This window comes from Neoarius graeffei, chromosome 28 (genome assembly GCF_027579695.1).
Source record: "Neoarius graeffei isolate fNeoGra1 chromosome 28, fNeoGra1.pri, whole genome shotgun sequence".
Taxonomy (NCBI): Eukaryota; Metazoa; Chordata; class Actinopteri; order Siluriformes; family Ariidae; genus Neoarius; species Neoarius graeffei.
The window spans coordinates 47575696-47647784 of NC_083596.1; the positions used below are offsets into that span (position 1 = coordinate 47575696).

General features: G+C 40.2%; 3 protein-coding genes across 5 annotated transcripts; all 3 read right to left on the reverse strand.

Moving 5' to 3' along the window:
• Positions 1-1034: 1034 nt before the first annotated feature.
• On the reverse strand, positions 1035-13358 carry LOC132875550 (trichohyalin-like). Its single transcript, XM_060912410.1, has 3 exons — positions 13301-13358; positions 3072-3888; positions 1035-2773 (listed from the first exon to the last, which is right to left on the reverse strand). Exons 1-3 carry the CDS (start codon positions 13329-13331, stop codon positions 1513-1515), a joined length of 2109 nt encoding a protein of 702 aa, XP_060768393.1. The 5' UTR covers positions 13332-13358; the 3' UTR covers positions 1035-1512.
• A 4103-nt stretch (positions 13359-17461) lies between these two features.
• Positions 17462-28919, reverse strand: LOC132875682 (butyrophilin subfamily 2 member A1-like). Its single transcript, XM_060912630.1, has 6 exons — positions 28893-28919; positions 28658-28709; positions 25618-25938; positions 25082-25095; positions 17869-17908; positions 17462-17571 (listed from the first exon to the last, which is right to left on the reverse strand). The coding sequence occupies exons 1-6, from the start codon at positions 28917-28919 to the stop codon at positions 17462-17464; spliced, it is 564 nt and encodes a 187-aa protein (XP_060768613.1).
• Positions 28920-32970: 4051 nt separating this feature from the next.
• On the reverse strand, positions 32971-49764 carry LOC132875548 (putative leucine-rich repeat-containing protein DDB_G0290503). 3 transcript variants are annotated; one of them, XM_060912407.1, is made up of 7 exons: positions 49614-49764; positions 47634-47646; positions 42657-42673; positions 41169-41229; positions 37056-39539; positions 36710-36781; positions 32971-35999 (listed from the first exon to the last, which is right to left on the reverse strand). In XM_060912407.1, exons 4-7 carry the CDS (start codon positions 41197-41199, stop codon positions 34678-34680), a joined length of 3909 nt encoding a protein of 1302 aa, XP_060768390.1. In that variant the 5' UTR covers positions 41200-41229; positions 42657-42673; positions 47634-47646; positions 49614-49764; the 3' UTR covers positions 32971-34677. The 3 variants fall into 3 exon arrangements, with proteins under 3 accessions (XP_060768390.1, XP_060768391.1, XP_060768389.1); XM_060912408.1 differs by lacking the exon at positions 49614-49764 and having other exon boundaries at positions 47634-47649; XM_060912406.1 differs by lacking the exons at positions 47634-47646; positions 49614-49764 and having other exon boundaries at positions 42657-43345.
• Between the last annotated feature and the right edge of the window lie 22325 nt (positions 49765-72089).

Consider the following 72089-nt stretch of genomic DNA (forward strand, 5'->3'; position numbering starts at 1 on the left):
GGTGACTCTAAATTGACCGTAGGTGTGAATGTGAGTGTGAATGGTTGTCTGTGTCTATGTGTCAGCCCTGTGATGACCTGGCGACTTGTCCAGGGTGTACCCCGCCTTTCGCCCGTAGTCAGCTGGGATAGGCTCCAGCTTGCCTGTGACCCTGTAGAACAGGATAAAGCGGCTAGAGATAATGAGATGAGATGAGAAGATAATATAGAGGGTGGCACGGTGGTGTAGGGGTTAGCATTGTCGCCTCACAGCAAGAAGGTTCTGGGTTCGAGCCCAGTTGCTGACGAGGGCCTTTCTGTGTGGAGTTTGCATGTTCTCCCTGTGTCTGCATGGGTTTCCTCTGGGTGCTCTGGTTTCCCCCACAGTCCAAAGACATGCAGGTTTGGTTAATTGGTGGCTCTAAATTGACCGTAGGTGTGAATCTGCATGTGAATGGTTGTTTGTCTCTATGGTGGTGTTTACATTAGACCGTATCCGTCTCGTTTTCTTCGCGGATGCACTGTCCGTTCACATTAAAACGCCGGGAAACGACTCCACAGGCGGAACAACTTGAATCCGCCAGGGCCCACGTATTCAATCCATTACGTATCTGATCCGGTGCTGTGTAAACATTGAGGAACGAGGATACGCTGTGCTGAGCTCTAGCTGACGTCGTCATTGGACAACGTCACTGTGACATCCACCTTCCTGATTCGCTGGCGTTGGTCATGCCACGTTGGTCATGTGACGCGACTGCTGAAAAACGGCGCGGACTTTCACTTCCTGCTATTTGTCCTGAATCACTGCTCGTGCGCTTCACTCGCGCGCTCTGTGAGCTGCGCAGGGCCGGAGTGCGCACCCTCCAGAGGGCACTCGCTGTTCAGGGCGGAGTGATTTGGAGCGCAGGATGCCTGCGGAGCCGAGCGTATCCGTGTATTGGGGTTGCTGTGTGCACGCGAATCGTGTATTGGCGTTCCTGTGTGCACGCGAATCGTTTTAAAAACGTTAATCTGATGATCCGCTGATACGGTCTAATGTAAACACCACCTATGTGTCAGCCCTGTGATGACCTGGCAACTTGTCCAGGGTGTACCCCGCCTCTCGCCCATAGTCAACTGGGATAGACTCCAGCTTGCCTGGATAAGCAGTTACAGATAATGGATGGATAGGCCTGGAGATTTGGTATTTCAGTTTTAGTATTGCAGTGCTACATTACCTCATCATGGTGTCAAAGCAGTGTATCATCAAACCCTTAAAAATTCCCTTGAAATTTTCCTCCAATGAAGTGTTAAGGAGAATTTATACTTCTGGGTTTAATCAATGCCAGAGGGTATGGCATAGCTGCGTACCCTATGCTACTTCCTACACTGTAGCCGAATGTGCACCTCTCCAGAAATCTACCTATACATTGGACAAGTCGTACCAACACTGTACAGTAGATTCAACAGAGAAGTATAAATAGGCCTTTATGGTCCTATCCGACTCACCCAGTGTATTAGGAATCTCATTCTCACCCTGTCACATTCACAAAAATTATTCTGGGTTTGGTTCTGTGAAGCCCAATACAGTTATTTGGTATGCTTCTTTTAGCAGACTGTGAGATTCTGTGACCTCGAAAAGTTTCTGTTTAAGAGTCTCCAGCTCTCTGTGCTTCTCCTCCATCTGTCTGCTGAACTCTTCCTGCATCTTTGTTTTTGAAGCCAAAATGTTGCTCTCGAGTTCAGGCAAGATGATCTTCATTATGTTTCTCTCTGCCTCCATCCTGACTTCTCCTTCATACACCTCCCTAATCTTCTCCAGCTCCTGTTGGTGTCTTTCCTCCATCTCTCTCTTTTTCTGCTCTCTCATTTCTTTTAGCTTTTTTACCTTTTCTTCCATTATTGTCTTTTGTTCTACCACTTGTTTCAGCTCCTTCTCAAGTTCTTTCTTTTTCTCTCCATCCTTTTCTTCTAACGTCTTTCTCTCTAGTTTAGTTATTTGATCATTAAGTTGTCTAATGTTGTCTACATGTTCCTGAATCACTCCCTCTATCTTTCTCAGAGAATCCTGCACCTCCTTTTCTATTTTTTCCCTCACTTCCATCTCCTCTCTTTTCCTTTTCTCTTCTCTTTCCTTCAGGATCTTTGTCTCTATTTCTCTAATCTGAGATTCTGTCTCCAGGTAGATCTCACTACTGTAGATTTTCTCTCTGCATCCTTCTATCATCTGCTCTATTTTCTCCAGCAGCTCTAAGACCTGAGAACCATCTCCACTCTCCTTAATGTTGAGACAGTGAAACCTGTTCCCACATTTTTCTACAAGTCTCTGGACCTCCTGGTCTCCTGACTGGATAAACTCCTCAATGTTCTTCTTCTGAAGTTCATCAGTAACACTGAATATGATCATGGTGTTTCTCCAACATCTCTCTCTAAAAATCTCCTCCGTTTTCTCCAGCATCCCTCTCTCCTCTCCTGTAGGCTGCTTTACAGGTATGACCAGGAGGAAGGCGTGGGGTCCTGGAGCAGACAGATGGACACAGAGTCCCACATCTTCTCTCAGTTTCTCCAGAGAGAGTTCAGGAGAGAACCAGTCAGGAGTGTCCACCACAGTCACCTTCCTCCCAGCCACCTCTCTCTGTGTGCTCTCACTCTGCTGGGTGGATGGAGATGTAGCTGCAGCAGCCTGGTTTCTCTTCTCTATGCCCAGGATGGTGTTTCCTGCTGCACTCTTCTCAGACCCCGTCCTGCCCAGCAGTACCAGTCTCAGTTCTGGTACAGGAACCGACACTGGTGAATCTGGACTAGATGATTCTCCGCTCACTGAAAATGAACAAGAATGAATCATTTAATACAGAATCACTGACTGCATTATGGTAATATTACTGTTTCATGGAGTGTGGTGGTGGATCGATGATCTATTAATGATTAAATCTGGATAGCTTACATTTTCTATTCATTATACCTGTGTAGGTATATATGTGATGAGTTCCATCATTAAATACCTTTACAGTATATTTCATGCTCTTACACATGAATTATTAAGTGTATATGTACAATCTGGAATCACCTTTCACAAAGCATCTGGTTATTATTATTATTTTAATTACAAGTTACTCACTTGCTGGCAGTAAGCCATCCTTGCTGTTCCTTCTCCTGATGGCGGCTGATGATTCTGGATCTGTCTGTTCCTGCAGCTGCTTTGTTTTCTCCTCTAGAAGTCGGTCTTTCTCCTGAAGCTGTTTGTCTCTTTCCATCAGCTGTGTCTCTCTCTCAGTTAGAAGTCTCTCTTTCTCTTCAAACTGTTTGTTTTTTTCTGTTAACTCAGTTTTCTGTTGCTCCAGTACGATCATCTGCTCCTGTAGTTGTCTCTTCTTGTCCTGCAGCTCCTCTCCCAGTGTGTCCAGTTTATTTTTACTGGTTTCCAGCTCTTTATCTGTCTTCTTCAGCTGGGTTTCCTTCTCACTCAGCAGTTTGTTCATATTCTCCAGTTGTGTGTTTTTATCCTTAAACTGTTCTGCAGCATTCTGAAGTTTTTTATTTGCGTCTATTAACACTGCATCTCTCTCAGTAAGAGTCTTCTCATTAGCCTCTAAACATTCTTTGAAGACCTTCATCTGTTCATTTTTTTCATTTAATTCTTTTTTCATCTCCACAAATCTTCTCTCCATTTCCTCCACTTGGATTTGTGTGTCCTGTATCTGTGTGTCTTTCAGTTTCAGTTGTTGATTTCTCTCATGTAGAGCTCTTTCTCTCTCCTGTAGCTCTTTAGTCATCTTCTCTAGTTCTGTATTTCTCTCTTTGAGTAGTTCGTCTTTCTCGTCAGTGATTTTCTCTCTGCTTTTCAGTTCTGTATCTTTACTCTCGATCTGTCTTTGTCTCTCCTCTAGCTGTAGGTCTTTTTGTTCCAGTGATGTTGATGCTCCGTCCAGTTCTTTAAAAAAAAATGGGCAGAGAATGAGCTGACTAATTAACTTGGTCATAACTAGTGATTGGCTACAGAAGCAGTGAATCTTATGACTAAAGTCAAAATCATAATTATTTATTATGAAAATTAGTGAGAACTAGCGAGAATATTAAACTGCATTTAACAAAAAGATAAGTCTTTTTCTTTTACTGCCTACATGTCAACTTATACGGTTTCCCCGTATTTTGTACGGGAAAATGCAATTTTTTGGCTAATATGGCGTACACTGATTTTCATACGGGAAAATTACGTTTCGTATCATCTGAGATTTTTTCCGTTACTCCGAGAAAATTTTCTTAGCATCCCCCATTTATTTTTTCAAACACGCATGCCCAGTGAAACGTAACTATTTTCGATTTATGATTTTCTAGTTGCACGTGGTTTTCTCGGTCATTGATTTGTGGTTGAGCAGTCCTAACACGCATGCCCAATGAAACGGAACTATTTTCGATTTGTGGACCATTTTTTGGAGCTAGCGAAAAAATGTTTCCCGATTCAAAGACTGCACAGGTAAGCATTTTTTTTTTTAAGTTTTTACTGTTTGCATGTAGGAAAGCTTCCTCCATTATCATGATAGTTTAGGGAGGCAATACTGGGAGGCACCGTTTATACAACGGCAACTGTAGTTACCCAGCGATTTCGCTTCCCTAAACATTTTAATTGCTGATAGACATTTTATCCTCCTGAGAACCAACCCATAGACTTGTGTCCTCTGTAGTTGACATTTGTTTTACGTGCACACCCTCTTACTCTTTCAAGCTATTCGCTTGAATCCTGGTGTCTTGTAAAGAGGGCATCCTTTTTTTTCTTGAAAAAAATCTAAATTGTAAGTTGTTGGTTTTTTTTAACCCTACCTAGTAGGGAAATCACAACAAAAGAGAAATTAAGAGACACATTTTTTCTTGGTTCCCAGGAGGATATGTAGACACAGATGACCAACACTCGTTACTACAATCAGTCGTCAGTAAACTGGAAAAGTATTGAATGAAGAGTAATGGTGGTAATGACCGTTGGTAACCTGTCTCTTAGGTGGGGTTTACATTAGACCATATCAGCGGATCATCAGATTAACGTTTTTAAAACGATTAACATGCACACAGCAACACCAACACACGATTCGCCTGCACACAGCAACACCAATACACGGATACGCTCGGCTCTGCAGGCATCCTGCGCTCCAAATCACTCCGCCCTGAACAGCGAGTGCCCTCTGGAGGGTGCGCACTCCGGCCCTGCGCAGCTCACAGAGCGCGCGAGTGAAGTGCACGAGCAGTAATTCGGGACTGAGCCGCTGTGTGTGTGCTCTCAGTGCATATCGGGTATGCGCGTCACTTACCACTTGCAAGTGGAAGGATGGCAAGCCTAAAGACAATCATAACTACACAATGGGCAGTATTTGCATCAGTATTTGCAGTATTTTCATACTTTTATACTCTTTAATGAAAGGTGATACAAGGCGGAAGTCCGCGCCGTTTTTCAGCAGTCGCGTCACATGACCAACGCCAGCGAATCAGGAAGGTGGATGTCACAGTGACGTTGTCCAATGACGATGCCAGCTAGAGCTCAGCACAGCGTATCCGCGTATTCTCAATGTTTACACAGCACCGGAGCTGACACGATCTGGATTGAATACGTGGACGCTGGCGGATTCCCATTTCCCGGCGTTTCCAGGCGTTTTAATGTAAACGGACAGTGCATCCGCGAGGAAAACGAGACAGATACGGTCTAATGTAAACTTGGCCTTAATGTGCAGTAGGGGATGGAAGCAATTTAACACCATCTACATGTTTACCGTGCTCTGATTTTCTTTTATTGACCAGGAAAATAATCTGTACTTGCCAGTTATGTACGTAGACCTAACCTTTTATTCATTTGTTGTTCACCCAGGATTTTGCATGCAAACGAACGAAGACGACCATGGTCGTCAAAGGAAGTTTAGCCCCTTCTTATGCAAATCCTGTCGTCGAAAAAAATGCGCCAGCAGTCGTTTAGCATTATAATTGATGACAGAAACGGCACCAAGCACTTGGTCATTCTGGCACGGATTTTTGAAGACGTTTGTGTAAAAACCAGAATGCTGGATTTACCAGAACTTGCTTCTGGTAAAGCTTCAGTGATATTTGAAGCTGTTGACAGCTTCATGAGGTAAGAATTTATTCTTTAAATTGTAAAACGGTGTGCCAGTTTGCTGAATCTGTATACCTGTTTAACAATCTAGACTGGAAGTGTGTAGTAATATGTATAATATTATAAATAAATACCTTTAATTTTTTATAATTACAAAATGAGCACTAATGCATATTTTCAGTGAAAATGACATCCCCTGGGCCAACATGGTTGGGTTTGCAAGTGACAATTGCAACATCATGATTGGCAGGAAAGATTCTGTTTTGACCAGGTTCCAAACAAAAAGTCCCAAGATTTTTACAGTAGGTATGTTTCATGTGTCATAAGTTGATATATTTTATATATATATATATATATATATATATATATATATATATATATATATATATAAGTGCTGTCAAAAATGTCGCGTTATTACCACGTTAACTTGACTCAATTTTAACGGCGATAATTTTTTTATCGCGAGATTAACGCTCTGTGACATGATGCCACGCCCCGCACAGCCAGAGTCCTCTGCCCTCCCCCGAAGCGCCACGGTGCTCGGCTTAAGTTTTGTTTTCCCATCAGCGGCTCCAGCCCCACTTTGCAGTGGCTGTGACAAGACGTGTTATGCTCTGCAATAAAAAAAAAAAACATTGGTACAACCAGTGTTCGAACTATGCCGATATTTTCGGGGGGTCCCTTATTTTCCCTTGGGGGGGGGGGGGGGTGCTTGCGCTTGTCTCAGAGCGCGGATCTCCATCGCGCGCTCACTTCGGATATGCAAATGCTTCCTGTTACACACGATTGCTATGTCAATAAACATCATTTTGCCAATATTTTAGAGACCCCCCAACATTTCCCAAATCATGTTTTCAAGGGATCTCATGTCTGTTTCAGGGGATCTCGGATCCCCCGAGTACCCCCGTAGTTCGAACGGTGAGCAAGCCCATTCACTTTTTTATGCTGATAAGAGAATTACAATGGTTTTTCATGTGACAAAAATGTGCGATTAAATTGCAATTAATAGCGAGTTAACTATGACAGTCGCGACATTAATCGCGATTAAATATTTTAATCGCTTGACAGCACTAATATATATATATATATATATATATATATAATCTCATCTCATTATCTCTAGCCGCTTTATCCTTCTACAGGGTCGCAGGCAAGCTGGAGCCTATCCCAGCTGACTACGGGCGAAAGGCGGGGTACACCCTGGACAAGTCGCCAGGTCATCACAGGGCTGACACATAGACACAGACAACCATTCACACTCACATTCACACCTACGGTCAATTTAGAGTCACCAGTTAACCTAACCTGCATGTCTTTGGACTGTGGGGGAAACCGGAGCACCCGGAGGAAACCCACGCGGACACGGGGAGAACATGCAAACTCCGCACAGAAAGGCCCTCGCCGGCCCCGGCGAGGCACGGTGGTGTAGTGGTTAGCACTGTCACCTCACAGCAAGAAGGTCCTGGGTTCGAGCCCCGGGGCCGGCGAGGGCCTTTCTGTGCGGAGTTTGCATGTTCTCCCCGTGTCCGCGTGGGTTTCCTCCGGGTGCTCCGGTTTCCCCCACAGTCCAAAGACATGCAGGTTAGGTTAACTGGTGACTCTAAATTGACCGTAGGTGTGAATGTGAGTGTGAATGGTTGTCTGTGTCTATGTGTCAGCCCTGTGATGACCTGGCGACTTGTCCAGGGTGTACCCCGCCTTTCGCCCGTAGTCAGCTGGGATAGGCTCCAGCTTGCCTGCGACCCTGTAGAAGGATAAAGCGTCTAGAGATGATGAGATGAGATATATATATATAATATGCACCAACATTTTATCAGAATAGTACTCCAATACTGTACTTATTCTACTGTTATTTCTGTTTTAGCATTGGCTGCATTTGCCACTTGGCAAATCTTTGTGTGAAGGCCGGTGTGAAGGCGCTGCCATTTAAAGTAGATGACCTTCTGGTGGATGTGTTCTGCTTTTTCCACCACAGCTCAAAGCGCATTCAGGACTTCAAAGAATTTCAGCAGTTTACAGAGGTTAGCGAACAGACCTATCACTAAAACATAAGGAGTCTTTGAGATTCTCTTCTGGTAGTCTTCCAGCTTTTCCTCAATTAATTGTTCTACATTAAATTCTAGGTAGAGGAGCAGCAGGTCTTGAAGCACTGTCCTACCCATTGGCTGTCCCTAGAGAAAGTCTGCAACCGCCTGCTGAGCCAACTGCCGGCCTTGCGAAGCTACTTTACCAGTCATAAAGATGTTGAGAAACCGGGCAAAGTTAAGTCGATAAATGACAGGCTACAGGAACCCCTGACTGAGCTGATACTGTTGTTCCTGCAGTACATTATGCCAGTGCTCAATCAGTTTAACATCCTTTTTCAAGGGGAGGATTGCATGGTTGGCAGTCTCCTCCCCGAGATGGACAGGTTTCTACGGAAGTTTGCTGTGAAGTTCTTGGAGCTGAAGCATGTCAAGTCCTGCAGGAACCTTAGGGAATTTTGATGTGGGCAACCAGGAGCTGCAGCAGTCCAATGACAAGCTGGCAGTGGGGCCTGCAGTCAGATCTTGCCTGGTGGAGCTAGAGGAAGACCTGGATGCAAAAACTGTCCAGGTCTTCTTCTCCTTTGTCAGAGGATTTTATGAGGCTGCTGCCAGGAAGATGATGGATAAATTTCCATTTGACAATGAAGTGTTGGTCAATCTTGCAGTATTAGATCCATCTAAAAAGGATAACCTGGACTATAGTGGTGTTGTCAATTTAACTTCCTCTTTTGGCTTTTACTTAGACCTGGAACAGTTGAAAGAGGAGTGGGAGGACTTTCAGCTTATGCCAGATGATGTTGTGCCATGCAGGGCAAATGATGGCAAAAAAGTACCAATAGATGTATACTGGGGAAAGGTCTTCAATGTAAAAACTGCTCTGGGTGTTGCCAGGTTTCCAGTGCTGAAACAACTTTTTACTGCTTTGCTGTGCCTCCCACATAGCAATGCAGATAGTGAGAGGGCTTTTTCATTGGTTAGGAAAATTCATACGGAGTACAGAAAAAATATGGCTGCAGACGACTTCAGGAGAGGACACTCACAGCATCCCCCCGACCATCGATGGTGCTGCAGTGGAGAGGGTGAGCAGCACCAAATTCCTAGGGGTGCACATCGCTGAGGACCTCTCCTGGTCCAACAAGATCGCATCGCTGGCCAAGAAGGCTCAAACTCTCCTCTACTTCCTCCGCAAACTGAGGAGTGCACGAGTCCCACCCCCCATCATGTGCTCTTTCTACAGGGGCACCATTGAAAGTGTCCTCACTGGCTGCATCACTGCGTGGTACGGAGGCTGCAGTGCCTCCTGCTAGAAGACTCTGCAACACATAGTGAATATGGCCAGCAAGATCATTGGTACCCCTCAGCCCTCCCTTATGGACATCTATCACTCCTATCTCACCCACAGAGCCATCAGCATTGCTGGTGACACCTCCCACCCTTCACACTCACTCTTCAGCCTCCTGCCCTCAGGGAAAAGGTATCAGAGCCTCCGGGCCCACTCCACAAGACTGCTAAACAGCTTCATCCACCAGGCTGTCAGGTTGCTGAACTCTATCCACTACCTACCCCCTACCCCTGGTCTGTAACACATTCATTCACACAAGAAAACTACCTCATCCATTTGCACATCACACCACAAACATTAGCATTACTCATCCGTTTGCACATCACACCACAAACATTAGCATTACTGCTGTATCTGCTGCTACTGCTCATTTGCACTCATGTCATATACACCTCAAAAGCTGCTCTTCTAGCACCTTCTCCGTTATTGTACTGTATTGCATTATTGCTATTTTGTATATTGTTTTATTTTAGAGTGTATTTTTTATCCATATTATCTATATACAGTGGTGCTTGAAAGTTTGTGAACTCTTTAGAATTTTCTATATTTCTGCATAAATATGATCTAAAACATCATCAGATTTTCACACAAGTCCTAAAAGTAGATAAAGAGAACCCAGTTAAACAAATGAGACAAAAATATTATGCTTGGTCATTTATTTATTGAGGAAAATGATCCAAAATTACATATCTGTGAGTGGCAAAAGTATGTGAACCTCTAGGATTAACAGTTAATTTGAAGGTGAAATTAGAGTCAGGTGTTTTCAGTCAATTGGATGACAATCAGGTGTGAGTGGGCACCCTGTTTTATTTAAAGAACAGGGATCTATCAAAGTCTGATCTTCACAACACGTTTGTGGAAGTGTATCATGGCACGAACAAAGGAGATTTCTGAGGACCTCGGAAAAAGCGTTGTTGATGCTCATCAGGCTGGAAAAGGTTACAAAACCATCTCTAAAGAGTTTGGACTCCATCAATCCACAGTCAGACAGCTTGTGTACAAATGGAGGAAATTCAAGACCACTGTTACCCTCTCCAGGAGTGGTCGACCAACAAAGATCACTCCAAGAGCAAGGCGTGTAATAGTTGGCGAGGTCACAGAGGACCCCAGGGTAACTTCTAAGCAACTGAAGGCCTCTCTCGCATTGGCTAATGTTAATGTTCATGAGTCCACCATCAGGAGAACACTGAACAACAATGGTGTGCATGGCAGGGTTGCAAGGAGAAAGCCACTGCTCTCCAAAAAGAACATTGCTGCTCATCTGCAGTTTGCTAAAGATCATGTGGACAAGCCAGAAGGCTATTGGAAAAATGTTTTGTGGATGGATGAGACCAAAATAGAACTTTTTGGTTTAAATGAGAAGCGTTATGTTTGGAGAAAGGAAAACACCACATTCCAGCATAAGAACCTTATCCCATCTGTGAAACGTGGTGACAGTAGTGTCATGGTTTGGGCCTGTTTTGCTGCATCTGGGCCAAGACGGCTTGCAATCATTGATGGAATAATGAATTCTGAATTATACCAGTGAACTCTAAAGGAAAATGTCAGGACATCTGTCCATGAACTGAATCTCAAGAGAAGGTGGGTCATGCAGCAAGACAACGAGCCTAAGCACACAAGTCGTTCTACCAAAGAATGGTTAAAGAAGAATAAAGTGAATGTTTTGGAATGGCCAAGTCAAAGTCCTGACCTTAATCCAATCAAAATGTTGTGGAAGGACCTGAAGCGAGCAGTTCATGTGAGGAAACCTACCAACATCCCAGAGTTGAAGCTGTTCTGTACGGAGGAAAGGACTAAAATTCCTCCAAGCCAGTGTGCAGGACTGATCAACAGTTACCACAAGCGTTTAGTTGCAGTTATTGCTGCACAAGGGGGTCACACCAGATACTGAAAGCAAAGGTTCACATACTTTTGCCACTCACAGATATGTAATATTGGATCATTTTCCTCAATAAATAAATGACCAAGTATAATATTTTTGTCTCATTTGTTTAACTGGGTTCTCTTTATCTACTTTTAGGACTTGTGTGAAAATCTGATGATGTTTTAGGTCATATTTATGCAGAAATATAGAAAATTCTAAAGGGTTCACAAACTTTCAAGCACCACTGTATATAGTTTTTCTTAATTTTTTTATCTATATTATCTATATTTATATTTATTGGGGTTTTTTTTGTGTGTGTAACCTTTATCTGTTCTTTACAAGTAAGGTGAGAGAGAAACGTCATTTCAGTTCTCCTATATGTCTTGGATATATAGTGAATTGACAATAAAGAATCTTTGAATCTTTGACACATTAACTGCATATCCGCAAATTAAAATGAAGTGTGATGAGGAGCTACAACTGCTGCCCAAGGAGTGATTTGATAGCTAGTGCCAAATCTGCAATATCTTTGAACAACAAAGAACACTCCAAAAAGGAATAAGACTCAAATTCTTGTTATAAATTACTGGGAAGATTTTCAATTTAGGGCAGCACGGTGGTGTAGTGGTTAGCGCTGTCGCCTCACAGCAAGAAGGTCCGGGTTCGAGCCCCGTGGCCGGCGAGGGCCTTTCTGTGCGGAGTTTGCATGTTCTCCCCGTGTCCGCGTGGGTTTCCTCCGGGTGCTCCGGTTTCCCCCACAGTCCAAAGACATGCAGGTTAGGTTAACTGGTGACTCTAAATTGACCGTAGGTGTGAATGTGAGTGTGAATGGTTGTCTGTGTCTATGTGTCAGCCCTGTGATGACCTGGCGACTTGTCCAGGGTGTACCCCGCCTTTCGCCCGTAGTCAGCTGGGATAGGCTCCAGCTTGCCTGCGACCCTGTAGAAGGATAAAGCGGCTACAGATAATGAGATGAGATTTTCAATTTAACTTCATAATTTATTAATATTTTCACTTATCCTTGTTTAGATAATATACTTGATGTTGTTCAGTCATCTTTAGTTTACTTAATATTGATTTAACCTCCTAAGGCCCAAGCTGTTTTTTTACATGCATTTTTTATTTCTCTTTGCTATTTGGGCTTATTAGAACCTGATTAGAATAAAAACTAAGCATCATCTTTTGATACGATGTACTTTTAGAGAAAAAGTATGTCCACATATGTGGATTCTTGTTCCGAATTTCTAAAAAGTGCTGTCCACGCTTGTGACCGCTAAGCCCTAGGAGGTTAATATTAATACATTTTATTTGCAAAATTTACATCAATAATTCTGGTATTACTGATACAATGTATATTAAATAATTAAGTTTATAGCTCAGTCATTCTCTTTAGTAGATAATTGTTTACTTGACTGTACATATAGTCCTTTTTAATTCAGTTGTTTTCTCTGGGATCTAAAATTTCTTTTTATTCAGTACATGCTTATTTGATCCCTTTAACTTGATGCAGTGTGATAAATATGCCGATTACAATAGGAGTGTAGAATGTGGAATAAAACAATCAGTGCTTTGGATTATATATTGGAATTTTTTCTCGTGTATAAGGGCTCACGGGTGTATGGAAGGGAAAAGTACAGATTTTGTAAGGGCATGGGTAACTAAAGGTTGACATGCATGCTACTGTAAAGGTAGAAAACTTCAAATTCTTACTCATTTCACAACATTAGAATGTTTTTGGCCTCTTACAGATATTATTAGACATATGTAATGGACAATAAGTAAATTTGTAAATTCGTAAATTCAACTGCATGCTTAGTACTGAAATTGTGCACGTTTGTCACAAACTATTTGCCATGCATTTAAATTCATGCTTTCTCTATGGGGAGAAAATAATATCTTTCAGAGTGAATGTGACAAGCTGTTTATTTCTGACTACATGCTTACTGAATATCTCATTATTTGCATTTCCAGTGCAAAAAATGAATGTATGTTTACATTTATAGCTCCTTCCATACTCACCAGTCAGCAGAGCAGATATCTCCCTTTTCATTTTCTCATTTTCTGTCCATTTTCTGTCTCTCTGTATAAGTCAATAAAACAGCATGAAGGTTTTAAGCATGACACCATACTGTATTTTAAAAACCTGTAAACAAAACATATTGTTTTAAGGATTTCTTTCTGATGTTTGCAAGACAGTATGTCAATGACTCTTCATGATGATATGCTCATCCATCCAATTAAACTGTTACAGACAGTCCAGTGCCTACTATTTTTCATTGCATTTCATTGTATTATCACTATTTTTTTTATGCAGGTGATACCTTACATTAGTTACTTATACTTATATTGCTTTGATTAAAATGATAAGTAATGTCAGCTAGCTTGAAAATGGTAGACAGTCATTACTCAAAGCTCCAAAGCAATGGTAAAATAAATATACCTGCAAAAATTATACAACTATAATTTAGCATTTCACATATCAATTAATAATGCTGTACTTGTCACTTGGAGTTAGCCAACGTGCCATCTTAAGACCCAATCTCAACACCCCCCCACCCCTAGTCCTACCACTTGGCCCTACCCCTCTGTATTGCATGCTCCTGCGTAGAGTAGGGTGTCCCGTTTCTTTTAGGGATTGAGGGGTAGTGGTCATCTAGCCCACTAATCAGCACTCCAAACAGAATGTTTTTTGATGCAGACTCCAAATGGAGTGGTAGACAAATTCCCAGAATGCTTTGCGAACTAAGGTAGTGTAACATGCAACATGGCTACTGATATGAGGAATGAAGCCCATAAATGTAGTATATCTTAAGAAATAATCATGTAAAAATGTCTAAATACTTTGGAATATATCTTTGTTTAATGTAGATGCAAAGGAATATATAATTGGACCATTATAACAAGCACTTCAGAAAAATCATGATTCCCAATGTCAGTAGAACTTCGTGTAAACGACAATTTGTGAGTGGGAATACAGTTAGACCTATTTATTTCCATGTCCCATATATGAAGCTTGAAAAATAATCCAGCAGCAATTTTTTTGCACTTTCCTGCAGAATCTGATATCAGTGCAGTTGCACTTCAGGTATCTCACAGTGTGCATGCTCATGTGGATGTCACCGATATGGATTGACAAGAGATGAACCCACTGTCCACCCTGCTGTATCTACTGCACATGGTATCTATTACACTGGCTTCAAGGTCTTTACCGCCAAACTCTGGCTCCAATTTTCACAAGATGGCGACTCCCATTTCGACCCAAAAAAGGCTTCAAAACTGCACAACATTGCCCACTCACATATACAGTCACTGGTGTACATGTGCACAGCACATGCTCGCTGCTCCTGCTCTATCTGCCCACGCCATCCATCCTTGCATTCTGTATTAAACACACTATTTAAACTCTACAGACTGAGCTTTAAGAGGTGACTGATGATGAGCACAATTGTTTTTATTTTAACAATGATACTTCCCAGGCGGCACGGTGGTGTAGTGGTTAGTGCTGTCGCCTCATAGCAAGAAGGTCTGGGTTCGAGCCCCGTGGCCGGTGAGGGCCTTTCTGTGCGGAGTTTGCATGTTCTCCCCGTGTCCGTGTGGGTTTCCTCTGGGTGCTCCGGTTTCACCCACAGTCCAAAGACATGCAGGTTAGGTTAACTGGTGACTCTAAATTGAGTGTAGGTGTGAATGTGAGTGTGAATGGTTGTCTGTGTCTATGTGTCAGCCCTGTGATGACCTGGCGACTTGTCCAGGGTGTACCCCGCCTTTCGCCCATAGTCAGCTGGGATAGGCTCCAGCTTGCCTGCAACCCTGTAGAACAGGATAAAGCGGCTAGAGATAATGAGATGATACTTCCCCACACAGAGTCCTACCCCTAAACACTGTCAACCAGCGCAGCTCAACACCTGTGTTTCTACAGTAATCATTAAATGTGGGATTAGAAACAACTTTTATTTTAATCCACTGTAAATTAGATTTTTTTCTGTCACTGAGTACTGTTACCATGGTAACTCACATCATCACTAGGCACTGTCTTAATTATAAAATCAGTTAAGAATCGTCTTGAATAAAGGCTGCAAGCACCAATAAGGCATTCAAGAAATTACAGTATTTTAGAATAGATTACTCACCTGACGAACGTAGAACTCTTCATCAGGACAAGAGCAGAAAAAACAAAGAATGCAAAGTAAGATTGTTGAAATTGCCAAAAAGGATTTTTTTTTTGCATTTTGCTATAGTATTAAATATAATAACTCCCATTTCCAGTTGAAAATACGGTAAGCTGTATGAATTTTGCCTGCCTCTTCTCACCAGAGCCTTTTCATTTTCATGCTTGATCTATGGTGCATTGTACAATATGTAAACGGGGAGGGGGGGGGACCCTCCCATGCAACCTTTAAACCTACTAAAAGACCTATTTTGTCTACCAGTCTTTTGGATTTTCTAGTTTCGGAAATACTTTTGAATGTATGGTCTGATTTTTTATATATATTTCGTATAAATACACAGATGATTATAGAAAATTGCATGCGTTGTGCTGGGGTGGGTTTCCCAAAAGGATTGCAGCACAAATTTCATTGTTAAATGGTAAAGCGAGCAGCACAATGAACACTCTCTCTCTCCTAGTTAAGACACTCTTAGGGTGAAGAGGCTTTTGGGAAACCTACCGCTGATTAGTCGAGAAATTTGGACTATTTCTCGATAATCACCTTGAGTGACTTGGCAAAATGGTGGCCAATTGCTTTGTCACCGTAACTGAGGAAGAATTACAAATGACAAAAGAAAATGCTGTTCCTAAAAGCACTAAAGATGCTATGAAGTTTGGTCTAAAACTATTCAAAGGTAAGGTGGAATTGGGATTTATTTTCTCGATTTCAAAACAAAGTATTTTATGTGACTCGCATAGATAAGTGACAACCCTGCTGCATTACATTTGCATGCCGCGTTTGAAGAATGAAATAAATATTTTTTTAGAATACGATTTTTAATTTTTTTTATAATCATCTGTATATTTATACTAAAACAATTATCCACCTCAGGCTCAGTGAATAATAACCTCACAATATATATAAGGACACCAATTATGACAACAATCAATCATGACAGCAGTGGAACATTTTAAAAAGAAACAGAGCTTGTCAGTGTGTTTCATGTCACTGTGCACAAAACTGCTAAACATTATACCATAATTCGACTTGACGTAAACATGAATTTAAACTCAAACTATGGTATGACTCTGACATACCATTGAGTGTATGTTGCTTTGAATCCCCCAGATGTCAGTCAGATAAGCATGTGAACAATGCTATTTGCATAACTGCTGGACACAGGGGTACTGCAGCACCCCCTGTTGACGCTGCAGTACCACTATCAAATAGCGGTCACCGAGAATATTGATTAGAAAAACTGAGGTAATTATATAAATTACAAAAATGTACACTACCGTTCAAAAGTTTGGGGTCACTTTGAAATGTCGTTATTTTTGAAAGAAAAGCACTGTTCTTTTCAATGAAGATCACTTTAAACTAATCAGAAATCCACTCTATACATTGCTAATGTGGTAAATGACTATTCTAGCTGCAAATGTCTGGTTTTTGGTGCAATATCTCCATAGGTGTATAGAGGCCCATTTCCAGCAACTCTCACTCCAGTGTTCTAATGGTACAATGTGTTTGCTCATTGCCTCAGAAGGCTAATGGATGATTAGAAAACCCTTGTACAATCATGTTAGCACAGCTGAAAACAGTTGAGCTCTTTAGAGAAGCTATAAAACTGACCTTCCTTTGAGCAGATTGAGTTTCTGGAGCATCACATTTGTGGAGTCGATTAAATGCTCAAAATGGCCAGAAAAATGTCTTGACTCTATTTTCTATTCATTTTACAACTTATGGTGGCAAATAAAAGTGGGACTTTTCATGGAAAACACAAAATTGTCTGGGTGACCCCAAACTTTTGAACGGTAGTGTATGTACCCAACTGAAATCCATTAATGACAGCAAAAATTTGTGTGATTAGAAAATATAAAATTATTATTATTATTATTATTATTATTATTATTATTATTAGTAGTAGTAGTAGTAGTAGTATCGATTACTTTTCAGAACACGTTCCTATGCTACGGGAGCTCACATTGCTGCTGCCAAAGACTCAAATCACAAAAATACAGATTTTATGTAAATTAGGTCAAAAGTCAACCTGGATTACCAGGATATAGTCGACACTTTCAGAGTGGTCAAACTCAACATTTAGCCAATCACGGTCACCATGACCTTGAAGTGAAAAGAGGAGAATTGCTGTGGAGTGAAATATTAAAAAACAAAGATAAAAATGATGAGCTGGAATGATGCAAAAGTGAGGCATGTGAGATTTTGTACAATACGTCACCATCCTATCATGCTCCGTAACCATTGCCAAGTGATGATAGTATTGTCTCTGGCTCTCAGGGAGGAAAAAAAAATAGTTGCTGTTGTTACATTCTGTTGTTGTTCTCAAAAAACCTTTTCTAATCCTGTACTGACTTCTCTCATCTCTGTATTGATTTAAAGAATTATTCTCTTCAAGTTCTTTCAGTTGTTTAATGCTGTTCTCACCTGCTTCTTCTCTCCTCTGTTGATCAACTCCAGAATCCTCCTGTGGAAGTGAATAATAATAATAATAATAATAATAATAATAATAATAATAATAATAATAAATAAAATTTGGTGCATGATGCCAGACTTGAATAATACATTTGAAAGACTAGAATATAACTTGTTACTCTGTCCATAAAATAGCATATTATTACACTGTGCTGATAATCATCTGCTCACAATGGAGAGATTTATCAGGTGCAAAAACACAGCTGTGGAGGGAAAAGTCATGCAGCCAGAAAGAAATAAAACGCTTTGTTTTTATTGTATCATGTCACTACAGATACAAATCTATTAACATGTGGAACTAAAGAACCTTGCATGTGGAGAACATTAATGACTCATTAGTCCATTTAGATTTCCTCCCCATACTGGGGTGTAGAGCCTTATTAGTGCAGGAGAAAATGGACTGTAGAAGATGAGAGAGATTCTTTTTTTTTTAAACATATGTTTATTGACATTTTAAGTTAGCTATACAGAATGTACATTAACATACAACACGAACTTCAACAACCCCACCCATCAAGCATCTCATCCATCAAGGTCCACAGAAAGAAAGAAACAGGAAAAATAAATAAACAAATGGAAAATAAGAAAAAGTAAGAGTACATAGAGCCATAAAATCAAACACACAGTGCAACGCCACTAAAAAAAAAAAAAGAATGCACAGACAACAGAGCGACAGCACCCAAACGATTACAGAGCCAGTGTAGAGCAATAAAATTCAAGGGTCAAGGGCACAGTGCAGATCCGCGCTTTCAAGAAAGTGCAAGAAAAGGCCCCAGATTTCATAGAATTCACAAAGCCTATGTTTAATACTATAAGTTAGCTTCTCTAAAGCCAGACACAATGATAATTCTTTAAGCCAATGACTAATAGGGGGACAAGACATGTTTTTCCAATATATGGCAATGAGGCGTTTTGAATGGACAAGGCAAAGATTAATCAAATTGATTTCATGCGATTTTAAGGAAAGATTTTCAGAATAGAGGCCTAAGATACAGAATTTGGGGGAGATAGGAATGGGTTTGGAAATTATTTGGGAAATTATATGTATTACTTCCTTCCAAAATTTTTGCATCTTCTCACATTCCCAGATGCAATGGAAGAGGGTGCCTTTATGAGTTTGACATTTCACACAAGTGTCTGGAATGTCTGGGTTAAATTTGTTCAGCTTTACTGGGGCAATGTAGGTCCTCATTATCCAATTATATTGTATTGATTTGAGTCTAGAGTTAATGGAGAGGCTCTGGGCCTTTGAGCATATTTGACTCCACTCACTGTCCAGCACACATTCCTTTAAGTCCTCACTCCATAACCTTCTCTTTGAGTCAGATGAATCTTTAGAATGAGTTGAGAATATATTGTAAAGTGTAGAGATCTGGCCTTTGCTTCGCTGACGCTGGGTTGCAAACCATTCTAACACTGTTAAAGGGGACAGTTAGATGAGTGATTTAACTTAGAGTGGATAAAACTTCGCAGCTGTAGGTATTTAAAAAAAGTGAGACTGTGGAATGTTGAAACTATCTTTGATTTCGTTAAAGGACATCAGTGTATCACCATTATAGAGGTCTATGATCCTTCTAATCCCTTTGTGTGATCATTGTTTGAATCCTAAGTCATTCACGCCAGGTTTGAACTCAGTGTTTCCCCAAATAGGTGCAAGGCAGGACAAAGGTGGATTGTCACCTACAGCATTATGAGCTTCATGCCATATTATCAAGGTGTTTCTAACAAATGGATTTAGTGTATTTTTCTTCAAGTTCTTAAGAGAGTCAGAATATAAATATGAATCTAACGCTAGCCCTCTTTTGGACAATGCTTCCATTTTTACCCAAGGTAAGTCTGGATGTGATAAAAACCATAAATGGGCAGCTCTAAGCTAGGCTGCCCAGTAGTACCATACAAGGTTTGGTACCTTTAGGCCTCCTCTGTATAGTAGTGTAAGTCGGAGTCTCGGGTGTCTGTTTTTCCAAATTAACTTTGTAAGAGTTGTTTTCATATCTTGGAAGAATTTAGGAGGAGGGATTGACTGGAACAGATAAAGAAATTTGGGGAGGACATTCATCTTGAAAGCATTTATACGTCCAATCACAGACAAGGGAAGTGAGATCCATCTGCTGAGAGATTCCTTGACTTTTGAAATAACTGGGTCGTAATTGGCAGAGATTAATGAGTTGAGATTGGGAGTAATAAAGATACCAAGATACGTGAATCCTTGAGGCGCGTTCATAAATGGGTGCCGGACTGTGGGATGGAGTCTTTCCCACTCATTGAGGAAGAGAACAGAGGATTTAGTTTTGTTAACTCTGTATCCTGAGAACTTCCCAAACCTATTGATCACGTCAGCAAGGGCTGAGAAAGACTGTTCCAAGTTCATCAGAAAAAGTAATGTATCATCTGCGAACAAAGCTATGCGATGCGCTACATCTGCAATCTGAATTCCTTTAATAATAGGGTGATTTCTAATGGAGATGGCAAAGGGTTCTAGTGCTAAAATAAAAAGCAGGGGGGACAAGGGTCCCACGATGGAGATTGAACGGTTTGGAAATAATATTATTGGTCATAATCTCTGCGCATGGTCCTGAGTATAAAAGTTTGATCCACTGCCTAAAGTAAACACCGAAACCAAAGCGGGAGAGTACTTCAAATAAATATAGCCATTCGACTCTGTCGAATGCTTTTTCAGCATCCAGTGACAAAATACATGAATCTTGTGTCTCTTTTTTTCATGAATTATATTTAAAATTCTTCGAATATTATAATATGCCTGACGTTTTTTTATGAATCCATTCTGATCAATATCTATTAGAGATGGGAGGCATTTCTCTAGCCTTAACGCCAAAACTTTAGCAATTATCTTTGTATCTGAGTTCAGTAGAGAGGTAGGTCTATAGGAATCACATTTAGAAGGAGGTTTGTCTGGTTTTAATATCAAGGTGATAAGTGTGTTTCTCAGAGAGGGGGGCAGGGTACCCTTCTGAAAAGATTCTTCATACATATCCTTCAATAGACTTATCAATTTATCTCATCTCATCATCTCTAGCCACTTTGATAAATATCAATTGGAAGTCCATCCAGACCTGCCATTTTCCCTCCTTTCATGTGATTTATAGCCTCTAAAATTTCCTGATTTTCGAGTGTTCAGTCCATCCAGGATTTATTGTCTTCAGATATGATGGGGACTGGGAGTTGGTTGAGAAAGGGAGTTTGATCTTCCTCCAATTCTGATCATTCTGATTCATATAGGGTCTTATAATATGCAGCAAAAATATCATTTATCACTAAAGGATCAACAATTATATCATTGTTTGAAGATTGAATACTATTGATGGCTCTTTCTGTATCCAACTTTTTTATTTGCCAAGCTAATAGGTTTCCACTTTTCTCCCTTTGTTCGTAAAATGTTTGTTTCAATCTTATTAAGCAATTTTCTGCTTTAGAGGCAGAAAGTGCATTATATCTGGCCCTGAGGGAAGCTAATTCCTGTGTATGAGGATTTGTCTTGTCAACTTCCCTCTCAAGCTGCTTAACTGACTTGTCTAAAGTAAGCATTTCTAAATTTGTTTTATTGGTTATTGAACTGGTGTAACTAATTATTTGACCACAAATAAGCCTTAAATGCCTCCCATCTCATAGAGGCTGAAGTCTCATCCTTATTGATGTCAAAATGTAGTCTATTTGTGTTCCCACAAATTTCAAAAAGCTGGGATCATTTAGCCATTTAGGGTGGAGCCGCCATCTCTGAGCACCCCACACAAGTTTTTGGTCATTATAAATAAGAGATGCTGGACCATGAGCTGAGATTACAATGGAGTCATAAACACAATCTGTTATTCTTGGAAAAAGATAATTGGACACCAAAAAATAGTCAATCCGTGAATGTCCTTTGGATACATTTGTGCAACAAGAGTATTCTCTGTTATTAGGAAACAGTCTCCTCCAGGGGTCACATAAATTTAGCTCTTTTATAAAATACTGCAGCGTTTTCCTACTCTGTATATGAGCTGTGTCAGTGCTAGAAGAGCGATCAAGGTGGGGAGAAATTGTGCAGTTAAAATCTCCACCAATTAGTAATTTCTCTGGTAGTGAGACTAATAGTAGAAATAGATTTTCAAAAAATGTGGGGCAGTCATCATTGGGTCCATATACCGCAAGTTCACCAATGTAATATTTTCATTAAAGAGTGAACCTTGCAAAATCAGATATCTTCCAGTAGGGTCTGGTAATGTTTTCATAACTTGAAAAGGGAGAGACTTGTGAATTAATGTAATAACTCCCCTAGCATTAGTAGAGAACGAAGCAGAGTAACCTTGGCCCGGCCAACGCCTCCTTACCTTTAGCATATCACTAGACATTAAATGAGATTCTTGTAAAAATATAACTGTTGATTTAAGATGTTTAAGCCTCGTCATAACCTGCTTTAATTTAGATAATTTCCCTAAGCCTCTCACGTTCCAAGTCGTTATCTTTATACTTGAATCACCATCCATCATTTATCATCAGAGATATAGTGAGTACCATGCTGTGTCGTCTAAACACAAACAGTCAAAAAGGGTGTGAAATGATTGAAGTGAGGACAATAAAAGGTCTGATAGCCCTATGACATTAAATTGAATTCGAATGATGGATGAGAAAATCCCTCCCCTGCTGTCATCTAGAACTTGACAGCATTCCCTGCTAACCCAACCAGATGAAAATACAACATAACGCTGGTCTGAGCCTACAGAGAGGAGCAGAGCAACAATACTCAAACACATGTCCATCATCAGCCGCCCCGCTGAATGGCGAAAAGAAAAAACAGACAATATTCAATCTCAAAGAAAGAAAACATTCAACAAAAACATGGTTCCTCTAGCTGTCTTGTTATTTCCAAAAGTCTTAAGGAGAGGAAGAAAAAGTAAACCAAGAATTTCCACTATTAACCTTGACCTCAGTAGCCAAGCCCGTCATGGTGTTATTCCTTACCGAGTCCGTAAAAAGAAAAAAGAGATTCGAATGAGCCGGTCGTTGTCTTCACCTTCACTCAGGATCTATACTGGAGACGGTGATACGTCATGCCGGCCATCTGAGAAACTTCGGACGAATGTCGCAGCATCCTCCAGGGTGTCAAAAATCCGGGATCGACCTGTGTGTATCACCCAGAGCTGGGCTGGGTATAGGATTCCATACTGGACGTTCAGGGCTTTAAGCTGCTGCTTCACTTCGTCAAAGCACTTCCTTTTGATATGTGTCTCCCTGGCAACATCCTGGAAGAATTTCACCTCCTGCTCTTTAAACATCACTTTTTCCTTGGCCCTGGCTGCCTGGATCACTCTCTCTTTATCTTTAAAGTTGAGGAAGTGCATTATTAGCGCTCTGGGGATGTTGTGATCTTGGCGACCCTGCAGGCAGTGGGCTCGTTCGATGAAGACTGGATAAGGGAAGGAGTCGCTCCAGAAAAGCTGCGGCGTCTCGTCCCTCTGCTCCCTCTGGCAGGCTGTTAAGGCAAAAGTTGTTGTGCCGGCTGCAGTTTTCCTGGTCTTCAGTCTTGGCGGTGAGAGAAACTACCTCACCGCCAAGACTCGGCAACTGTTTTTTGCAAAGTAGTAACGTTGTCCTCCGTGTCTCCAATACGCTGTTGAGCCTCCGCGAGTCTGTTAGAAAACTCGTTGAAGTCATGTTTAATGTCTTGTATGGCTGTTAGGACCCCAGTAAATTTTGCCAAGAACTCCTCTCTCATGTCAGTTAGAGCTTTCATGATCATGTTTCCCCCAACAGTTTCCACATTGATAGCTGCGCTGCTCGCTGTTAGCATAACTGAAGGAGCTGAGGCAAGTGGGCCCACTTTGGTAGAATTAGCAGGCTGGTTTGTCTCCTTTGTCTGTTTTCTAGTTTCCATTATGAGCACAGAGGTTGTAGCAAATCACATAAGATATTTTTAGAGTATTTATGAGCATTCAGGATATAAACTGCAGGATTAGCCGTTAGCTCAGAGGGATCAGCGGTCGACGCATGTGTTCAGCTCGCCGCCATGCTGAGTCTCCAACAGATGAGAGAGATTCTGATGGAGTCTGGCAGTGGTGTGTGTTATATGTTGCATGTTTGTTGTGTCTTTTACTCGACATGGTAAACGTCTCTGCCTCCATTATTGCAGTGTAGTGGGGTTACACACAGGAGCATTGTGGGAAAGAAACTGACTAACAGAAATGGAATCCCAGGGGTCAGTGTCATGCACTGCTCTGCTGATACTTACCTGCATATTTACCGAATACCACCTCCTAGTGTTTATCCTGGTCACTGCACCTACACTACTGGAAGTAGCATCTCAGTGTGTGTGGTGGTGGTGGTTGGGTTGGGTTGGGTTTGTTATTAATGTTTATTTTGTGAGCACTGAATCACCCAAGTATTTGAAGCATGTAAGTTTGTAAGTTTGATAATAAACGTACAATTGATAGTACAACGAAACAACATTGCACACTGGATTTACTTGAGCTTCCTATAGCACACTCTCTGAATTAAAATGAAATATATGTGAGATTGATTGATTGATTGATTGATTATATGGACACGAGTGTTTAACTGGGAAATACACCACTCGTATTTTTCATACGAGCTACATCCGGGACATGGAGAACCAAATTGATGAACTGTTTTGATAAATTTGGGTATTTCTTTTTGTGAATGTGTTGATGTAATAAAAGGAAAATCACACGCTGGCTTGAAGATATGAAGTTTATCTTCTGGTGTTGAAAAACCTGCATTTTTCATATGAAATTCATCCCGGATCTGAGTGACATATTTCATGATATTTCACTCCGATGACATCACTCCCAGTGTTTCCCACTGACTAGATATGCGTTGTCAAAATGGCAAACCAGTTCAAAATTAAAATTCTTTTGATGCACTTGCATTTTTTTGTGGATGTGTCCATATAATATAAAGAACATTACACAGTGGCACAAAGATATGAAGTTTATCTTCTCGTGTTAAAAATATTTTCACTTGTTCACTTCGCTCACTTGTGATATATACACTCACCACTCAAACATAAACGTCATATCTTCACGCAACTGTGTAATATCTATCTATCTATCTATCTATCTATCTATCTATCTATCTATCTATCTATCTATCTATCTATCTATCTATCTATCTATCTTACCATCAGTGTTCTGAAGAGTTATTTACTTACCCATGTGCTAGCTCCTGCGTAAAACAAAGGGAAATGTAATGTTAGATAAAATACAATGAGAAAAACATCTAATTTACAGTCAGTATAGTTGCTAAATAATCCTCACTACGATAACAACTGTTATAGTATAGTAACAGTCACTGTTGTGAATTCATATCTGTACAAGTTGCTGCTTTTAGGCCCTTGTGCAGGTGTGTAGCAGAGTGAAAAACTATCTCGTCTGTCTATCATCTACTTTATTAGCAAACTGTAATCTACTCCTTTGATCCTGAAGCTTATTTTGCTTCTTAAAGTGATATTGAGCCAATCACAGATAAGTAAATAAATAAAATAAAATTTAATTTTTGCCCATTCATTAATTCATATTTGTACAAGCAGCTGTTTTTCGGCCCTTGTGCAGGTGTGTAGCAGAATGAAAAACAGAGTTACTGTTTATTCAACTAAAATGAACTTCACTCCACCCTGTGTACTGAACCCCATGCTGAATACTGAGTGTGTGTTTCATGTCCTGAGATCAGGAGTTCAGGAACACTTACTCATCTCTAATGTAATCGCCTCTGTTCTGTGTCCATCAGAGACCTGACACAGGTAATGTCTTAATTCTGAACCTGTGCAGTCTCTCAGCTGTAAGGAGACGTTTCCTTTCTCCAGCTCCTGAGTGATCAGACTCGCTCTGCCCTCGTAACCTCTCCCCTTTGTCTCCTGTCTGTTCTTATAGACACAAACACAGTCTGTGCCCTTAAACCACCGGATCTCCATGTTAACAGCACTGACTTCAGGAGACAGACGGCATGAGAGAGTGACAGCGGAGGGATTATAGCCCTTATTATCACTGGGACCAATGAGTATAAACTCATCTGTGTAAGAAAACACACACACACACGTGCACAGACAGATACACCAGTAGTTTACTCTACAGTGCATTTATGATAAGTTCAAGAAGGTTCAATAACTACAGTGATGCTTGAAAGTTTGTGAACCCTTTAGAATTTTCTATATTTCTGCATAAATATGACCTAAAATATCAGATTTTCACACAAGTCCTAAAAGTAGATAAAGAGAACCCAGTTAAACAAATGAGACAAAAATATTATACTTGGTCATTTATTTATTGAGGAAAATGATCCAATATTACAGATCTGTGAGGGGCAAAAGCATGTGAACCTCTAAGATTAGCATTTAATTTGAAGGTGAAATTAGAGTCAGGTGTTTTCGATCAATGGGATGACAATCAGGTGTGAGTGGGCACCCTGTTTTATTTAAAGAACAGGGATCTATCAAAGTCTGATCTTCACAACACGTTTGTGGAAGTGTATCATGGCACAAACAAAGGAGATTTCTGAGGACCTCAGAAAAACTGTTGTTGATGCTCATCAGGCTGGAAAAGGTTACAAAACCATCTCTAAAGAGTTTGGACTCCACCAATCCACAGTCAGACAGATTGTGTACAAATGGAGGAAATTCAAGACCATTTTTACCCTCCCCAGGAGTGGTCGACCAACAAAGATCACTCCAAGAGCAAGGCGTGTAATAGTCGGCGAGGTCACAAAGGACCGCAGGGTAACATCTAAGCAACTGAAGACTTCTCTCACATTGGCTAATGTTAATGTTCATGAGTCCACCATCAGGAGAACACTCAGTACGTTTACATGCACATCCAAATCGAGCTACTGTCGGTAATCAAGCAAAGGGTCCCAGCAGGGGTGCCAGAGAAATCCAATCCTACTGTACATGCACAAGTGAAATCGGGCTATTGTATAAGGTGCATTGTGCACCCGAGCCACACGTGGCGCTACACGACCCATCGTGTTGGTACACTTCCGGTTGTCGTCATGAAGAAGAGCTATAGTGTTGCCAGATACCGCTGACGTATTCCAGCCCAAAACATGTTCAAATCCGCCAAAATGCACTTAAAATCCCCCAATCTGGCAACACTGGAGTTCCGTGTTCAAGCTGTTAGGCTTGCTCTAACAGACTGTATGGCTACAAACTGTCCTGCGCAGACCACTGTTTTGTAAGACAACTTATTTTGCACAATAATATTTTTCTAAAGTCCATTTTTTGCTTACAAAAAAATATTTTTTTTTGCTTACAATTTAACTTATGTCTTAATAAACACACAAAAAGTTCAATTGTTTTGTTTTTATTGACATTCTTCAGATGTTGGACATATATAACACACACACAAATACAATGACTTGTTTATGTACACAATTCACAGCTATGCAACAGCTGTACAGATGTATTTGGTGATACAGTAAGTGAGCTAAATTTTAACAGTGCAAACAATGCCACAAAAAGAAAAGATTCATGCCGTTGTCATGATTCGTTGTCATGCCGACCGAGGCTGTTGTTTTTCCCGCTTGTGGTCTCGTCACTCGTCACTTCCGGAAGGGGCAGTGCTGAAGTAAGTAGCTCGACTACGTCGCTCGATAGGGTTTACATGCACTAAGTAGCTCGGCTACAATCGCATAATCTATGTCGTGTAGCTCGATTACGAGAAATCAAGTTCGGTTCAATTTCAGCCTAGCTAAGGTGTTTACATGCCATTTAGAACTTCGATTTCAGTCGAGCAACGGCAGAAATTCGATTTTCTCTATGTGCATGTAAACGCACTGACTGAACAACAATGGTGTGCATGGCAGGGTTGCAAGGAGAAAGCCACTGCTCTCCAAAAAGAACATTGCTGCTCATCTGCAGTTTGCTAAAGATCACGTGGACAAGCCAGAAGGCTATTGGAAAAATGTTTTGTGGATGGATGAGACCAAAATAGAACTTTTTAGTTTAAATGAGAAGCGTTATGTTTGGAGAAAGGAAAACACTGCATTCCAGCATAAGAACCTTATCCCATCTGTGAAACATGGTGGTGGTAGTATCATGGTTTGGGCCTGTTTTGCTGCATCTGGGCCAGGATGGCTTGCCATCATTGATGGAACAATGAATTCTGAATTACCAGTGAATTCTAAAGGAAAATGTCAGGACATCTGTCCATGAACTGAATCTCAAAAGAAGGTGAGTCATGCAGCAAGACAATGACCCTAAGCGCACAAGTCGTTCTACCAAAGAATGGTTAAAGAGGAATAAAGTTAATGTTTTGGAATGGCCAAATCAAAGTCCTGACCTTAATCCAATCAAAATGTTGTGGAAGGACCTGAAGTTTATGTGAGGAAACCCACCAACATCCCAGAGTTGAAGCTGTTCTGTATGGAGGAATGGGCTAAAATTCCTCCAAGCCGGTGTGCAGGACTGATCAACAGTAACTGGAAATGTTTAGTTGCAGTTATTGCTGCACAAGGGGGTCACACTAGATACTGAAAACAAAGGTTCACATACTTTTGGCACTCACAGATATGTAATATTGGATCATTTTCCTCAATAAATAAATGACCAAGTATAATATTTTTGTCTCATTTGTTAAATTGGGTTCTGTTTATCTACTTTTAGGACTTGTGTGAAAATCTGATGATGTTTTAGCTCATATTTATGCAGAAATATAGAAAATTCCAAAGGGTTCACAAACTTTCAAGCACCACTGTACATAATATAGATACAGTTTCCCCAGTAAATGTAACTTACTGCTTGCAGCCGCCATCTTTATCTCTTCCAGTCGGTTCAAACTAATAAAATCCTAAACACACACACAAAGAGAGAGTCATCCTTTTAAAACAACTTAAACGAACACATGGCCACACACTTAATACAGAAATAATTTTAGAAAGCACAGTTCCACAGTGTATTTTGGAGGATTATTTGAACAGGTTATTGTGTAGTTGACTAGCATGCACTTTAGCATGATGCTAACTCATCTTACCTTATCTCCTGTTCCTGATACAGACATCTGTTACTTGACTTGTCTACTGGAGTTGTATCCATAGTTCAGCGTGTTTCACATCAGATCTTTGTCTCATGATAGCTTGATACATAACAGCAACCTGATATAAGTTCCAGAGAAACCACATTTAAGTTTAGTTTACGGGGGAAAAGCCTGTCGTTCTCTCACTGTCACCTTTGTACCAGTTGACTCTCCTTTGACCCATCATAAACTGACAGTGATATCTAACAAAGCCACAGTAGACAGACTCTGTTCGCAGAAAATACTTTCTGAGACAAATTTGACACACAAATACCTAATTTCAACTTCACCTCATGTAATGCAACGCCACTCTCTATATCTGTTTAATACTGCAAATATCCATAGCTGTATTTGGATTTAAACCTGCAGTGGGTGTGTCCGAACCTGGAAGGGATTTTAAGTTAAATATTAACCCTGGCACGACACCCTGAGGTAGAAATGTCAGCAGTGTCAAAATGGTGTGTGAATTCTGCCTCTGACAGATCCACAACCTCAGCTACATCACTCCACTTGATAAAAACTGTAGACTTGGGACTGATTTTTAACCCCCACTGCACATATAATCAGTCTGATATCTTTTGTACAGAACATAATTAGTCCTAGTTCTCAAATTATAAATCAACTAATAGCTAGTAAAAGCTTGTAACTAGTAATGTAACCCAGCATGATACTGACCAGGCAGTTACTAAAGACTGAACGAATGAATGCTGTAAATACACAGTACTGCACATTAATGTCAGTAAACATGGTCTTTTTTTATGTCTCCCAAACTTCATATCTGACTGCTCACATGAAAAACCTCCCACTCAAAAAGTGCACCTCTTATTTATAACTGTCTTTGTATCTGTTTAGAACATATGACCAGCTCTTTATGGATAATTTCATTTATAGTAGCTTTCGGTCCACTAAACGTTGTTGCATCCTTAGTACATTGTTGATAATTCTTGTTACATCTGGAAGGTATTTAATAGTAATTCAGCTGTTTTGTATATTTATGACAGAATTATGAAATAAATTAAGAATCATGGAATTCTCTCCCCCCCCCCCCCCCCCCACACACACACACACAAACAAACACACGTACAGCAGTGTTATTAACAGGAGATCTGCAAAACTAAGGGATGATAAAAGAATAGAAATGAGACTGTGGCATTATTTGAACCCATGAACAGTGTCCTATAAATGATCTTATGAATGATATGTGGCAGGATATACTGATTAAAAACTGGTTAAAAAGGAAGGTTGAAATCTGTGTAAAATGCCGTGTGAAATTAAAAAAAAAAAAATCAGTGTGAAATCGATTTAAACAACAAAAGAAAATCTAAATGTAAAACACATAAAGCTGTACCGCCTTTCAGATTTTTCAAGTGTAGGTCATCCTAAGAATTTTCCCTGAAACCCAATTATTTTTGTTTAGTGGACCAAAAGCTACTGAATTCGAATCACAGACTTCCAATTTTATTTGTTTAAAAAAAAAAGAACAATTAATGAATTTAGGGCCACATGGCCCTAAATTCTCTGCTATTTTTTCTTGCTTCACCGTGACCCAATTCAAGATACTATGTCATGCATCATGTGGCAGGCTTTCCCTGTTCACGCAAGGCATTGTGGGATACAAATTTGAAACAGGAAAGGGAAATGGAGGATGTGAGTGTGCAAATGAAATGTGAAAGACCGACTACAGTAATGGAAAGCGAGAAGAAAAGCTGTTATGTTGTGAAGGAAAGGAAACGCAGGACCAAACTACTAAATATCAGTGGTCAGCAAGCACCTCGGTGTGATCAGCTGTCCGTTTAGCGACAGAATGATGTAACTGTCAGTGCATGCTCAAAGGTAAACCTGCGCATGCGCACACGGACTTCCTCTGCTTGACTGCGCAAAGTGAGCGATTTCTTGCACATTATTTTCTTTAATCCCCTCAAATTAAATAACGTCCTAGCCACAGAATGGCCTGGTTTTTTTTAAGATATTACAGAAATAAACATACAGCGCCCTCCACAATTATTGGCACCCCTCGTTAATATATGTTCTTAGGCTTCTAATAAATTATTATTTTTAATATAGGACAACAATGCAACCTTTAATTCAAGTGCATTTATTCAGTGGGGAAAAAAAATCCCACATTAAGAAATAATTCTTTTACATGAAATCATGTGTGCCACAATTATTGGCACCCCTGATGTTAATACTTTGTACAACTCCCTTTTGCCAACAAGACAGCACTTAATCTTCTCCTATAACATTTCACAAGATGGGAGAATAAAGAGAGAGGGATCTTCGACCATTCCTCTTTGCACAATCTCTCTAAATCGTCCAGAGTCCTGGGTCCTCTCCTATGCACTCTCCTCTTCAGCTCACCCCACAGGTTTTCAATTGGGTTAAGGTCTGGGGACTGAGATGGCCATGGGAGGAGCTTGATTTTGTGTCTGGTGAACCATTTTTGTGTAGATTTGGCCACATGTTTAGGGTCATTATCTTGCTGAAAGACCCAGTGACGACCCATCTTCAGCTTTCGGGCAGAGGCCACCAGATTTTGATTTAAAATGTCCTGGTATTTCAAAGAGTTCATGATGCCATGCACCCTAACAAGGTTCCCGGGGCCTTTGGAAGAGAAACAGGCCCACAGCATCACCGATCCTCCCCCATACTTCACAGTGGGCATGAGGTGATTTCCGCATACTCATCTTTTGTGATGTATTACAGTGTTTGTTGCCAAAAAGCTCTATCTTGGTCTCATATGACCAAAGCACATGGTCCCAGTTGAAGTCCCAGTACCGCTTAGCGAACTTCAGATGTTTACGTTTATGCTTGTAAGTGAGAAAAGGCTTTTTCCGTGCATGCCTCCTAAACAGCTTGTTGGCATGTAGATAGCGCCTGATGGTTGTTATGGAGACTTTGTGACCCCAAGATGCTACTCTTTGATGCAATTCTCTAACAGTGAGCTTTGGAGAACTTTTTACTTCTCTTACCATCCTCCTCACTGTGCGTGGTGGCAAGATAAACTTGCATCCTTGTCCAGGCTCGTTTGCCACTGTTCCAGTTGTTTTAAATTGCTTGATGATTCCTCTGGCTGTAGATATGGGCAGGTGTAGGCGATTGGCTATTTTCTTGTAGCCATTGCCTGACTTATGAAGGTTGACACACATCTGCCTTACTTAAATGGTGTGTTCTCTTGTCTTTCCCATGTTGAAGAGTGGATAAGAGAAATAGGCCTCTGTGTCACATCATATTTATACCCCAGGGAAACAGGATGTGATGAATTACTAATTAAAGGTTCCTAGATACTCTGATAACAAAAATGCTTCAATTACATTTATTTTCTAGGAATTGTTATAGGTACTAATAATTGTGGAACAGGTGATTTTATGAAAAAAAAATTATTTCTTAGTTAGGGATTTTTTATTTATTTTTTTAATTCACTTGAGTTAAGGGTTACATTTTTCTATAATTTTCAGTGTGAGAATATGCTTCTGCAATAAAAATTGAATTTATTTTGAGGCTTTTAACACATCTTAACCAGGGGTGCCACTAATTGTGGAGGGCGCTGTATATCACAATGACCAAATTTCAGAGGGAACTAAATTTCACAGATTTTATGAAATTGAAAGGCCATCTACTTTTAATATTTTACCATATTTACATCTGTAAAAACTGTCGCTTCCACCCAAGATGTTGCAGTACAATGCCACCAGAGGTCCCCTTCTCCTGAATATGAAAGGGTGATTTATACTTCCTCCAGAATCAGATCATATCTGCACAGATGTTCACACAGGGTGAAGTCTTTGTACTTCAGACTTACCTGTTCTGGAACTATAGCATTGATAAAATCCCTTTAAAATGGTCAAACTTCCAAAAACAAAAAGCAGCTGTGTCATTCGAGAATGACTCAGTTCTCTGAGTTGGCTCTTCGAATCGCCATGTTGAGGAACACGCTGATCGGACCACTGAGAAGTAACAGTTGCGTTTATTTTTGAAATAACAGAAAGGTGTGTACTGCAGTAAATACTGAAGGTGTATGCTGACTAAAAATATACGATTTGACCAAATAATGGTGAAGTTTTATTTTTGGAAAGCTTTATTTTACATTCATGGAAGGAGTCTTCAAGTCTCAGTTTTTGTAGCAGTCAGTAAGTTTTCCAGCAGAGGGCTTTCTCTGTCATATGAGAAGCTGTACTTTTATTTTATTTTATTTTTTAACTCTTTACTATACCTGCAAGAGATAGAAACAAGAGGCCGGTGAGGAAACGACTGTTTACAGCTACTATAACATAAATGACAACAGAAATTAACTGTTTTTTTACAACCTTCTACAACATGATGATAACTATAAACTGATAAAACATGTTTTTGCATAAAAATAATAGGATCAGATACACTACGAACAAAAAATAAATCAGGGTGGTAGTGCAACAGGGAGGAATTGCACTTCACAGTTCCAGGGTCCTCAGGTTGATCCTGAGCTTGGATTACTACCGCTGCAGAATTTTACAAGTTCTGCCTGTGGTCAGGTTGGTATCCTTCTACCACAGCAGCATACCAGACTCAACACCCCCAGGGTGCATTTCTGCCTCTTGGCCATTTTTGAATGGTTTTATAATGCCTGTTATTAAATGAAATCAACTTGTAAATCTCTAAGGCATTCCCTTCAGTGCCTCTTCTGCTGGAGTTACCCACTCTGAGATACTTTTCACAAGTTTTTCATAAACTTCTTTAAGCAGAACTTTATGAAGTGATTCTTTATGAGCTCTGAAAAGGTCTATTTAAGAGTCTCCAGCTCTCTGTGCTTCTCCGTCTGCTGAACTCTTCCTGCATCTTTATTTTTGAGGCCGAAGTGTTTCCCCAAAGTTCAGGCAGGATAAAGTTCATGAAGTTTCTTTCTGCCTCCAACCTGACATCATCTTCATACACTTCCCTAATTACTCACCATCTCCTATTGCTGCCTCTCCTCCATTCCTCTTCTCTCCCTCTTATGCTTTAGTTCCTTCACCTTTTCTTCCATCTGTCTTTCACTATACCTCTAGTTTCAGCTCCATCTCAAGTTCTCTTTTCTCTTCTTTTATCTTTCTCTCCAGTTCAGTTGTTTGGTCATTAAGTTGACTCATGTCTCCTTCATGCTCCTGGGTCACTCCCTCTTTCTTTCTCAGAAAGTTCCTCCAGTTTAAAATTTTTGTTCAATGCCCGTCCATTTATCCTTCTTAAAGGGGCCAGCTCACACTTCCCAGAATCCAGTTCCTGTCACACACCCCCTTTTGTGGCCTTATGGAGTTATGTTTTGAGAAGTGGCTGGGTACAGCAACTGTTACTACAAGAGTTCATATCTGACAATTCATACATTGGTATTGTTGTACATTCAGCAATATATGTTGGTGTTCCACTGTAGTGTATATTTCAAATACAATTTACAACACAAGAACAGCACATTATAATGTGAAACTTTATGTACATGTATTATATTATTGTGACAAATCCTGCCACGGGTTGAAAAAGAAGCACCAAAGAGCCACAGTGTAATTCAAACGCTGTATCGTTTCACTTAATTACATGTCAATATTAAAAGGAGTTCAGTGTACAAATGTAAATTCTGAAGCAACAAATGGAGTTAAACAGAAGCTTTAAAATCTGTGAGAGCTCCTTCAGCGTCTCCTTTGTTGAAACAGAATCCTGTGATTCTCAGTTCCTCTGCAGATTTACCTCATAAACCTCTTCAAGCCGACTTTGAATCTCTATGGTATTAAAATCTCAGTTACTCAGTGAAAAAAGTCTTCCATCTCTGAGAAATTCCCTTTGATGCCTCTCCTGGAGCTGATCTCTCTCTTTCTGAGCTATTTTTCACAGTTTTCTCATAAACCTCTTCAAGCAGGCTGTGAGTCTCTGTGAGCTTGGAATATTTCTGTTTCAGAGTCTCCAGCTCTCTGTGCTTCTCCTCCATCTGTCTGCTGAACTCTTCCTGCATCTTTGTTTTTGAGGCCAAAATGTTTCTTTGGAGTTCAGGCAGGATGATCTTCATGATGTTTCTCTCTGCCTCTATCCTGACCTCTCCTTCATACACCTCTCTGATCTCCTCCATCTCCTTTTGGTGTCTCTCCTCCATCTCTCTCCTCTCCCACTCTCTCTTTTCTTTTAGTTTCTTCACCTTCTCTTCCATTTCTGTCCTTCGCTCTACCTCTCGTTTCAGCTCCCTCTCAAATTCTTTCTTTTTCTCTTCATCCCTCTCTTCTTTCATCTTTCTTTCCAGTTCAGTTGTCCGGTCATTAAGTTCTCTGATGTCTCCTTCATGCTCCTGGATCACTCCCTCTATCTTTCTCAGAGAATCCTGCACCTCCTTTTCTATTTTTTCCTTCATTTCCATCTCCTCTCTCATCCTTTTCTCTTCTCTTTCCTTCAGGATCTTTGTCTCTATTGCTCTGATCTGAGATTCTGTCTCCAGGTAGATCTCACTGCTGTAGAATTTCTCTCTGCTTCCTTCCACCATCTTCTCTATCTTCTCCAGCAGCTCTAAGACCTGAGAACCATCTCCACTCTCCTTAATGTTGAGACAGTGAAACCTGTTCCCACATTTTTCTACAAGTCTCTGGACCTCCTGGTCTCCTGACTGGATAAACTCCTCAATGTTCTTCTTCTGAAGTTCATCAGTAACACTGAATATGATCATGGTGTTTCTCCAACATCTCTCTCTAAAAATCTCCTCCATTTTCTCCAGCATCCCTCTCTCCTCTCCTGTAGGCTGCTTTACAGGTATGACCAGGAGGAAGGCGTGGGGTCCTGGAGCAGACAGATGGACACAGAGGCCCACATCTTCTCTCAGTTTCTCCAGAGACAGTTCAGGAGAGAACCAGTCAGGAGTGTCCACCACAGTCACCTTCCTCCCAGCCACCTCTCTCTGTGTGCTCTCACTCTGCTGGGTGGATGGAAATGTAGCTGTAGCTGCCTGGTTCCTCTCCTCTATGCCCAGGATGGTGTTTCCTGCTGCACTCTTCCCAGACCCCGTCCTCCCCAGCAGCACCAGTCTCAGTTCTGGTACAGGAACCGACACTGGAGAATCTGGACGAGACGATTCTCCACTCACTGAAAATGAACAAGAATTAATAATTTAATACAGAATCACTGACTGCATTATGGTGATTACATTGTTCTCTGGAGTACGGTGGTGGATAATCTGGATAGCCCACGTCCTTTATGTAACTCATATTTATGTTCCCCAACACATAGTGTCATTTTTAACAGTAATTTATGTGTTGAGCTGGAAATAAAGCATTTGTCTCTCTATAGTCACAGATGGAGAATAATTATTTTCACCCCAGTTTCTCCCAATTTGTTCATTTGTAAAACCCACCCACTTGTCATCTCTTTCTTCTCACACGACAGCTAACAATCATGGCAGGTGAAGGCTAGCGTGTGCTTCCTCTGAGACACATGACGAATATAACGCTCATGATGGACGAGTGTCACTGTGATTGATAGAGGAGAGAGTAATGCCATCCATCCCTCCACAACGACAACGGCAAACTCACTATAGGGCAAATGCTTTTCTCCTGCACCGCTCAGGATCTCTAGATATTAGCACGTTTTTTTTTTTCATTTGTATCTGATGTTAGATATTTTTTCATTATTTGTTACTGTCCCTGTTTTGTGTCACCTTTATAATATTGATATTTACACTGTAAACAAATTATAAATTTAAGTGCATGCTGTGTCTCTCTATAGTCGTCTCTTTTACCCCCAAACTAGTGATGAGTTACACAATAAACATACAACAAGAAACATTCATCACTTACACAGTGGACGAATTACATCCATACTGTTTCTTCTCCTGATTGGTGCTGCTGAGTCCTGAGTCTCTCCACTCACTAGGAAACATTAGAACCAGTCAGAATGAGAAAGACATTCTTCAGGAGCGATAGTTGGACAGATGATATCATTAAAGTTATGTTTTATACATGAAACCTCACCATTTTCACTGATTAAATTACACTTTCTTACAATATCTGAAGAGCTGCACCATTAAGTATCAATACAGTATATTTCAGGTCCTTACATATGATTTATTCAGTGTATATTTACCACTTAGAAGTACCAACATTTTGAATAGCTTTTACTTCCTTAATGTAACAAGTTACTCACTTCTTGGAGGTAACTCTTCCTTGCTGTTTCTTCTCCTGATGGGGGCTGATGATTCTGGATCTGTCTGTTCCTGCAGCTGCTTTGTTTTCTCCTCGAGAAGTCGGTCTTTCTCCTGAAGCTGTTTGTCTCTTTCCATCAGCTGTGTCTCTCTCTCAGTTAGAAGTCTCTCTTTCTCTTCAAGCTGTTTGTTTTTTTCTGCTAACTCAGTTTTCTGTTGCTCCAGTATGATCATCTGCTCCTGTAGTTGTCTCTTCTTGTCCTGCAGCTCCTCTCCCAGTGTCTCCATTTCTTTTTTACTGGTTTCCAGCTCTTTATCTGTCTTCTTCAGCTGGGTTTCTTTCTCACTCAGCAGTTTGTTCATATTCCCCAGTTGTGTTTTTTTCTCCTCCATGTGTCGCTGACTCTCTTCGAATTTCTCAATTGTTTCCTCCAATTCAGTTTTTATCTGTTTGAGCTGTGTGTCCTTCTCTTCCAGAGCCTCATCTTTCATCTGCAGTGTTTTTGCCTTTTCAACCACATCTCTGTCTTTCTCCTGAAGCTGTTTGTCTCTTTCTAGTCGTTTGTTTTTACTGGTTTCCAGTTCTTTCCCCATGTCCTCCAGTCGTCTCTGTTTGTCTTTCAATTGTATCTGATTCTCTTCTAATGCCAAGTTTGTTTTTCCCAATTCTTCTTTTAGCTCTCTGAGCAGTCTGTCCTTCTCTTCTAGTGTCTTGTTATTCTCCTGAAGCTGTTTGTCTCTTTCCATCAGCTGTGTCTCTCTCTCAGTTAGAAGTCTCTCTTTCTCTTCAAGCTGTTTGTTTTTTTCTGCTGACTCAGTTTTCTGTTGCTCCAGTATGATCATCTGCTCCTGTAGTTGTCTCTTCTTGTCCTGCAGCTCCTCTCCCAGTGTCTCCAGTTGATTTTTACTGGTTTCCAGTTCTTTATCTGTCTTCTTCAGCTGGGTTTCTTTTTCACTCAGCAGTTTGTTCATATTCTCCAGTTGTGTGTTTTTCTCCTCCATGTGCCGCTGACTCTCTTCTAATTTCTTAATTGTTTCCTCCAATTCAGTTTTTATCTGTTTGAGCTGTGTGTCCTTCTCTTCCAGAGCCTCATCTTTCATCTGCAGTGTTTTTGCATTTTCAACCACATCTCTGTCTTTCTCCTGAAGCTGTTTGTCTCTTTCTAGTAGTTTGTTTTTACTGGTTTCCAGTTCTTTCCCCATGTCCTCCAGTCGTCTCTGTCTGTCTTTCAACTCTGTCTGATTCTCTTCTAATGCTAAGTTTGTTTTTCCCAATTCTTCTTTGACCTCTCTGAGCAGTGTGTCCTTTGCTTCCATGGTCTTGTCCTTCATCTGAAGTTTTTTTCGATTTTCAGTCAAAAGTCTGTCTTTCTCCTGAAGCTGTTTGTCTCTTTCTAGTAGTTTGTTTTTACTGGTTTCCAGCTCTTTATCTGTCTTCTTCAGCTGGGTTTCTTTCTCACTCAGCAGTTTGTTCATATTCTCCAGTTGTGTGTTTTTCTCCTCCATGTGTCGCTGACTCTCTTCTAATTTCTTAATTGTTTCCTCCAATTCAGTTTTTATCTGTTTGAGCTGTGTGTCCTTCTTTTCCAGAGCCTCATCTTTCATATGCAGTGTTTTTGCCTTTTCAACCAGATTTCTGTCTTTCTCCTGAAGCTGTTTGTCTCTTTCTAGTAGTTTGTTTTTACTGGTTTCCAGTTCTTTCCCCATGTCCTCCAGTCGTCTCTGTCTGTCTTTCAACTGTATCTGCTTCTCATCTAATGCCAAGTTTGTTTTTCCCAATTCTTCTTTGACCTCTCTGAGCAGTGTGTCCTTTGCTTCCATGGTCTTGTCCTTCATCTGAAGTTTTTTTCGATTTTCAGTCAAAAGTCTGTCTTTCTCCTGAAGCTGTTTGTCTCTTTCTAGTAGTTTGTTTTTACTGGTTTCCAGCTCTTTATCTGTCTTCTTCAGCTGGGTTTCTTTCTCACTCAGCAGTTTGTTCATATTCTCCAGTTGTGTGTTTTTCTCCTTCATTTCTTCAGAGGCATTTTGAAGTTTTTTATTTGTTTCCATTAACACTGCACCTCTCTCAGTAAGAGTCTTCTCATTAGTCTCTAAACGTTCTTTTAGAACCTTCAGCTGTTTGTTTTTTTCATCTAATTCTTTATTCTTCTCCACAAATCTTTTCTCCTTTTCCTCCACTTGGATTTGTGCCTCCTGTATCTGTTTGTCTTTCTGTTTCAGTTCTTTAGTCGTCTTCTCTAGTTCTGTATTTCTCTCTTTGAGTAGTGCATCTTTCTCCTCAATGATTTTCTCTCTGCTTTTCAGTTCGGTATCTTTATGCTTCATTTGTCTTTTACAGTCCTCTAGCTCTTGGTCTTTATGTTTCAGTGATTGAGACGTGTTGTCCAGTTCCAGCTGAGTGTTTCTTAACTCTTCTTCAGTTTCTTTCAGTTTTCCGATCTTCTTTTTAAATTCAATACAAAGACCTTTTTCATCCATTTTATATTCTGAAATTATTAAAAGTGAGTATTAAGTGGAATAATGTTTGTACAAAGAATGTAATTGAAAAAAGGAAAAAATGTCAGTATAATATTTCATATATACTGATTTTATTTCATATTTGATTGGCGTCAAACTATTTACTGATTGGAATAAACATGGTAATTTGCATAATTTTATGATTCTTTTCACTTGAGTAGTTACAGGGTCACAGCCACAACCCTTTACTATCTAAGACCCCGTCCACACGTAGCCGGGTATCTGCTAAATCGAAGATATTTTTCTACGTTTTGGCCTGTCATCCACATGAAAACACATCAAAAACGAATATTTAAAAAAACTCCGGGCAAAGTGAAGATTTTTGAAAACTCCGTGTATGCCTTTTCGTGTAGACAGAGATAACCGGAGTTTTGCGTTTTAGAACGTCACAATCTGCGCCAAAAAATGACAACAAATCTGCCCTGACGTCAAATGTGCGACCTTTGTTTACTGCAGAAGCCAGATTAAGCATGGACTTAAGCTAGCCGCACACCACGGCGATCCACGCGGTACCGAACCGACCCATTTCAGAGCCGTCTCCCGACAGGGCACGCACATATCCCCCGACTGTTTACGAGTGCAGTCGCGATTGAAGCGACACGTGACAACTTAATAGCTTTGTGATTGGCTATTGGATATAGTTACTGTTAAATCCAACACTTGAAGATGCTACAGGCTGAATTACAAATGACACAACATGGAATATGTAGCGCACTATCTAGGCTGCATGAGCTATTATTCCCAACCTTAAATAGTGCACTTATATAGGGGAGTTAAAGCGATTTGGAATTCAGCCACACAACTTGAGCAGAGTGGCTTTCCAGCCCACTGTGTCTATGGATAAAGCTTCAGTCTATGGAATTACAGTATATACCTGCATTAGGTGCTACCAACACGTATTTCTCGCGCTAGAAATTGTGTTTAATGATGTCACGTGTTATATGCGAAAGATATGATTGGCTATTGCTAGCGACTCTCGCCGATCAGTCTGGCTCCCGATTAGTTTTTCGAATCGGCTGTGAGATGAGTTGGTACCATCGAAAACTAGTCTTTACGCCTGACTCGCGACTTCAGTTGGCTCGGTACGCTGAAAATCGGCGTAGTGTGCGGCTAGCTAAAGAGTAATGGATCGGAGTAGTGCCTTGAAAGCGTTAATTATTGTGCAGGTGCTATTTACATGTTTAATTTTAGAAGCCCAACTACTGCTCCAAGAGCACAGGCGATGTGATTAGGGGGTAGGATTTGGGGAAATAATGCCATCTACAGGTTTGGAATGCTTATGAATGTGATTGAAAACGCAGATGTTCGGTTATGTGTGGAAGGGATTTTTTTCGAAGACGAGGTGGTGTGGATAAAACATTTTTATAAACGGAGGGGGGGGGAAATGTTCGGTTTTAAAAATACCCGGCTACGTGTGTACATGGCATAAGTCTCCTAAACTTCATGCTTTTTGTTCAGTGTATAAATCATATCTTTCAGAGAGAATGTGACAGGTTGTGAATTTCAGACTTCAGCTTACTGGAGATCTCGTTATTGAACACTTCCAGGCTGTAAAAATGAATAGGTGCATTTACTTTTGTAGCTCTTTCCATACTCACCAGTCAGGAGAGCAGAAGCCTCCATTTCCATTCTCTCATCTTCTGTCCATTTTCTGTCGCTCTGTGGAAGTGAATAAAACAGTGTGAAGGTTTTATACAAGACTCCATACTGTCTGTAAATAACGTGTGAAATAAACATGAAGTGTTTCACTGTTCAGCTCACTGTGTGTGTGTGTGTGTGTGATTTAAACTGATACTGTATTTAGTAACACACTGAGTTTTAATGCAGCCAGCTGAAGAACACAATCACTAAACAGTTCACTGATCAATATTACAGGAGTGATCAAAAATCCTCCTCTACAGGAGAATCAAGATCTTTGGGTTCTTTATTGCTGTGATGACGTCACACAACATCACAATACAGTCATAAACTTATGCATCAAAATCTACTGTTCCAGATGTTTAAATCTGTTTAAAGGCACTGATTGTGCTTGATATTATTTTTATGTTCATTAAGCTGAATATTATATGTTCATGATCGTCAGTCAGTCATGGTCAAAGCTAAGAACAGAATTCCCAGACACTGAGAGCACTTCAGGCATTTTTTTTTTCCTCCAGCGGTGACACTGTATTTAAATTTTCTTTTGGGGTGCCATTAATTTTGCCATACACAATTTAAGAAAAACTGTTTTTATGTAAATAAATTTTGTTCATGTTGTATTGTGTCTCAAGTTAAACTGAATATGTGTTAAACCTTTTCCATGGAACTTTAACTGGAATTTAAGACAAAGTTTGCAGATGGACTTCAACGGGGTGAAGGTCATAAATTTTATGACATTTATTTGCTGGACCTTTTATTCTGTTTACATTTCCACAAAGTGTTTACACTCACAGCAGGAACAACAACAATAATAATAATAATAATAGCAAATTGGGCGGCACGGTGGTGTAGTGGTTAGCGCTGTCGCCTCACAGCAAGAAGGTCCTGGGGGGTTCGAGCCCCGGGGCTGGCGAGGGCCTTTCTGTGCAGAGTTTGCATGTTCTCCCCGTGTCCGCGTGGGTTTCCTCCGGGTGCTCCGGTTTCCCCCACAGTCCAAAGACATGCAGGTTAGGTTAACTGGTGACTCTAAATTGACCGTAGGTGTGAATGTGAGTGTGAATGGTTGTCTGTGTCTATGTGTCAGCCCTGTGATGACCTGGCGACTTGTCCAGGGTGTACCCCGCCTTTCACCCGTAGTCAGCTGGGATAGGCTCCAGCTTGCCTGCGACCCTGTAGAACAGGATAAAGCGGCTAGAGATAATGTGATGTGTGATGTGATAATAGCAAATTTCTAAACAGTTCAACAGCTGTGTTTCTAGAACAATCAAATGGGATTTTTTTTTTATCTGCAATGCACCATCACAGGGGCTGTTACCATGGTAACTCATTTACTGGTACCTGTCACCGGGCCTTGGTCGAATTATAACATAATTTAAGAATCTTTTTTAGTGCTGCTTCCATCAGTCAGAGATTCATGAATGTATAATATTTTATTATAATTTACTCACCTGGGAAACCCGAACACCTTTATCGAGATGATGAGATGAAAAACAAAAACAAAAGGAAGGTAAGGTTGTTGAGATTATTAAAAAAGCATCGTTATTTTCTGTAAATTCCTCTGTATTTGATCCAATAGTATTATCTATAAACATTCTGTAGCTGTTCTCATGAAGTCTGTTTTTATCCTGTACTGGCTCGTTTCTCTCCTCTTTCTGCTGATTTGAAAAATTAAAGCTCTTCAGCTTCTTTCAGTATTAATGCTGTAAGAAACAAATTCACCCGATCACTGACTTACATTCTGTTATCTCTTTCATGCACCATTATCCAGTGTGAACCACTGACCTCTACATAAAACATCTGGAGAGCTCACATACATGTCAAGTTATACGGTTTCCCCGTATTTTGTACAGGAAAATGCAATTTTTTGGCTAATACGGCGTACACTGATTTTCATATGGGAAAATTATGTTTTGTATCAGAGATTTTTTTCCGTTACTCTGAGAAAATTTTCTTAGCATCCACCATTTATTTTTTCAAAATGCGCATGCCCAATGAAATGGAACTATTTTCGATTTATGTGGTTTTATAGTTGCACGTGGTTTTCTCGGTCATTTAAGTCCATCGGCTCGGACTGCCCAGACTTCTGTGACGGCTGCAGAAGTTATGTTCTGCCAATTTCTCGTGGAACACAACATCCCCCCCCCCACCCCCACCCGACTGTGGCAGACCATTTTTCACAGCTAGCGGAAAAAAAAAAAAGTTTCCCGATTCAAAGACTGCACAGGTAAGCATTTGTGTTGTTGTTTTATTTTTTTTAAATAATTAAAAAAAAAAGGTTTTACTGTTTGCATGTAGGAAAGCTTCCTCCATTATCATGATAATTTAGGGAGGCGATACTGGGAGTCGCCGTTTATACAACGGCAACTGTAGTTACCCGGCGATTTCTGGTTTCGCTTCCCTGAACATTTTAATTGCTGAGAGACATTATATGTAGACACAGATGACCAACACTCGTTACTACCATCAGTCGCCAGTAAACTGGAAAAGTACTGAATGAAGAGTAATGGTGGTAACGACCGTTGGTAACCGGTCTCTAAAATGTGTAGTAGGGGATGGAAGCAATTTAACACCATCTACATGTTTGCCGTGCTCTGATTTTCTTTTATTGACCAGGAAAATAATAGATGTATATTGGGGAAAGGTCTTCGATGTAAAAGCTGCTCTGGGTGTTGCCAGGTTTCCAATGCTGAAACAACTTTTCACTGCTTTGCTGCGCCTCCCACAGAGCGATGCAGATAGTGAGAGGGATTTTTCATTGGTTAGGAAAATTCATACTGAGGACAGAAAAAATATGGCTGCAGACACATGAACTGCATATCTGCAAATTAAAATGAAGTGTGATGAGGAGCTACAACTGCGACCCAAGCAGTGATATTATAGCTCGTGCCAAATCTGCAACATCTTTGTACAACAAAAACACACTCCAAAAAGGAATAAGATTTAAATTCTCGCTTTAAATTACTGGGAAGATTTTCAATTTAACTTCATAATTTATTAATATTTTCACTTATCCTTGTTTACATAATATACTTGACGTGGTTCAGTCATCTTTAGTTGGATCGAACACTGCTTGTGGTGTCGACACTTTTTTCACAAATGGAACTTTTATTAACCTTCATTTACTGTTTGACATGATTATATATAATTTATTACATGTAATCTACTATTTTAATTAACATACCTACTTAGTACTGCTGTTATATTTCAGGTAATTTTCTTTGGTGGAATGTAATATTGTCGGTGATGCCAACGCTTGTCAAATAGAACTTTGTGTAATTTTTATGAATTATTTAATATTAATACATTTTATTTACAAAATTTACATCAATAATTCTAGTATTACTGATACAATGTATATTAAATAATTAAGTTTATATTTCAGTCATTCTCTTTAGTAGATAATTGTTTACTTGACTGTACATATAGTCCTTTTTAATTCAGTTGTTTTCTCTGGGATCTAAAATTTCTTTTTATTCAGTACATGCTTATTTGATCCCTTTAACTTGATGCAGTGTGATAAATATGCCGATTACAATAGGAGTGTAGAATGTGGAATAAAACAATCGGTGCTTTGGATTATATATTGGAATTTTTTCTCGTGTAGAAGGGCTCATGGGTGTATGGAAGGGAAAAGTACAGATTTTGTAAGGGCATGGGTAACTAAAGGTTGACATGTATGAGCTCACTGGCCAATATGCGCTGTACAGACGAGTGAAGCGTCCAAGCCGCCATATTACCACACCCATCGTGTGTATTTGGCTTTTGTGTTAAAGCATCATATCCGATCAAATTTGTCCCAAGAAAAGTATTTCCTGACTTTTTATTCTCTTTCGTTATCTCCTCTTATTTTCTCACCTTTACCCCCCATTCCTTACATATCTTTATAACGCTCCCCTTCACTGTTATTGTTTTTCTTCCTTTTCCAGTTCAGTCTCTGATCATTTTCAGAACGGCTCTTTTGCTACTATAATTATTTTTACAGATATTATTTCAGTTTTTCTCTTATACAGTGTCTCTTTCTCTTTCGTATATTTCGTCTTCTTTTCTATTTCAGACAGTTGTTGAAACAGGATTATTTTCTCACATTATTTTCCATTTTGACTTCATTCTTTAAGAAGAAGAAACCTTTATTTGTCACATACACACTTCAAGTACAGTGAAATTCATCCTCTGCATTTAATCCATCTGAAGCAGTGAACACGCGCGCGCACACACACACACACACACACACACACACACACACTCAGAGCAGTGGGCAGCCACACCAAAGTGCCCGGGGAGCAGTCAGGGGTCAGGTACCTTGCTCAAGGGCACCTCAGCCCAAGGCCGCCCCACGTCAACCTAACTGCATGTCTTTGGGGGAAACCGGAGCACCCAGAGGAAACCCACGCAGACACGGGGAGAACATGATCCACACAGAAAGGCCCTCGCCGGCCTCTGGGTTCGAACCCAGAACCTTCTTGCTGTGAGGCAACCGTGCTAACCACTACACCACCGTGCCACCCATTCTCACAGGCATGTCTTAACAGTATTTAGATAGAGTTCAATAACTGATAGATTATTCCTCAGGGCTCACACTAATATCTCACATCTCATTATATTTAATACACATTGGCTTTTTTAGACTATATTGAATTATGATATTGATCTTATTTTTGTTTGATATAGAAATAAATAGATATTGCCTGATGGTTGTTTTCTTGAAATTTATGTCAAAAATGTTCAGTGTTTTGGAAATATTAATTGGTATGGAAATATTTTCTAATAAATGGAGTATTAGAATAATTTAATGTTTTGTTATGATTAGGTCGTAAATTGTAATTAATTTAAAGCTTGTTTAATTTTATTATTATGAGATGATTGATTGATTATACATCATTTGTAACTATAGTGACGGATTGGTATCAATCTGTTTCTAAATAATTAATCTGTAATATCTACATGTAACTCTCTGTTCCATCCATTATTTGCATGATTAATTTAATTTCATTTTTCATTCTGTGCAATAGAATATATTTGTTTATGATTTTATTGCTGATCTGGAACAGTATATGAGGGTTCACAGCCTCTAGGCAACAAGAAATGACGTTACTTTTGTGAACCCTGACCCACACGCTGTCTCCATCTCTGTGGAAACCAGAACTGTTCGGTCATGTTGTAATGTACACTTTGTTTTCTTATTTGTTATGCATGTATTGTCTATGTATTTTCTATTTGGTCGAATAATAATAATAATAATAATAATAATAATAATAATAATAATAATCTGCGGTAATCTTCCTGAATGTATCCATGATGATAAATGTAATGAATACTGCCCATTCTGATCAAAACACAAACACCCCCACAAAAATCAACCATTCACACACACACTAACCCACACACACACACGGAAACATGCCTCAATAAATCACATGTCCAGTATTATGTAGCTTCCTAGGCAGAGATATGACCGTACCGAGCCGATGCGTGTGGTGATATGGCGGCCGGATGGCGTCACCCTGACTGGCCAATGAGCTCTCCAGATATTTTATCCAGAGATCAGTGGCATGAACTCTCTAACGCACACATCTCTCTGTAGTTATATACACTACAGTAATGTTAGCCAAGTCTCAATGACTTTGAGAAAGACTTACTGATATGAAATCACATTCAAACAAAAACATTCAGCTTTTTCTCTCTCAGTATCAGTGTGTAGGTCAGATTTCTGTGTCTGTAGAACACTAATGACAAACTAGACAGCAGCATGATGAATGTTCTGCCAGCGATCACAGTCTGTTGTGTTCACTACACTATGCTGATGATGCTCAGATACAGTGTCTTGCAAAAGTATTCATCCCCCTTTGTGTTTGTCCTGTGAAAGGTGAAAATTGTTGTTTTATTGTGACTGGGATGAAGATACCAGTGTTGCAGAGTCAGGATCCTTCCAGAACAGGGTGATTTACACAGACATCGTGTGACAGATCAGGTGACACTTTGATTGCACACAGGTGGATCTTAATCAAGTAATTATGTGACTTATGAAGTGAATTGGTTGGACCAGCTCTTATTGATGGTTTTTATATGAAAGAGGGTGAATACCTATGCAAACTCCAGATTTCTTTTTCTTCTTAATGATTGTTTGTGTCACAATAAAACAACAATTTGCATCTGTACATTAGGAGGCAAGCTGAGTAAATCAAATGGAGGCAAGTCACCAAAAATCCATTTTAATTCCAGCTTGTAATGCAACAAAACAGGACAAACAACAAGGGGGATGAATACTTTTGCAATACACTGGATCTATGTGCTACTGTACTCTGAACACATAGCACAGTCTAATCTACTTCATATACACAATATTATTATACTATAATATCATAACGTCGAATATTATTCATGCAGCATCAAGACATCACTATCAGAGAAAAGTGGTTTATACTCACGCGTTACTGCCCCCTGTGAAAGCAAATAATACAGTGTGAAGATTTTATGCAGGATTACAGATGTGAAAGTGAAATGTGGCTTACTGCTGTTAGCTTAAAGAGATGAAAAATGCTCGGCCGAATCAACTCTTCAGTGCTTTTTCAAAATATGGTGTGATTGTTACTCAGAGCGAGTGATGGCAATTATTCTGTCTACAAGCACTGAAACCTGTTAAAGCTGTGATTTATGTTTATTGTGAAGTGTCAGTAAATGTTATGTTACTGTTCATTTCAGGAAGAACACAATTATGAGCCCCGACTGATGAAAATAATCCAAAAAAGGTGAAACGGTGCTTTGATACTCGTTCACTAGTCAACTATTCCATCCAGAGGAATCCTGGGAAATTTTATATTTTTATTCTGATATGATTCTGTATGAGATTCTGATGGAGTCTGGCAGTGGTGTGTGTTATATGCTGCATGTTTGTTGTATCTTTTACTCGACATGGTAAACGTCTCTGCCTCCATTATTGCAGTGCAGTGGGGTTACGCACAGGAGCATTGTGGGAAAGAAACTGACTGACTGAAATGGAATCTCACTTACTGATCAGGGCTGGGTTTCCCGATAACGTTGTACTTTAGGGCTAAAGAAAGAGTTTAAAGACTCTTAAGAAACTAACATTGTCTCTGTATGTGGTTTTCCTGAACACACTCGTAAGGTCTCTTAAGAATAACTCTGCGAAGAACTTCTTTGCAATGCGCATCCTCATTAAAGGCATGAGTAGTTGCGAAATCCAGTCGATGCGGTCACATGGCGTTCATTCTTAATCAAAAACCAATGGAATAAAAAGTGCTTAAAATATTTTAATATATTGTATCATCATTTAATTAATAATAAATTATAATAAATAATAAAAACTATTTTACATTTTTGAACATTTATATTTTTTATTCCAAGTGTTGATGAGGTCATATGGCATTTGTTTTGAATCAAAAACCAAAGAAATATAAAGTGCGTACAATATGGTAGTGTATTGTCATTAAGCATTACTTATATGATGTGGGAATTAATAATTGAAACTATTGTGGCAGGTGTGGTAGCGAAGGCTGCGGAAGACAGGGAGCAATGGAGACGAAAGATCCGCTGTGGCAACCCCTAATCGGGAGCAGCCAAAAGAAGAAGGAGAAGAAGTTAAGCATTACAGATATGATGTGGGAATTAATAATTGAAACTATTCTACATTTTTGGACAATTACATTTTTTATTCCAAGTGTGTTTTTTTTTAATTAAATTCACAAACATTCACACAAAAGAACAAGCAAATTATAAGCTAAATAATTCAGTAAAATGTTTTCCCTGTGCCCGCTCATTCCACTGTTACCCAATCAAGAGCTTCATGTTCCTTATAAATCGGCATGCAGCTGAGTGGTATTTGGCGTATGAAGGAGGTATCTATCCCATCACCTGCCCCCCTCCCCAGACCGCAGTCCCTCCCCACCCCCCATGGCCCCGCTGCCTCCTCATCCCCTGGACCCTCTCGGCGGGACCTTGCGTATATTTATTTCACAATTAACATGATTTTTCTTAATGTTCAAGAAAAATAATTTAACACAGCAGCATATTTAACAGCAGTTTCCACCCACTGATTGTAAGAGTCCCTCGGAGGTGCATTCTGTGGATTCGGCTGTGAGTGAGACGCTCTTTGGTGTGAAAAAGTGATCCAGGGTCACCGTAAGTTAAGAATGAACTAAAGTACTACTTTGGTTATGATGGTGTTTGGGAAAACCATGTTCGCTTAACGATGGTTCTGTAAAGGCAGTTAAAGACGCTCTTAGTGTTAAGAGGCTTTCGGGAAACCCACCCCAGATTCCTTCATGTAAACATGATCTGAAAATGCTTTTTGTGTTTCTATTTGATCCCTGAATTAAAATGTAGTAAATGCAATAAGTTTATAAAATATCAGCCGTTACCATTAGTGTGAAGTCGAGTTATTTACTTACCGGTGAGAGAGGTCCGGTGTAAAACAACAGAGAGAAATGTAATGTTAGATAAAATACAAAGAGAAAAACTGGTGATTTACAGTCAGAATAGTTGCTAAACAATCTTCACTCTGTGCTTTCAGTACAAAGATGTTCAGCTACAATTTTAACCATTTTAATAAAATATAACAACAGACAGTGAATCATTATAAATAGTTGATATTTAAACAATTAAATGCTTCATGGAGTGTTTTTTCTCAATTTCAATCTATTTCATCTGCACAATAAATATATTATTCATGCAGCATCAAGACATCACTATCAGAGAAAAGTGGTTTATACTCACGTATCTCTGCCCCCTGTGAAAGTAAATAATACAGTGTGAAGATTTTATGCAGGATTACAGATGTGAATTGTTTCATGTGAAAATGTGGAAAGTATCTGTTACTCTGGTTAAAACACAGCTGATGTGTGTCTTAATCAAAAAGAGGAAAACTAGACAACAATCAGTCATCACCCACAGTAAATCTGTAGAATGTAGCATTGTGCTAATATACCACTAGTTACCCTTAAGGAACAGAAATATCTTATGATTTTTGGAAAATACTATTTTCTGATATATGCATGTATTTACCAATATACAGTGTGTTAGTATATGTGCATTTCCCCCTGTGTATTTTAAATATAGAGTTAAATATGCTGTAATGTATCGATGTGCTATTGTAGAACATAAAGGAATAAACAGAATATCAAATTCCCACTTCCTTTCATTAAAAACACAGACATTTATCAATGTAAAAAATCGAACAGAAAACAGAATGATGTACGTTGCTACTGCCTCATCTATATATTGCTTACGACAGCATATGTTACGTCACAGTAGACGTGGGTGTGTGATCTCGTGATGTTTTTCTCTCTTTCACTCCCAAATCCCTCTCTCCGATTATATAAGTTTTATAAATGAAGTTAAGGACTTCAGTTCTCAGTTCACGCAGGTTGTCTTTATGCTGTGTGCATTAACATGGCTTACTGCTGTTAGCTTAAAGAGACTAAACGCTCGGCCGAATCAACTCTTCAGTGCTTTTTCAAAATATGGTGTGATTGTTACTCAGAGCGAGTGATGGCAATTATTCTGTCTACAAGCACTGAAACCTGTTAAAGCTGTGATTTATGTTTATTGTGAAGTGTCAGTAAATGTTATGTTACTGTTCATTTCAGGAAGAACACAATTATGAGTCCCGCCTGATGAAAATAATCCAAAAAAGGTGAAATGATGCTTTGATACTCGTTCAATAGTCAACTATTCCATCCAGAGGAATCCTGGGAAATTTTATATTTTTATTCTGATATGATTCTGTATGAGATTCTGATGGAGTCTGGCAGTGGTGTGTGTTATACAGTGGGGCAAAAAAGTATTTAGTCAGTCACCAATTTTGCAAGTTCTCCCACTTAAAAAGATGAGAGAGGCCTGAAATTTTCATCATAGGTATACCTCAACTATGAGAGACAAAATGAGAAAAAAAAAATCCAGAAAATCACATTGTCTGATTTTTAAAGAATTTATTTGCAAATTATGGTGGAAAATAAGTATTTGGTCAATAACAAAAGTTCATCTCAATACTTTGTTATATACCCTTTGTTGGCAATGACAGAGGTCAAACGTTTTCTGTAAGTCTTCACAAGGTTTTCACACACTGTTGCTGGTATTTTGGCCCATTCCTCCATGCAGATCTCCTCTAGAGCAGTGATGTTTTGGGGCTGTCGCTGGGCAACACGGACTTTCAACTCCCTCCAAAGATTTTCTATGGGGTTGAGATCTGGAGACGGGCTAGGCCACTCCAGGACCTTGAAATGCTCCTTACGAAGCCACTCCTTCGTTGCCCGGGCAGTGTGTTTGGGATCATTGTCATGCTGAAAGACCCAGCCACGTTTCATCTTCAATGCCCTTGCTGATGGAAGGAGGTTTTCACTCAAAATCTCACGATACATGGTCCCATTCATTCTTTAAGCCTAGGTCACAACCGGACATACGATTTTTTGGCCGTGCGATTTTTGGCGTTTCCCAAATCGCTGTGTTTTTTTTTTTTGTTCATGGAGAAAGACGCGCGTTGGCCGTAAGTTTGTCTTGCAACCTGGAAAAAAACGTAAGCACCCGTAGAGTTTGACATGACAAAGAACCTCTGCGGCCGGTCTGCGGCTCGAAAATCAGCACGTCATACACGCGCCCTCCGTGCGTTTCACGTGCACCCTCCGTGCGTTTCTTGCGTTTTTTGCACATAGACCGGCCGTAGGAGCACGTACGGCCGGTTGTGACCGAGGCTTTACACGGATCAGTCGTCCTGGTCCCGTTGCAGAAAAACAGCCCCAAAGCATGATGTTTCCACCCCCATGCTTCACAGTAGGTATGGTGTTCTTTGGATGCAACTCAGCATTCTTTCTCCTCAAAACACGACAAGTTGAGTTTTTACCAAAAAGTTCTACTTTGGTTTCATCTGACCATATGACATTCTCCCAATCCTCTTCTGGATCATCCAAATGCTCTCTAGCAAACTTCAGACGGGCCTGGACATGTACTGGCTTAAGCAGGGGGACACATCTGGCACTGCAGGATTTGAGTCCCTGGCGGCGTAGTGTGTTACTGATGGTAGCCTTTGTTACTTTGGTCCCAGCTCTCTGCAGGTCATTCACTAGGTCCCCCCGTGTGGTTCTGGGATTTTTGCTCACTGTTCTTGTGATCATTTTGACCCCACAGAGTGAGATCTTGCGTGGAGCCCCAGATTGAGGGAGATTATCAGTGTTCTTGTATGTCTTCCATTTTCTAATAATTGCTCCCACAGTTGATTTCTTCACACCAAGCTGCTTACCTATTGCAGATTCAGTCTTCCCAGCCTAGTGCAGGTCTACAATTTTGTTTCTGATGTCCTTTGACAGCTCTTTGGTCTTGGCCATAGTGGAGTTTGGAGTGTGACTGTTTGAGGTTGTGGACAGGTGTCTTTTATACTGATAACGAGTTCAAACAGGTGCCATTAATACAGGAAACGAGTGGAGGACAGAGGAGCCTCTTAAAGAAGTTGTTACAGGTCTGTGAGAGCCAGAAATCTTGCTTGTTTGTAGGTGACCAAATACTTATTTTACTGAGGAATTTACCAATCAATTCATTAAAAATCCTACAATGTGATTTCCTGGATTCTTTCCCCCCATTCTGTCTCTCATAGATGAAGTGTACCTATGATGAAAATTACAGGCCTCTCATCTTTTTACAACCCCGATTCCAAAAAAGTTGGGGCAAAGTACAAATTGTAAATAAAAACGGAATGCAGTGATGTGGAAGTTTCAAAATTCCGTATTTTATTCAGAGTAGAACATAGATGACATATCAGATGTTTAAACTGAGAAAATGTATCATTTAAAGAGAAAAATTAGGTGATTTTAAATTTCATGACAACAACACATCTCTAAAAAGTTGGGACAAGGCCATGTTTACCACTGTGAGACATCCCCTTTTCTCTTTACAACAGTCTGTAAACGTCTGGGGACTGAGGAGACAAGTTGCTCAAGTTTAGGGATAGGAATGTTAACCCATTCGTGTCTAATGTAGGATTCTAGTTGCTCAACTGTCTTAGGTCTTTTTTGTCGTATCTTCCGTTTTATGATGCGCCAAATGTTTTCTATGGGTGAAAGATCTGGACTGCAGGCTGGCCAGTTCAGTACCCGGACCCTTCTTCTACGCAGCCATGATGCTGTAATTGATGCAGTATGTGGTTTGGCATTGTCATGTTGGAAAATGCAAGGTCTTCCCTGAAAGAGACGTCGTCTGGATGGGAGCATATGTTGCTCTAGAAGCTGGATATACCTTTCAGCATTGATGGTGTCTTTCCAGATGTGTAAGCTGTCCATGCCACACGCACTAATGCAACCCCATACCATCAGAGATGCAGGCTTCTGAACTGAGCGCTGATAACAACTCGGGTCGTCCTTCTCCTCTTTAGTCCGAATGACACGGCGTCCCTGATTTCCATAAAGAACTTCAAATTTTGATTCGTCTGACCACAGAACAGTTTTCCACTTTGCCAGAGTCCATTTTAAATGAGCCTTGGCCCAGAGAAGACGTCTGCGCTTCTGGATCATGTTTAGATACGGCTTCTTCTTTGAACTATAGAGATTTAGCTGGCAACCGCGGATGGCACGGTGAATTGTGTTCACAGATAATGTTCTCTGGAAATATTCCTGAGCCCATTTTGTGATTTCCAATACAGAAGCATGCCTGTATGTGATGCAGTGCCGTCTAAGGGCCCGAAGATCACGGGCACCCAGTATGGTTTTCCGGCCTTGACCCTTATGCACAGAGATTCTTCCAGATTCTCTGAATCTTTTGATGATATTATGCACTGTAGATGATGATATGTTCAAACTCTTTGCAATTTTACACTGTCGAACTCCTTTCTGATATTGCTCCACTATTTGTCGGCGCAGAATTAGGGGGATTGGTGATCCTCTTCCCATCTTTACTTCTGAGAGCCGCTGCCACTCCAAGATGCTCTTTTTATACCCAGTCATGTTAATGACCTATTGCCAATTGACCTAATCAGTTGCAATTTGGTCCTCCAGCTGTTCCTTTTTTGTACCTTTAACTTTTCCAGCCTCTTATTGCCCCTGTCCCAACTTTTTTGAGATGTGTTGCTGTCATGAAATTTCAAATGAGCCAATATTTGGCATGAAATTTCAAAATGTCTCACTTTCAACATCTGATATGTTGTCTATGTTCTATTGTGAATACAATATCAGTTTTTGAGATTTGTAAATTATTGCATTCCATTTTTATTTACAATTTGTACTTTGTCCCAAATTTTTTGGAATCGGGGTTGTAAGTGGGAGAACTTGCACAATTGGTGGCTGACTAAATACATTTTTGCGCCACTGTATGCTGCATGTTTGTTATGGCTTTTACTCGACATGGTAAACGTCTCTGCCTCCATTATTGCAGTGCAGTGGGGTTACGCACAGGAGCATTGTGGGAAAGAAACTGACTGAGTGAAATGGAATGTCAGTGACTGATCAGGGCTGGGTTTCCCGATAACGTTGCCTTTTAAAAGCAAAAAAAGGAGTTTAAAGACACTCTTAAGCAACGAGCATTGTCTCTGTACGTGGTTTTCCTGAACACACTAGTAAGAAGGTTTCTTTAGAGCCCCTTTGCTGAGAGCTTCTTTGCAATGCGCATCCTCGCTAAAGGCATTAGTAGTTGCTAAATCCAGTCGATGACGTCACATGGCGTTCGTTTTTAATCAAAAACCAATAAAAAATAAACTGAAAATATGTTAATATACTGTATTGTCATGAAATATTACATATAGAATGTGGTAATCAATAACTGAAACTATTTTACATTTTTGGACAATAATGTTTTTTATTCCAAGTCTGCTTTTTAATTCAATAAAGAAACATTCACACGAAAGAACAAGCAAATAATAAGCTGAATCATTCAGTAAAATGTTTTCCCTGTGCCCGCTCATTCCACTGTTACCCAATCAAGAGCTTAATGTTCCTTATAAATCGGCATGCAGCTGAGTGGTATTTGGCGTATGAAGGAGGTATCTATCCCATCACCTGCCCCCCTCCCCAGACCGCAGTCCCTCCCCACCCCCCATGGCCCCGCTGCCTCCTCATCCCCTGGACCCTCTCGGCTGACCGCTTCCCAGGCTGCAGGCAGACAGAGTCCAGCTGGCCGAGAGTGTCAGTGCAGCCAGGAGCTGCTCAACACTGAGAAGGAGCGGCTCCAGTTTCTCTGAGACCTGCATGACCAAAGGGAGCGGCACCATCAGGAGCGGATGGGCCTTAAACGGGCAAAACTAGACGTGCTGCCCAGACAGGTGGAGCTTTGGAGTGGATTCTCTGGAGTGCAGCCACGATTCTTTCAACTGTTATTCACAATGCCAAGCTGGAAATGTTTTACCCTTAGATATACAATGTTACAGGTGGAGCAATTTGTCTCATTTATGACACTAAATTAAATAATCACTTGCCTAAAGGAGTTAAAATTGATTAAAATGTGGTGTCATCAATGTGACATTATAATATCCATCAGTGATTCCATAACATGGGGTGGCACGGTGCTGTAGTGGTTAGCACTGTAGACTCGCAGCAAGAAGGTCCTGGGTTTGAACCGAGCAGCCGGCGAGAGCCTTTACATGTGGAGTTTGCATGTTCTGTCTGTGTGGGTTTGCTCTGGTTTCCCCCTCAGTCCAAAGACATGCATGTTAGGTTAACTGGTGACTCTAATTTGATTGTAGTGTGAATGTTTTGCATATATTTAGTTAATAATTTAGCATTAATAATTAAAAGCATATTTAACAGCAGTTTCCACCCATTGACTGTAAGAGTCCCTCGGAGGTGCATTCTGTGGATTCGGCTGTGAGTGAGACGCTCTTTGGTGTGAAAGAGTGATCCAGGTTCATCGTAAGTTAAGAGCAAACTAAAGTAGTACTTTGGTTACAATGGTGTTCGGGAAAACCATGTTAGCTTAACGATGGTTCTGTAAAGGCAGTTAAAGATGCTCTTAGTGTTAAGAGGCCTTCGGGAAACCCAGCCCAGATTCCTTCATGTAAACATGATCTGAAAATGCTTTTTGTGTTTCTATTTGATCCCTGAATTAAAATGTAGTGAATGCAATAAGTTTATAAAATATCAGCCGTTACCATTAGTGTGAAGTCAAGTTATTTACTTACCGGTGAGAGAGGTCCGGTGTAAAACAACAGAGAGAAATGTAATGTTAGATAAAATACAAAGAGAAAAACTGATGATTTACAGTCAGAATAGCTGCTAAACAATCTTCACTCTGTGCTTTCAGTACAAAGATGTTCAGCAACAATTTTAACCATTTCAATAAAATATAACAACAGACAGTGAATCATTATAAATAGTTGATATTTAAACAATGAAATGCTTCATGGAGTGTTTTTTCTCAGTGCAGTAACACATATCTGTGATCAACTGTTGAATAAAACACTCCAGATGAAGTGAAAATGCTGAGCATCGCCATATTTTAATCACATTTCTATCTGTATCGGGGAAAAATAAAGACAAGTTCTACTGTCTTCCATAAATGTCCATGTCTCCATGTTTCACAGAAGTGCTGGTGTGATTTGGATCAGGATCAGTTTTCTTTTTACTTCACACTTTTCTCTTTTCATCTGTCTGCTACAGCTTAGTCTTTGTCTCATCTGTCCATCATCTACTTTTTAGCAAACTGTAATCTGCTCCTTTGCTCCTGAAGCTTATCTGTGTGTTTATCTGTCTATTGGATGAAGACTCTGAGGTCGTGCTGGTGGATTCTTGTTCTTTGTCTCAGAACTCTACAGTCTTTCACTAATGTTGATCTTTAATTGTTATACATGGTGTATTTTCATTGCAGGGCTTTCCCCAAAGTGCGGATACGCGGCGCTCCACCATGCTGTACAACGTCAGCGCCGCGATGTCACTTGCACACTAAAAAAATCAATACCATAAAGTGAACAACGCAGAGTATTTTCTGCACCTAAATATCTCCTATTCCCCTCTGAAAATGAGTAATAACTATAGAAATAGGAAGATATTGTAATATATAAGTCTAGATCAGGGGTCATCAAACTCCGGCCCGTCACCCCCCTTTGACCGGCCCCCTAGCCCCTCTGGCCCCCACCACTTGAACCGGCCCTATGAGGCAATCCCCAAAAGTGGTCATGGCCTATTTTTTTAAATTGCTTTTTGGCAAACAACAACATGTCTGCATCTTGTATTTTGTTGATTTTATCAATTAAAATTGATATTTAGTTATAAAATGAACTATTCATATTTTCCGAATTTTCATCATATGCTCGGGATCAAGCAGTGACAGGCAGCGCACGTGCAGAGAACTGTCAGTGTTCAGGACAGCAAAATGGCTAGCGGTCAGCGAAAAGCTGACAGAGAGTGCAGAGTTTTTAAAGAACAGTGGACCACTGATTATTTTTTTCGTTCAGTGTAAGGACCGTGCAGTTTGTCTTGTATGTAAAGAAAGTGTGTCGGGTCTCAAAGAATATAATCTGCATCGTCACTATGAAACCCACCACAAAGAGTATGCTAGTTTGCGAGGGCAGACAAGAGAAGACAGGATTCGGAGAATGAAATGCAGACTGGCTGCACAACAGAATGTATTCCTTCACCAAACCCAGATCAACCAGGCTGCTGTCTGAGCTAGCTATAAGGTAGCTCGCCTACTAGCTACCCATGGAAAGCCGTTTACTGATGGGGACTTTGTTAAAGTATGCATGCTTGCTGTGGCCGAGGAGGTGTGTCCCGACAAGAAGGATGCGCTCAACGCGGTGAGTCTCTCCACACCTACTATGACCAGGCGAACCGAAGATTTGGGGGACAACGTGTATGACCAGCTGAATGAGAGAGTGTCAGAATTCGAGTTTTTTGCTTTGGCCATGGATGAGAGCAATGACGTGCAGGACACAGCACAACTGCTGTGATCTATTGCTCATATTATTATAATTTCACTGGTTTTTTGAAATGTATTTATTTTATAGGCCTATTTATTTGACTTTTATTAAGTGCTGCACACAATTATTATTAATATTATTAATAATATCAATAGGCCTACCTACAATTTATACCTACAGACATAAAACCACGTTCTAGGTGCTGGTCACTAAATGGCGCTGTTGCGTGATTTGACCTCGATTCCATACAGGGGCGCAGATAGGATTTTTGAACTGGGGGGGACTGAGCTGTCAGCAAATGATTCCATTTTGTATATATATAAAATATAATGTGTGTGTGTGTGTGTGTGTGTGTATATATATATATATATATTAGTGCTGTCAAGCGATTAAAATATTTAATCGCGATTAATGTCGCGACAGTCATAATTAACTCGCGATTAATGGCAATTTAATCGCACATTTTTGTCACATAAAAATCCATTGTAATTCTCTTATCAGCATAAAAAAGTGCATGGGCTTGCTTTGTACCAATTTTTTTTTTTTATTGCAAAGCATAACACGTCTTGACACAGCCACTGCAAAGTGAAACCTAAGCCGAGCACCGGCGCGGGGCCAGCAAGAGAACCATGAGTGAAATGATCTACTGTTTGAGTTAGTCTCTAATCAGAGAGACAGGTTACACAGTGACGGTAGGCTTGACATGCTTGATTATAATATAAAGTACACTATTATATTAAGTTTAAGTTGTTCGTTGATAAATATTGCATTGAATCTGATCTTTACTGTTTCAGCTCACTTAACACATTTTGTACTTTTACACTTTCTGCCTGTTGATGCGTCGCGCTGTCCAATCAGAGGCGGACAAATTCGTATATTACAGGAAGGATTTCTGGGATAGCATTGAGTTTACAGTTCAGAGGGATCTTGCTTCTTTAGACGCTGTCTTCTTAAAACTGAATGAATATTTAAAAAGAGCCAAATGAGCCAGTCTTTTGAACGGCTCTTTTCAAAGAACGGATTACAAAGATGCGGATCCCATCAAAGAGCCATAAATCCCATCTCTACTAGCGCGCCCTGCCCGCGCTGGGTCTTTGGGGAGGGCAGAGGACTCTGGCTGTGCGGGGCGCGGCATTACAGTCTAGCTGCTATCGGTTTTCTGTTCCAAGTTCCTGGCAGTTTCAAAAGCTTATGAAAAACCTACATCATGTCACAGAGCGTTAATCTCGCGATAAAAAAATTATCGCCGTTAAAATTGAGTCAAGTTAACGCGTTAATAACGCGACATTTTTGAAAGCACTAATATATATATATATATATATATATATATATATATATATATATATGTATATATATATATATATATATATATATATATATATATATATATATACACACACACACACAACCGTTCAAAAGTTTGGGGTCACTTTGAAATGTCCTTATTTTTGAAAGAAAAGCACTGTTCTTTTCAGTGAAGATCACTTTAAACTAATCAGAAATACACTCTATACATTGCTAATGTGGTAAATGACTATTCTAGCTGCAAATATCTGGTTTTTGGTGCAATATCTCCATAGGTGTATAGAGGCCCATTTCCAGCAACTCTCACTCCAGTGTTCTAATGGTACAATGTGTTTGCTCATTGCCTCAGAAGGCTAATGGATGATTAGAAAACCCTTGTACAATCATGTTAGCGCAGCTGAAAACAGTTTAGCTCTTTAGAGAAGCTATAAAACTGACCTACCTTTGAGCAGATTGAGTTTCTGGACCATCACATTTGTGGGGTCGATTAAATGCTCAAAATGGCCAGAAAAATGTCTTGACTATATTTTCTATTCATTTTACAACTTATGGTGGTAAATAAAAGTGTGACTTTTCATGGAAAACACAAAATTGTCTGGGTGACCCCAAACTTTTGAACGGTAGTGTGTATACATGTTATTTCACCTCCCTCACTGCCATCACCAGGAACTACCTGCAGGCCAGGACAATGATAACATTTTAACATAGCCTATGGAAATCCAAAGTTTATACACTGTCATCACGCACAGAAATTGCAAAACTAGTTTTAAAACCGCTAAGTTCCAACTGTTAAACATAGCGAGAGGCTGGGCTACGTGTGTGTGTGTGTAAAGTGTAAACCAGTGCATCCTGACTTTCTAACTATGCCTGTGTGTTGCGTGAGCGGCAGTCAGTCAAGAACTCTTTGCAAAGTTGCCTTATGAAACAATATGCTCGCTGAAATTATGGCAGGGAACGCCAGATTAAACATTAAAACTGCCTTCTGAGCACTGTATCTACAGGCTACCACCGAAAGAAGGAGGCTACCAGAAAGGCATCACTCCGTACGATTTTACTTTCACTACGACATTACTTTGAACAGACTATCAAAAAATTGCAAGGTGATATGATAAAGTAAGGCACAGTTTACTTACAGTCATTTTTTTTTTTTTGAAAAAATGATGCAATCGTTTTCTGCCTTTTGGCACCCTTCATCATGCCGTGTTGGGGTCCTGAACTAGGAGGAGCTCTCCCTGATATGCCTGTCAAACTTGTTATGGGTAACCATAGCAACCAAGCTCGAGCTCGCAACGTGTGCAGTCTGCGCAGTTGCAACTATGTATGTACTGCTGTGCACCTCAATAAACCGAATGGTAATTAGTCTTTTGATTTGTCCGTGAGGTTTGCCTTATGCAAAGAAAGACAGCATAGACATTTTGTCCTCCCTATAAGTGGGGGAGACCAAATGAGGTGAATTTAAATCTGGGTGGGACGAATCCCCCCCGTCCCCCCCTCTATCTGCGCCCGTGATTCCATATAATGTTCAGTGTTATGCATTTTGTTTTGTTGCACAATAAAATTAAATATTTCTCTGAATTGACTGTTTCCAGTGTTTTCATTTCAAATCTAATTTTGTTCTTTAAAATTTTGACCCTTGCATATTTGACAAGGTAAATAAAAAAAAAAAAAGCATATTTAATAATGTGGAATTGTGCCGAAATCAGCCGTAGATTCCACCAGACTGCACCATTCGAAGTCTCTAATTTCACAATGTTATGGGCGAGCATGCCCCGGACCCCCCTAGCAGGGCTCCGCATCAGTAGCACCGCTCTGATATTAGTTTCTGGGGAAAGCCCTGCATTGTGTTTAAAATATGTGAGTTGAGGTGTCACAGTTACTGAGTGACTTTCAACAGGAGCTTGTCTTTGACCTAGCGTTAGCCGGTTAGCTCACACTGTGGCTCTGTCTGATTCTGCAGCAGTCTGATCACCGATGTCTCGGTATACAGTGTCTTGCAAAAGTATTCATCCCCCTTGGTGTTCGTCCTGTTTTGTCGCATTACAAGCTGGAATGAAAATGGATTTTTGGGGGCGTTAGCACCATTTCATTTACACAACATGCCGACTGCTTTCATGGTGTAAAATGTTTTTGTTTTTTTAATTGTGGCACAAACACGAATTAAGATGAAAAAAACAGGAATCTGGAGTGTGCATAGGTATTCACCCCCTTCCGTATGAAACCCCTAAATAAGAGCTGGTCCAACCAATTCACTTCAGAAATCACATAATTAGTTGGTGAAGATCCACCTGTGTGCAAAGTGTCACATGATCTGTCACATGATGTCGTATAAATTAACCTGTTCTGGAAGGACCCTGACTCTGCAACACTACTCAACAAACAACATGAAAACAGGTCAGAGATAAAGTTGTGGAGAAGTACAGATCAGTATAGATGGAACTTGAAGGAGTTGGAGTAGTTTTGCCTTGAGGAACGGGCAAAAATCCCAGTGGCTACATGTGCTATGCTAACAGAGACATACCCCAAGAGACCTGCAGCTGGAATTGCAGCAAGAGGTGGCTCTACAAAGTATTGACTTTGGGGGGTGAATACCTCTGCACACTCCAGATTTCTGTTTTTTATCTTAATTATTGTTTGTGTCACAAAAAAACCCAAAACAATTTGCACCTTTAAAGCGGTAGGCATGCTGTGTAAATCAAATGGTGCTTACGCCCCAAAAATCCATTTTAATTCCAGCTTGTAATGCGACAAAACAGGACAAACACCAAGGGGGATGAATACTTTTGCAAGACACTGTAACTGCACTCATTCAAACATAGCACACACTCTACAGAACAAACTAGCCGCCCAATATGAGTGAACTGTGTGTGTTGTGTTGGTTCTCAGTGTGATATTTGGCAGTGATCTTGTCTGTTCTACTGGATATCAAGGAACTGTAACAATCTAAAGGACACATTTAGTGTGTAATTTAATTTCCTCTCTGATGTAAAAATGTCTCTGTTTCAGTTTAAACTGTTATTCAGCCAATTTCTGATTATGAGCTCCATTAGATCAGATTGTTCACAAATGAGTGAGTTATTCGTAAACAAACGATCAGCTTTTTATCTCTCAGTATCAGTGTGTAGGTCAGATTTCTGTGTCTGTAGAACACTAATGACAAACTAGACAGCAGCATGATGAATGTTCTGCCAGCGATCACAGTCTGTTGTGTTCACTACACTATGCTGATGATGCTCATATATCTATGTGCTACTGCACTCTGAACACACAGCACAGTCTAATCTATTCCATCTGCACAATAAATATATTATTCATGCAGCAGCAAGACATCACTATCAGAGAAAAGTGGTTTATACTCACCTTTAACTTCATCCTGTGAAAGTAAATAATACAGTGTGAAGATTTTATGCAGGATTACAGATGTGACAGTGAAATGTGGCTTACTGCTGTTAGCTTAAAGAGACTAAACGCTCGGCCGAATCAACTCTTCAGTGCTTTTTCAAAATATGGTGTGATTGTTACTCAGAGCGAGTGATGGCAATTATTCTGTCTACAAGCACTGAAACCTGTTAAAGCTACAGTGGTGCTTGAAAGTTTGTGAACCCTTTAGAATATTCTATATTTCTGCATAAATATGACCTAAAACATCATCAGATTTTCACACAAGTCCTAAAAGTAGAGAAAGAGAACCCAGTTAAACAAATGAGACAAAAATATTATACTTGGTCATTTATTTATTTATTGAGGAAAATGATCCAATATTACATATCTGTGAGCGGCAAAAGTATGTGAACCTCTAGGATTAGCAGTTAAAATTAGAAGATGAAATTAGAGTCAGGTGTTTTCAATCAATGGGATGACAAATCAGGTGTGAGTGGGCACCCTGTTTTATTTAAAGAACAGGGATCTATCAAAGTCTGATCTTCACAACACGTTTGTGGAAGTATATCATGGCACAAACAAAGGAGATTTCTGAGGACCTCAGAAAAAGCGTTGTTGATGCTCATCAGGCTGGAAAAGGTTACAAAATCATCTCTAAAGAGTTTGGACTCCACCAATCCACAGTCAGACAGATTGTGTACAAATGGAGGAAATTCAAGACCATTGTTACCCTCCCCAGGAGTGGTCGACCAACAAAGATCACTCCAAGAGCAAGGCGTGTAATAGTCGGGGAGGTCACGAAGTACCCCCGGGTAACTTCTAAGCAATTGAAGGCCTCTCTCACATTGGTTAAGGTTAATGTTCATGAGTCCACCATCAGGAGAACACTGAACAACAATGGTGTGCATGGCAGGGTTGCAAGGAGAAAGCCACTGCTCTCCAAAAAGAACATTGCTGCTTGTCTGCAGTTTGCTAAGAATCACGTGGACAAGCCAGAAGGCTATTGGAAAAATGTTTTGTGGATGGATGAGACCAAAATAGAACTTTTTGGTTTAAATGAGAAGTGTTATGTTTGGAGAAAGGAAAACACTGCATTCCAGCATAAGAACTTTATCCCATCTGTGAAACATGGTGGTGGTAGTATCATGGTTTGGGCCCGTTTTGCTGCATCTGAGCCAGGATGGCTTGCCATCATTGATGGAACCATGAATTCTGAATTATACCAGCGAACTCTAAAGGAAAATGTCAGGACATCTGTCCATGAACTGAATCTCAAGAGAAGGTGGGTCGTGCAGCAAGACAACGACCCTAAGCACACAAGTCGTTCTACCAAAGAATGGTTAAAGAAGAATAAAGTTAATGTTTTGGAATGGCCAGGTCAAAGTCCTGACCTTAATCCAATCGAAATGTTGTAAAAGGACCTGAAGTGAACAGTTCACGTGAGGAAACCCACCAACATCCCAGAGTTGAAGCTGTTCTGTATGAAGAAATGGGCTAAAATTCCTCCAAGCCGGTGTGCAGGACTGATCAACAGTTACTGGCAATGTTTAGTTGCAGTTATTGCTGCACACGGGGGTCACACCAGATACTGAAAGCAAAGGTTCACATACTTTTGCCACCCACAGATCTGTAATATTGGATCATTTTCTTCAATAAATAAATGACCAAGTCTAATATTTTTGTCTCATTTGTTTAACTGGGTTCTCTTTCTCTACTTTTAGGACTTGTGTGAAAATCTGATGATGTTTTAGGTCATATTTATGCAGAAATATAGAAAATTCTAAAGGGTTCACAAACTTTCAAGCACCACTGTATGATTTATGTTTATTGTGAAGTGTCAGTAAATGTTATGTTACTGTTTATTTCAGGAAGAACACAATTATGAGTCCCGCCTGATGAAAATAATCCAAAAAAGGTGAAACGATTCTTTGACACTCGTTCAATAGTCAACTATTCCATCCAGAGGAATCCTGGGAAATTTTATATTTTTATTCTGATATGATTCTGTATGAGATTCTGATGGAGTCTGGCAGTGGTGTGTGTTATATGCTGCATGTTTGTTGTATCTTTTACTTGACATGGTAAACGTCTCTGCCTCCATTATTGCAGTGCAGTGGGGTTACGCACAGGAGCATTGTGGGAAAGAAACTGACGGATTGAAGTAGAATGTCAGTGACTGATCAGGACTGGGTTTCCCGATAAAGTTGCCCTTTAAAGCAAAAGAAGGAGTTTAAAGATGCTCTAATGCAATGAGCATTGTCTCTGTACGTGGTTGTCCTGAACACACTCAGAAGAAGGTCTCTTGCGAGTACCTTTTCTTAGACCTTCTTTGCAACACACGTCCTCACTAAACGCATTTGCAGTTGCTAAATCCAGTCGATGAGGTCACATGGAATTCATTTTTAATCAAAAACCAATGAAATATCAAGTGATAAAAATAGGTAAAAATATTGTAGCATCTTTAAGCATTACACATATAAACTGGGAATTAATAATTATAACTATTTTACATTTTTGGACAATAAAATTTTTTATTCCAAGTCTGTTTTTTTTAATTCAATGAAGAAATGTTCACATGAAAGAATGATGAAATAATAAGCTAAATAATTCAGTAAAATGTTTTACCCTTAGATATACAATGTTACAGGTGGCGCAATTTGTCTCATTTATGACACTAAATTAAATAATCACTTGCCTAATGGAGATGAATTTTGTTAAAATCTGGCAATATCAATGTGACATTACGATATCCATATGTAATTCTATAACATGTCGAAATATATTCATGTTCTGCGTATAGGGGCGGCATGGTGGTGTAGTGGTTAGCGCTGTCGCCTCACAGCAAGAAGGTCCGGGTTCGAGCCCCATGGCCGGCGAGGGCCTTTCTGTGCGGAGTTTGCATGTTCTCCCCGTGTCCGCGTGGGTTTCCTCCGGGTGCTCCGGTTTCCCCCACAGTCCAAAGACATGCAGGTTAGGTTAACTGGTGACTCTAAATTGAGCGTAGGTGTGAATGTGAGTGTGAATGGTTGTCTGTGTCTATGTGTCAGCCCTGTGATGACCTGGCGACTTGTCCAGGGTGTACCCCGCCTTTCGCCCGTAGTCAGCTGGGATAGGCTCCAGCTTGCCTTCGACCCTGTAGAACAGGATAAAGCGGCTACAGATAATGAGATGAGATTTGCGTACATGTATTTAACAATTAATTTGACTTTTTTTAATGTTGAAGAAAAATAATTTAACACAGCAGCATATTTAACAGCAGTTTCCACCCACTGATTGTAAGAGTCCCTCGGAGGTGCATTCCGTGGATTCGGCTGTGAGTGAGACGCTCTTTGGTGTGAAAGAGTGATCCGGGGTCACCGTAAGTTAAGAACGAACTAAAGTACTACTTTGATTCTGGTGGTGTTCGGGAAAACCATGTTAGCTTAACGATGGTTCTGAAGAGGCAGTTAAAGACGCCCTTAGTGGTAAGAGGCTTTCGGGAAACCCACCCCAGATTCCTTCAGGTAAACGTGATCTGAAAATGCTTTTTGTGTTTCTGTTTGATCCCTGAATTAAAATGTAGTAAACGCAATAAGTTTATAAAATATCAGCCGTTACCATTAGTGTGAAGTCGAGTTATTTACTTACCGGTGAGAGAGGTCCGGTGTAAAACAACAGAGAGAAATGTAATGTTAGATAAAATACAAAGAGAAAAACTGATGATTTACAGTCAGAATAGCTGCTAAACAATCTTCACTCTGTGCTTTCAGTACAAAGATGTTCAGCAACAATTTTAACCATTTTAATAAAATATAACAACAGACAGTGAATCATTATAAATAGTTGATATTTAAACAATTAAATGCTTCATGGAGTGTTTTTTCTCTATTTCAATCTATTTCATCTGCACAATAAATATATTATTCATGCAGCATCAAGACATCACTATCAGAGAAAAGTGGTTTATACTCACCAAATGCTGCCCCCTGTGAAAGTAAATAATACAGTGTGAAGATTTTATGCAGGATTACAGATGTGAATTGTTTCATGTGAAAATGTGGAAAGTATCTGTTACTCTGGTTAAAACACAGCAGATGTGTGTCTTAATCAAAAAGAGGAAAACTAGACAACAATCAGTCATCACACACAGTAAATCTGTAGAATGTAGCATTGTGCTAATATACCACTAGTTACCCTTAAGGAACAGAAATATCTTATGATTTTTGGAAAATACTATTTTCTGATATATGCATGTATTTACCAATATACAGTGTGTTAGTATATGTGCATTTCCCCCTGTGTATTTTAAATATAGAGTGAAATATTCTGTAATGTATCGATGTGCTATTGTAGAACATAAAGGAATAAACAGAATATCAGATTCCCACTTCCTTTCATTAAAAACACAGACATTTATCAATGTAAAAAACTGAACAGATAACAGAATGATGTACGTTGCTACTGCCTCGTCTATATATTGCTTATGACAGCATATGTTACATCACAGTAGACGTGGGTGTGTGATCTCGTGATGTTTTTCTCTCTTTCACTCCCAAATCCCTCTCTCCGATTATATAATGTCCGATTATGTTATGTCTTTTACTCGACATGGTAAACGTCTCTGCCTCCATTATTGCAGTGCAGTGGGGTTACGCACAGGAGCATTGTGGGAAAGAAACTGACTGAGTGAAATGGAATGTCAGTGACTGATCAGGGCTGGGTTTCCCGATAAGGTTGCCTTTTAAAAGCAAAAAAAGGAGTTTAAAGACACTCTTAAGCAACGAGCATTGTCTCTGTACGTGGTTTTCCTGAACACACTAGTAAGAAGGTTTCTTTAGAGCCCCTTTGCTGAGAGCTTCTTTGCAATGTGCATCCTCGCTAAAGGCATTAGTAGTTGCTAAATCCAGTCGATGACGTCACATGGCGTTCGTTTTTAATCAAAAACCAATAAAATATAAACTGAAAATATGTTAATATACTGTATTGTCATGAAATATTACATATAGAATGTGGTAATCAATAACTGAAACTATTTTACATTTTTGGACAATAATGTTTTTTATTCCAAGTCTGCTTTTTAATTCAATAAAGAAACATTCACACGAAAGAACAAGCAAATAATAAGCTGAATCATTCAGTAAAATGTTTTCCCTGTGCCCGCTCATTCCACTGTTACCCAATCAAGAGCTTAATGTTCCTTATAAATCGGCATGCAGCTGAGTGGTATTTGGCGTATGAAGGAGGTATCTATCCCATCACCTGCCCCCCTCCCCAGACCGCAGTCCCTCCCCACCCCCCATGGCCCCGCTGCCTCCTCATCCCCTGGACCCTCTCGGCTGACCGCTTCCCAGGCTGCAGGCAGACAGAGTCCAGCTGGCCGAGAGTGTCAGTGCAGCCAGGAGCTGCTCAACACTGAGAAGGAGCGGCTCCAGTTTCTCTGAGACCTGCATGACCAAAGGGAGCGGCACCATCAGGAGCGGATGGGCCTTAAACGGGCAAAACTAGACGTGCTGCCCAGACAGCTGGAGCTTCGGAGTGGATTCTCTGGAGTGCAGCCACGATTCTTTCAACTGTTATTCACAATGCCAAGCTGGAAATGTTTTACCCTTAGATATACAATGTTACAGGTGGAGCAATTCGTCTCATTTATGACACTAAATTAAATAATCACTTGCCTAAAGGAGTTAAAATTGATTAAAATGTGGTGTCATCAATGTGACATTATAATATCCATCAGTGATTCCATAACATGGGGTGGCACGGTGCTGTAGTGGTTAGCACTGTAGCCTCACAGCAAAAAGGTCCTGGGTTTGAGCCGAGCAGCCGGCGAGAGCCTTTACATGTGGAGTTTGCATGTTCTGTCTGTGTGGGTTTGCTCTGGTTTCCCCCTCAGTCCAAAGACATGCATGTTAGGTTAACTGGTGACTCTAATTTGATCGTAGTGTGAATGTTTTGCATATATTTAGTTAATAATTTAGCATTAATAATTAAAAGCATATTTAACAGCAGTTTCCACCCATTGAGTGTAATGGCCCTTTTCCACTACCCTTTTTCAGCTCGCTTCAGCTCACTTCGGCCCGACACGGCTCGCGTTTCGACTACCAAAAACCAGCACGACTCAGCTCGTTTCAGCCCTGCTTAGCCCCTAAAACTCGCACCGTTTTGGAGTGGGGCTGAAGCGAACCAAACCGTGCTGACTGAGGCTGGGGGCGTGAGCAGACACTCCCCTGTGCACTGATTGGTGAGGAGGAGTGTCCTCACATGCCCACACACGCCCCGCGAGCGCGCTGGGATCTGTAAACACCGCAAACCCGGAAGAAGAATAATTACGAGAATTTCTGAAGCCTTATGCGCCTCGCCTCATCTATACGCTCTTGCCAGTATCTGTTGGCGTTGTCAAGCCACAGCACCAAGACCAGCAACACTAACGACTCCATGTCCTCCATGTTTATTGTTTACTATTCGGGTCGTGAGACTACCGCTTAAAAGCTCACTGAATCAGTGACATACAGAGCATCGTGGACGAGTTCGCGGAGCGCAAGGCTCGTCGTATGCCCTTCAAATAATGCGCGCAGTAGGCTATTGATGTTTTATTATGAGCCATGTACAGTATGTCGCCGAATGTTTTTTTGTTTCTGAGTTACATGCTCGTTTGAAGGACTTAATGTACAAAATAACATAGTTGCACCCCGTAGTGTTGAAATTGGTAAACACAGTGCATTCAGTGAGGTTTGCACCGCCCTCCTTTTATTTCTGACTCTTCCTGTCAGCGTTGCAACCTCTGAGCGCTCATTCGTATGCCCTTCAAATAATGTGCGCAGTATAGGCTATTGATGTTTTATTATGAGCCATGTACAGTATCCTAATGTTTTTTGTTTCTGAGTTACATGTTCGTTTGAAGGACATGATGTACTAAATAACATAGTTGCACCCGGTAGTGTTGAAATTGGTAAACACCGCAGTTGCGGACATTTTGTAGCCTAAAATGATGTTATGATAAGCTTTAATAAAGGGTCCGGTCATTTGCCCCGCCCCCGGCCCGGCTCTGACTTGTTCCGCCACTGTCACTGATGTCACTGTTTGCGCTGCTTAACGACATCACGTGACGTCCACCCACTTTCGCTAACTCCACCCAATGTGTCCACCCACTTCCAGCCAGCACGGTTCAGCGCGGTTGTAGTCGAAATGCAACTCCAACAGCCCCGCTCAGCCCGACTCAGCTCGGCACGGCTCAGCCGCGTTTGTAGTAGAAAAGCGGCATAAGAGTCCCTCGGAGGTGCATTCTGTGGATTCGGCTGTGAGTGAGACGCTCTTTGGTGTGAAAGAGTGATCCAGGTTCATCGTAAGTTAAGAGCAAACTAAAGTAGTACTTTGGTTACAATGGTGTTCGGGAAAACCATGTTAGCTTAACGATGGTTCTGTAAAGGCAGTTAAAGATGCTCTTAGTGTTAAGAGGCCTTCGGGAAACCCACCCCAGATTCCTTCATGTAAACATGATCTGAAAATGCTTTTTGTGTTTCTATTTGATCCCTGAATTAAAATGTAGTAAATGCAATAAGTTTATAAAATATCAGCCGTTACCATTAGTGTGAAGTCGAGTTATTTACTTACTGGTGAGAGAGGTCCGGTGTAAAACAACAGAGAGAAATGTAATGTTAGATAAAATACAAAGAGAAAAACTGATGATTTACAGTCAGAATAGCTGCTAAACAATCTTCACTCTGTGCTTTCAGTACAAAGATGTTCAGCTACAATTTTAACCATTTTAATAAAATATAACAACAGACAGAGAATCATTATAAATATTTGATATTTAAACAATTAAAGGTTTCATGGAGTGTTTTTCTCGATTTCAATCTATTCCATCTGCACAATAAATATATTATTCATGCAGCATCAAGACATCACTATCAGAGAAAAGTGGTTTATACTCACGCATTGCTGCCCCCTGTGAAAGTAAATAATACAGTGTGAAGATTTTATGCAGGATTACAGATGTGAATTGTTTCATGTGAAAATGTGGAAAGTATCTGTTACTCTGGTTAAAACACAGCTGATGTGTGTCTTAATCAAAAAGAGGAAAACTAGACAACAATCAGTCATCACACACAGTAAATCTGTAGAATGTAGCATTGTGCTAATATACCACTAGTTACCCTTAAGGAACAGAAATATCTTATGATTTTTGGAAAATACTATTTTCTGATATATGCATGTATTTACCAATATACAGTGTGTTAGTATATGTGCATTTCCCCCTGTGTATTTTAAATATAGAGTGAAATATTCTGTAATGTATCGATGTGCTATTGTAGAACATAAAGGAATAAACAGAATATCAGATTCCCACTTCCTTTCATTAAAAACACAGACATTTATCAATGTAAAAAACTGAACAGATAACAGAATGATGTACGTTGCTACTGCCTCGTCTATATATTGCTTACGACAGCATATGTTACGTCACAGTAGACGTGGGTGTGTGATCTCGTGATGTTTTTCTCTCTTTCACTCCCAAATCCCTCTCTCCTATTATATAAGTTTTATAAATGAAGTTAAGGACTTCAGTTCTCAGTTCACGCAGGTTGTCTTTATGCTGTGTGCATTAACATGGCTAACTGCTGTTAGCTTAAAGAGACTAAATGCTCGGCCGAATCAATTCTTCAGTGCTTTTTCAAAATATACTATGACTACCGGAGGCATCGTGGCTCAGGTGGATAAGGTGCCATGCCATAAATCCAGGGACTTGGGTTTGATTCTGACCTGAGGTCATTTCCCAGCTCTCTTGTGCTAATTTCCTGTCTCTACAATGTTCTCTCCAATAAAGGTGAAAAAAGCCCAAAAAATATGGTGTGATTGTTACTCAGAGCGAGTGATGGCAATTATTCTGTCTACAAGCACTGAAACCTGTTAAAGCTGTGATTTATGTTTATTGTGAAGTGTCAGTAAATGTTATGTTACTGTTCATTTCAGGAAGAACACAATTATGAGTCCCGCCTGATGAAAATAATCCAAAAAAGGTGAAACGGTGCTTTGACACTCGTTCAATAGTCAACTATTCCATCCAGAGGAATCCTGGGAAATTTTATATTTTTATTCTGATATGATTCTGTATGAGATTCTGATGGAGTCTGGCAGTGGTGTGTGTTATATGCTGCATGTTTGTTGTGTCTTTTACTCGACATGGTAAACGTCTCTGCCTCCATTATTGCAGTGCAGTGGGGTTACGCACAGGAGCATTGTGGGAAAGAAACTGACGGATTGAAATGGAATCCATAGATGTTCTTAAAAGGGGGAGATAGCGATGTTAGCAGTTTTTCCATGGACAAAAACGTAACGGATAAATAGGTTTAGTTGAGTCACGTTAAGCTAAAAA

What these genes read in the sequence shown, in the direction of transcription:
- LOC132875550 (XM_060912410.1), bottom strand. Translation starts at nt 13,331, where the DNA reads ATGAAAAGGGAGATATCTGCTCTGCTGACTG. An exon ending in GATATCTGCTCTGCTGACTG is followed by an intron (nt 3,889 to 13,300) that starts GTGAGTATGGAA and finishes TTTTTTTTAAAG; the next exon opens with AACTGGACGGAGCATCAACA. An exon ending in GGCTTACTGCCAGCAAGTGA is followed by an intron (nt 2,774 to 3,071) that starts GTAACTTGTAAT and finishes ATTTTCAGTGAG; the next exon opens with CGGAGAATCATCTAGTCCAG.
- LOC132875682 (XM_060912630.1), bottom strand. Translation starts at nt 28,919, where the DNA reads ATGTCTGTATCAGGAACAGGAGATAAG. An exon ending in AAAGATGGCGGCTGCAAGCA is followed by an intron (nt 25,939 to 28,657) that starts GTAAGTTACATT and finishes TTTCTTACACAG; the next exon opens with ATGAGTTTATACTCATTGGT. An exon ending in ACAGAGGAGAGAAGAAGCAG is followed by an intron (nt 17,572 to 17,868) that starts GTGAGAACAGCA and finishes TTCACTCCACAG; the next exon opens with CAATTCTCCTCTTTTCACTT.
- LOC132875548 (XM_060912406.1), bottom strand. Translation starts at nt 42,800, where the DNA reads ATGTTTATAGATAATACTATTGGATCAAATACAGAGGAATTTACAGAA. An exon ending in GGCTTCTGCTCTCCTGACTG is followed by an intron (nt 39,540 to 41,168) that starts GTGAGTATGGAA and finishes TAATAATTTCAG; the next exon opens with AATATAAAATGGATGAAAAA. An exon ending in GGAAGAGTTACCTCCAAGAA is followed by an intron (nt 36,782 to 37,055) that starts GTGAGTAACTTG and finishes AATGTTTCCTAG; the next exon opens with TGAGTGGAGAGACTCAGGAC.